The following is a 72089-nucleotide window of genomic DNA, read 5'->3' as shown; positions in this document are numbered from 1 at the left end:
CTAAAAGAGAAAGTTCAGAGAGCTTTAATGTAGAAGGATGTGGGTGACCTTATGCATGAATCGCTGTAAACTCTGTAAACAGCTACAGTAGGTAATAAGGAAGGCAAATGGAATTTTGGTATTTATTGTTAAAGGAATAGAATATAAAAGTTGAGAAGTGTGCTTCAGCTGGACAAAACCATTTTGGTCCCCTGACTTGTGGAATGTAGTTGTAGGAGAGGTAGTTCAGAGATTGAGCAGTTTAGGCCCCAAAGTCTGGAGTTTAGAAGAATGAGAGGAAATCTACTTGAAGTATATAAGATGCTAAAGGTGATTAGGACAGATGTTTCTTCATGGGAGGCCATAGTTTTGGGATAAAGAGTGGCAGATTTAAAATAGAGATAGGAAAAGTTACTTCTCTCAATGGGTTGTGAATCTGTGTACATCACTACCCCACATTGCTGTGGATGCTGGGATATTGAGTAAATTTAAGGAGGATATAGACAGATTTTTAGTTAATAATGGGTTGAAGTGTTACGGAGAATAGACAGGAAAGTCAAGTTGCGACTGGGGTGATATCAGCCCTGATTATATCAAATGGCAACAGGCTCAAGGGGCTGAATTACCTGCTGCTCCAAGTTCGTATGTACCCATCAAACTGTTAATTGGAGAATAACCTCTTTACTGTCTGTTAACCAATTCTCAATCCATGCCAGTATATTACATGGACCCCATGTGTTCTACATTACCAGCCACATCCATTGGCTCATTTTAATCAAGTAACATTCTTCTAATCCCCAACAAGTTTATCAAATATAATTTTCCTTTTGTAAATCCATGTGTACCCAACCCAATTATACCATTCTTGTTTGAGTGTTAACTTTTCAAATACTAACACTTTACAAACACTAATGTATTTTAGTTTCTTAGTTTCAGAAGTTCCTTGCTTGCTTGGCATTTGTGGGAGATTTTCTGTATCACCTTTCATGATGACAGGTATAAAGTAATTGTTTCATTTTCCTGCCATTACCCTGTGCTCCATTATCAATGATCCTCTCTCCAGCTGTATTGGACTCATACATGTCTTGTCTCATTTTCACACACAAAAAGAAGCTTTTACAGCCTGCCTTTATGTTTCTCATGAGTTTGCATTCTCTTTCTCTTTATCAGTTTCTCGGTTCTCCTTTGCTGGTTCCTACTTGCTCTCAATCCTGAGCTTTCTCATTCATTTCAGCATCCTCACCAGCCACGTCCCTTTAATCTAATATAATCTCTGACTCTTTACTTAGCTCCATTCATCATTTCATTATAAAAGGTAACTTTCTGTTAACTTTTGTAATTTTATTTCCTTTCTGTTCATTATTTTACGGTTTGTTACCTGAATCCAAAAGTTCTTGCAGCACATACTTTTCCTAGCTTCCTAATATTCAAAGGACATGTGGGTTTTTGGTGCAAAGTTGATATCCTCATACTCACTTGGAGTGAAAGAGGCATTTTCATCCTTCACTTCTCATTGGTCAATGTCTCTGTTATTTTGTTGTCTTTACTTTTGCATTCTTGTGGTAATTTCTTTGATGGATTTGGATGTGTACTTTTTTATGCTGCTATTTAAGTCATGAATAAAGACAGTGTCTCACTAAGGCCACAGCACTGATAGTCTCAGGGGTGAGAGTGTCTCCTGATCTCTCTGGTTAGTTATAGAAGTCTCAATATGTCACTTTCCACAGGTTCTGTGCCTATCTGCTTCCCTCCACTTCACCTGATGAAGGAGAACCTGATGATTTCAAATAAACCTGCTGGACTATAATCTGGAGTCATGAGACTTCTGACTTTGTCCACATCTGTATTTCCCATGGCCCATCCACCTAACCTGCACATCTTTGGTCTGTGGGAGGAAACTGGAGCATCCAGAGGAACCCCACGTAGATACAAGGGAGAATGGGCAAACTCCACACACACAGTCACCCGAGGCTGGGATCGAACCGGGGTCCCTGGAGCTGTGATACTTGTGTCAGCTTTTTGATGGAGTTGCCAATCAGTCCCCCTCTGGATTGTGCTGATCAATGGATAGATTTCTCATTCCTTCATTTAGTTCATTCACATTGAATAAGACAGAAATGCAGCTCGATGCAGTGATCAGATCCGCAGGAGGACGTACTGGCCCTGAGACTGCACAAAAAGAGAGCAAACTGCAAGTGTTCTGACATTTCAGTTTGAACACAGATATAGCCCATCACTGGAATGTGCCTGTTATACAACCCCATTGTGTCTGATCTCCAATTGCATTTCCCAGCTCTCTTCCACAGTCTGGAATTCACATCCAACAAAAACACACAAAGCTCAGCTTTCAACTTTTCAACTGACTCCCTGGATCCTCGTTGGGGTTTTTTTTTGGGAGGAGAAAGTTCCAAATTTGCAAAGTGCTGCGTAAGGACCTTCTATCCTGACCACACCCTGAACCAGCCGGTTTCAATATTAACGTGCTGCCCCACATTCTAGAAAGATCTTCCTGATTAAATCTTTAAACATTGTAATCACTTTTATCAGCTCAACCTTTGACCTTCTAAACTTACAAAGCTGGTCTGTGTTTTCTCTTAACATTATTTAATCCGTTTCTGTCACAGTCTGCGTACAGTGCACTTCCTCAATTAAGATCAGTCTGTCTTTCCTGAGTGCACTGAACACAGTTATACCAGGAACAGAAACAGAGATTTGCCTGAAAAAACTCAGCAGGTCTGGCAGCATCTGTGCAGAGAAATCAGAGTTAACGTTTGAGTCCAAAGACCCTCCCTCAGAACTGGTCTTGGCTCGGAAAGGGTTGTTTTTTATGCGATAGTTGGGGTGGGGGGGAGGGGGCATGGATTGACAGGAAGCTCTATATCGGTCTGATGTACACTGGGGAGGGGATGCAGACTGAGTGACAGCTTCACCCAACACCTAGCTTCTGTTGTGAGGTTCCAGTTTCCCGTGTCACTTTAACAGCCGACCCTGTTCCCTGGCTAACGCCTCAGCCTCAGGCCTGCTGCAGGCCTCCAGGGAAGCTCGGCCCTAGCTGGAAGAACAGCCCACTTGGGAACCCTGCAACTTTCAGGATCAGGTTCAAACACTTTTGGAGCCTGAGCACCGTCTCCCATGCCCTTACTCCACATGCCCACACACCAGGCCTTTTTGTCACATGGGCCACTACCAGAAGCAACCCATTGGCAGCTGCTAAATGTCCCCATTAGTCCCTCAGGATGACCTTTACCCATCCCCTTGTCTGCCCAGCCTTTGTTCTCTCTGGGCTATTTTATTCTCTCCCCTCCCCATCCCACCCAATTTTCAGCCTTTATACCAACCATTTCCCAGCTCCAGTCACTTCAGACAAAGGGTCACTGAACCCTAAGCATTAACTCTGATTTCTCTCCCCAGGCCTGCTGAGTATTACCATGATTTCTGATTTGGGTTCCTGATTTCCAGCCTCTGCAGTTCTTTTGGGTTTTGTTTGTGCACAGTGACAGCAGGAACAGGCAATGAGGTAGGGGCTGGCAAGGGACACACTGGGAGTTGGGCACTCTGGGCATCACACAGATTCTCAATGAACACACCAACTCAACGGCCCATCACTGAGAATTGGTTTCCTCTTGTCAAAATACACCATGTGCATTTTCATAGCGCCAGGAGGGAAAGGTTGCTGTGGAGCACACAGACAGTTTCTAGATACTTAACAACCACTTACCAAAGAGAAATGTTCCTCTTGGCTTGATGAGATTCTGACAGTGCCCAGGAACAACAATGCAGTGAGAATCTTCATCCTGTAGTCAGGGATAAGGGCAAATCAGAAAAAGTTGATCTGAGTCCGGCCAGGGTTCACAATGGACAAAGCCGTAGCCACTCCAAACAGAATCCTCTTCATCAGCAGCAGCAACATGCCTCTCCACCTCTCACTCAGCAACTCAACACTCCAACAGTGAGGGAGTGCCGCACTGTCAGAGGATCAGTGCTGAGGGTGTGCCGCACTGTCAGAGGGTCAGTGCTGAGGGAGCACCGCATTGTCGAAGGGTCAGTGCTGAGGGAGCATCACACTGTCTGAGGGCCAGTACTGAGGGAGTGCCACACTGTCGGAGGGTCAGTGCTGACAGAGTGCCGCACTGTCAGAGGGTCAGTGCTGAGGGAGCGTCTCACTGTCAGAGGGTCAGTGCTGAGGGAGTGGGCACGGTCGGAGGGTCAATGCTGAGGGAGCATCGCACTGTCAGAGGGTCAATGCTGAGGGAGCATCACACTGTCTGAGGGCCAGTACTGAGGGAGTGCCACACTGTCGGAGGGTCAGTGCTGACAGAGTGCCGCACTGTCGGAGGGTCAATGCTGAGGGAGCGCCGCACTGTCAGAGGGTCAGTGGTGAGGAAGTGGGCACTGTCAGAGGGTCAGTGCTGAGGGAGTGCCACACTGTCAGAGGGTCAGTGCTGAGGGAGAACCGCACTGTTAGAGGGTCAGTGCTGAGGGAGTGTCTCACTGTCAGAGCATCAGTGCTGAGGGAGAACCGCACTGTTAGAGGGTCAGTGCTGAGGGAGTGTCTCACTGTCAGAGCATCAGTGCTGAGGGAGTGCCGCACTGTCAGAGGGTCAGTGCTGAGGGAGCGCTGCGCTGTCAGAGGGTCAGTGCTGAGGGAGTGCCGCACTGTCAGAGAGTCAGTGCTGAGGGAGCACTGCGCTGTCAGAGGGTCAGTGCTGAGGGAGTGCCGCACTGACAGAGGGTCAGTGCTGAGGGAGCGCTGCACTGTCAGAGGGTCAGTGCTGAGGGAGTGCCGCACTGTCAGAGAGTCAGTGCTGAGGGAGCGCTGCGCTGTCAGAGGGTCAGTGCTGAGGGAGTGCCGCACTGACAGAGGGTCAGTGCTGAGGGAGGGCCGCTCTATCGGTGGGTAATAGCTGTGTAATTTCTATAGAATCATTTATTTTGGCCATTCGGATTTTGAAGTAGTGGCATGAGGGATCATTGTGTGTTTGAAGAGGTTTACTGATTAATGTTTAAGCACTTCTACAGTCCTGATGATTTCTTTTATGCTGTATTATGTAAGTGTGACCTCCTGGAGAGTAATAGGTTTGTATTTTCATTGGGAGTATTTATACAAGTGAACAAAGCAAACTGCGGCATGCATTTTCAATGAGAAAATCCCAGAATTCTTTTGGCTTTGGGAAATGCCCATAGGTTGAAGAAACCTTTCTGTTAGGCCGGTAATGTAGAAGAGTCTGCTGAAGGAGGATGTGTTAAAATGTTGCCCCTGTTTAAGGAACAGATTACCTCCGTGTAAAGAGTTAAAGTTCGAGCTGGAGTGTTTTTGGTGAAAGGAGTTTTTGGAGCTGAGATGTTCTGAGCCGAGCTGTGTGCCAAAGTCACACATCACCAGGTTATAGTTCACAGGTTTATTTAAAAAGCACAAGCTTTCAGAGTTCTGCATCAGAGTGAAGGAGCAATGTTCTGAAAGCCTGTGATTTTAAATAAACCTGTTGGATTATAACCTGGTGTCATGTGACTACTGACATTGTCCACCTCAGTCCAACACCGGCACCTCCACGTTCTCACTGTGTGAAGACTCCAGGAAGAGGTTATCAGCTTCTCAAGCCTGGCAATTGAGGTTACTGTTCAGGTAATCCCTATGGATGTGATTGAGACAGGAATTCTCTATGATGTGATCACAAGGTGTTGCTAGGATTAGTGGGATTGTATTTTACCTTCTGTTGTGAAATTGTTACACATCTGTGTATGTTAATAGTTTGGTTTATTCTGTTTTATCTTCATTTCTGTGGCATAACAAAGTTCTGTTTCATTGTTCAACCCACGTCTCCAGCATTGTGCTTGTTCCAGCTAAAGATCACCTTGTTAAAACCAAGAAAAATAAATGATCTATCCAGCTCGTTTCAGCCTGAGATCTGATTTGTCCAGTATTAAGATCAGCTGGGATCATGGTATTGGGGGCAAAGTATTAACTTGGATTGAAAGTTGGTTGGCTGATAGGAAACAAAGAGTAGTGATTAAACGGCTCCCTTTCGGAACGGCAGGCGGTGACCAGTGGGGTACCGCAGGGATCAGTGCTGGGACTGCAGCTTTTTACAATATATAGACCATAAGACCATAAGACATAGGAGTGGAAGTAAGGCCATTCGGCCCATCAAGTCCACTCCGCCATTCAATCATGGCTGATGGGCATTTCAACTCCACTTACCAGTGTTCTCCCTGTAGCCCTTAATTCCTCGAGACAACAAGAATTTATCAATCTCTGCCTTGAAGACATTTAGCGTCCCGGCCTCCACTACACTCTGCGGCAATGAATTCCACAGGCCCACCACTCTCTGGCTGAAGAAATGTCTCCGCATTTCTGTTCTGAATTGACCCCCCTCTAATTCTAAGGCTGTGTCCACAGGTCTTAGTCTCCTCGCCTAATGGAAACAATTTCCTAGCGTCCACCCTTTCCAAGCCATGTATTATCTTGTACGTCTCTATTAAGTCTCCCCTTAATCTTCTAAACTCCAATGAATACAATCCCAGGATCCTCAGCCGTTCCTCGTATGTTAGACCTACCATTCCAGGGATCATCCATGTGAATCTCCGCTGGACACATTCCAGTGCCAGTATGTCCTTCCTGAGGTGTGGGGACCAAAACTGGACACAGTACTCCAAATGGGGCCTAACCAGAGCTTTATAAAGTCTCAGTAGCACATCTCTGCTTTTATATTCCAACCCTCTTGAGATAAGAGACAACATTGCATTCGCTTTCTTAATCACGGACTCAACCTGCATGTTTACCTTTAGAGAATCCTCGACTAGCACTCCCGGTTCCGTTTGTACTTTGGCTTTACTAATTTTCTCACCGTTTAGAAAGTAGTCTATGCTTTTATTCTTTTTGCCAAAGTGCAAGACCTCGCACTTGCTCACGTTAAATTCCATCAGCCATTTCCTGGACCACTCTCCCAACCTGTCTAGATCCTTCTGTAGCCTCCCCACTTCCTCAGTACTACCTGCCTGTCCACCTAACCTCGTATCATCGGCAAACTTCGCTAGAATGCCCCCAGTCCCTTCATCCAGATCATTAATATATAATGCGAATAGCTGTGGCCCCAACACTGAACCCTGCGGGACACTGCTAGTCACCGGCTGCCATTCTGAAAAAGAACCTTTTATCCCAACTCTCTGCCTTCTGTCAGACAGCCAATCCTCAATCCATCCCAGCAGCTCACCTCGAACACCATGGGCCCTCACCTTACTCAGCAGCCTCCCGTGTGGCACCTTATCAAAGGCCTTTTGAAAGTCTAGATAGACCACATCCACTGGGTTTCCCTGGTCCAACCTACTTGTCACCTCTTCAAAGAATTCCAACAGGTTTGTCAGGCATAACCTCCCCTTACTAAATCCATGATATTAATGATATAGAAGATGGTATTCATAGTAACATTAGCAAATTTGCTGATGATACTAAACTAGGTGGCAGGGTGAAATGTGAGGAGGATGTTAGGAGATTACAGGGTGATCGGGACAGGTTAGGCAAGTGGTCAGATGCATGGCAGATGCAGTTTAATGTGGATAAATGTGTGGTTATCCACTTTGGTGGCAGACTACTACCTAAATGGAATCAATTTAGGTAAAGGGGCAGTACAAAGAGATCTCGGTGTTCTTGTACACCAGTTAATGAAGGTAAGCAGGTAGTGAAGAAGGCTAATAGCATGCTGGCCTTCATAACAAGAAGGATTGAGTATAGAAGCAAAGAGGTTCTTCTGCAGCTATACAGGGCCCTGGTGAGACCACACCTGGAGTACTGTGTGCAGTTCTGGTCTCCAAATTTGAGGAAAGACATTCTGGCTATTGAGAGAGTGCAGCGTAGGTTCACGAGGTCAATTCCTGGAATGGCGGGAGTACCTTACGCTGAAAGACTGGAGTGACTGGGCTTGTATACCCTTGAGTTTCAAAGACTGAGAGGGGGATCTGATTGAGACATAAGATTATTAAAGGATTGGACACTCTGGAGGCAGGAAACATGTTTCCGCTGATGGGTGAGTGCCGAACCAGAGGACACAGCTTAAAAATACGGGGTAGACCATTTAGGACAGAGATGAGGAGAAATTTCTTCACCCAGAGAGTGGTGGCTGTGTGGAATGCTCTGACCCAGAGGGCAGTGGAGGCCCAGTCTCTGGATTCATTTAAGAAAGAGTTGGATAGAGCTCTCAAGGATTGTGGAATCAAGGGTTATGGAGATAAGGCAGGAACAGGATACTGATTAAGGATGATCAGCCAAGATTATATTGAATGGTGATGCAGGCTCGAAGGGCAGAATGGCCTACTCCTGCACCTATTGCCTATTGTCTATTATCACCATAACTGAGAGACTGCTGCATAGACAGGGGGCAGTGTTGAGGGAGTCAACTCTCAGGTGGATTGAAAAGATTCTATGACGTTTCATGTTAAAATTGTACATGATATTGGTTCGGCCGCATTTAGAATACTGTGTACAGTTCTGGTCGCCACATTACCAAAAGGATGTGGATGTTTTGGAGAGGGTGCAGAGAAGGTTTACGAGGATGTTGCCTGGTATGGAAGGTGCTGGCTATGAAGGGGTTGAGTAGATTAGGTTTATTTTCATTCGAGAAAAGGAGATTGAGGGGGGACCTGATTGAGGTTTACAAGATCATGAAGGGTATAGACAGGGTGGATAGGGACAAGCTTTTTCCCAGGATGAGGGATTCAGTAACGAGAGAGATAACATTTTCAAGGTGAAAGGTGGAAAGTTTGAGGATACATGTGGCAAGTACTTCACACACAGAGGGTGGTGGGCGTTTGGGATGCGTTGCCAACAGAGGTGCTTAGCAATTGACCGACAGCTTTAGACAGTGAATTTGGATCGGCTCAGGCCTGGAGGGCCGAAGGGCCTGTTCCTGAGCTGTCAATGTTCTTTGTTCTTTTTTATTACTTGGAAGCTGTGGGAGCAGCTCTGCTCAATGTCTGGGCTCCTACCATTCCCTTGACCAACACTTAAAACAGAAAGACTTGTGATTATCAGGTGCTTTTTTTAAGGATCTTACAGTGTGCAAATTGGTGTTAGGATTTCCTATATTATATGTTTAGGATATGTTTATTATATGTTTAGGATATGTTTATTATATGTTTAAGATTTCCTATATTACAGCAGTGACTGTTGTTATCATCCTCCAAAACCTCCTCCAATACCTGCATGGCCTCACTCGCCTTGTCTTTCCAATGTCCTTTATCATTCAGCTATACCTCCCCCCCCCCCCCACCAACTCATACTCTGAATCTCTCCTTCCCTGACACTCACCCCTGTCCCATCCTCAGCATTCTCCGGGAATCCCTCTCAGGTTTGGATGGTAGATTGAGTAGTTCCACCTCTTCTGGAAGCTGGTGTTTGACATGTAAAAGTTCAGTAATGGTGGCTACAATACCCATAATTCTATACCTTCCAGAAACCACTCTATACATTGCTGGCTGTCCAATAACAATCCATACCAAGGGCCAGTTAGTTACATGTGTACAACTCCGAGACTCCCAGCCTCATTCCTGATGAAAGGCTTATGCCTGAAATGTTGATTCGCCTGCTCCTCAGATGCTGCCTGACCAGCTGTGCTTTTCCAGCACCACACTCTCGACCCTGATCACCAGCATCTGCAGCCCTCACTCTCTCCTGATGTTATATGTGGTCCAGCCTGACTGAAAAGCTCATTGGTGTTTCCTGCAGATTGATCAGTAACTACACAGTTTCCAAGGTGATCCAGAAAGGTTGGACACTCCAAAAATCTTTACCTTTCCTTCCCTTCCTTTCCAATCCTCTGTAAAACCTAAAACATTAGCTATATTTTTGGTGACACCACTGATATTTCGTTCGTCCAAGCCCTATCTTTCCACGTGACACATGGGTGAAGTGCACTGAGATTTGTGTCAATTTTAAGTTGCTTTATGGAGATCAATTGTGTAATGTTGACTTTACTGAGACTGTCCACTTCAAACCATTTCAATTTAACTTTCGATATTACAACAGCCCAGAGTCATATTCCCCAGCTGAAGGAGTCTTTTGAAGAATTACTGTGACTGTTACAAGGTGCTGAACCCCAGCAGCTAAATGTGTCCCCGGGACCAGTCAGCTGCCCTGCCTTTTCACTGCCTCAGGTCCTGAGCTGGGCTCTAGGAGAATGGACACTGACCCAGACATTACACAATCTTCAGGTCAAAGATCGTATTTACTAAGCAGAGACAGAGGCAGAGCCAGACAATGCAGCCGTAATCATTGCTCACTCCCTCAACCTCACAGCCAGAGATAAGCAAAGCTCCAGAGATCTAGTTCAAGATGCCTCTGGAAAGGGAGGGGGTGAGATTCGCAATGTAGTCCCGGCTGTGTTAGTTCCAATCCAGCTCCAATCTCCAGGGCACCGTTTCCTCACTAACATTCCTCACTAACATGACGATGGTTCTTCACCAGACCCTGTTAGAAAAGGACAGTGCTAATTATAATCAATTCTTCAATTGAACAAGTCAGATTGGAAATGGCAGCCTGGGGGAGGGGTTTAGAAAATGCTTTCAAGTCAGTGTTTCAGAGTAGTACATTTTGGAAGCAACTAGAGAGCAGATTATATGAGACTTGGTAAGAAGAGAGGATTCGGGCATGATCTTAAATAAACACATCTCAAAGTAGCAGTGAGCACAATATGATTGAGTTTTACCTTCAGTTTGAAAGGAAGGAGACTGGGTCAAAGATACACACATCAGGATGCTGTGAAGTGGATATAAGGATAAAGAAGGTGGATAGAGATGGAGTAAGTGAGTGTGGCAGATGGAGTATGATGCAGTAAAATGTGAAGTTGTTCACTTTGATAGAAAGACTAAATAAAACTGGGCCAGAGAGTGCCTGCAGGGTCCAAGGTGTTGAGTCACAGAAGATAGTCTGCTCTGCAAATAGCTGAGAAGGTTAATGACATGTTATCCTTTATTACAACAGGAATTGAACACAAAAGTAAGGACCATCACATGAAGAAACTAATTAAAAATCTCTTTGTAAGAAAATCAAGGGTTATGGGGAAAAGGCAGGACCTTAGAAATGAGGCTTCTCAGATTGGCCATGATCTCATTGAATGGTGGAGGAGAATCGATGGGCTGAATGGCCTGTTTCTGTTCCTGTACCTTCTGGTCAGATAGTAAGGGTGTCAGGATTGAAGTCTATAAGCCTCTGAGTGGTCTTGGCAGAGTGGATGTGGGAAGGATGTTTCCTCTTCTGGGGCGTACTGAGTTAGCGGGCAATGTTTCTGAATTAGGGATCAGCCTTTTGGCAAGGAGATGAGGGGAGTTGGTTTTCTCAGTGGGTAGGAACACACTGCCTCACAGGGCAGTAAGGGTGGGATATTGAATATTTTCTAAAGCTAGATGAGGTGGATTGACCATGCTAAATTGCCCATAGTGTTGGGGATGTGCAGGCTGGGGGGCATTAGCAATGGGAAATGCAGGGATGGGGTCCAGGGATGGATCTGGTGGGATGCTCTTCAAAGGACCAGTGTGGACCAGTTGGGCTGAATAGCCTGTTTCCACACTGTAGGGATTCTATGGTTCTAAGGTGACGAGATTCTTGTGAGGCAGGGAGAGAAATGGGAGTGGGAGTGGGGGGGAGGTGGGCGGCAGAATTTAAACGAACATGATCAGCTGTAATCACCCTGAAAAGGTGTCAGGCCTGAGGGGCTGAATGGCTTGCTGCTGCTCCATGTTTTAGATCTATCCCACCCTGCACCTTTCTAAACTCAGTCCATTCAAATCATCTTCACAATGTCACCTTTTCACCCAGTCTCATCTCATCAATAAGACAAGGAAGTGCAAGTGCTGGACATCTGAAACAGAAACAGAAACTACTGGAGAGACTCAGCAGGTCTGGCAGCTTCTCTAGAGAGAGAACACAAAGGGACACGTTTCAAGTCCAGTGATCTCCAATGAAGAGTCTCTACAGACACTGTTTTCCCAGCAATTTCTGTTTTTGTATCGATCTGGTGAAGTTGTGCTGTTGTCCCCAAGGTCAGAGTCTCCTTCCTAAGGTCATTGTCCTGTCACAAACAGTAACCCAGAGAGATGTTGATCCCACACACCCACAGTCTGTAACACCCGAGTTATTTCTCCCTCTGTTACTGGGGCTTGACTGACGACCCACTGTTTGGTCAGAAGCTGCAGTTTGAATGAAATAACTGGATTAATAAACAGCATTTAGAATGAAAATATAATGTTTCAACCTGAAAATCCATCAGAGAAGATTTAGGATTAAATAGAAGCTAAACCCCAGTTAAAACATTAGATTTCAATTTTGGACAAGTTAGAGTTTTGATTGATCATAGTTTTGAGAAATGGAATGTTGTCTGACTCTTAAACATATTTCTGCCGCCTGGCAGTTAACTCAAGGATCTAAACTTTCCATAAACACATTTATTAGATGAAGCTGTTAGAGCCTGTTTGATTCCCAGTTCACGGAGTTAACTTCAGAAAGAGCAGCACAGTTTCTGCCTAGTTCACATATTGCTTCGAGAGAGAGCTGGGACTATTACAGCCTTAACACGGCACACTCACCCCTCAGTCCCCCACCCTGAAACTCACTGTCAGTAACCAGCAGTACACAGAGAGGCAGACAGGAGACTGGTCCAACCTAACTCAGGCAGCTGTAGCTCCCCAGTAGTGACACTGAAGACTCTGTTCATCCTTCACAAGAATACAACTGCAATTAACAACAACCTCGTTTTTACCTTGTTGATTTTAACCTTGCTGCGAATCCTCTTGCAAGGATGCCTACCTTGAAGACATTTTCCTCTTCTCTCTACAAGAATCTCAGGGAGTCTATCTCTCCACTCTGCAGGCATCCTGCCTTTATTCCTGAGGAAGGGCTTTTGCCCAAAACATCGAGTTCCTGCTCCTCGGATGCTGCCTGACCTGCTGTGCTTTTCCAGTGCCATTTTAATCTAGAATCTGGTTTCCAGCATCTGCAGTCCTTGTTTTTACCTAACCATAGATCTTTGCCAGGGGAACTGGGCAGAGTTCACTCTATTTACACGGACAGACAACAAGCTAATGTTTCGAATCTAGATGGTTCTGACGAATAATCATTAGACTCAAAACATTAGCTTGCTGTCTCTACACAGGTGCTGTCTGACCCACTGTGATCTCCAGCATTTGTTGTTTTCAGTACAGATTCCAGTATCTGCTGCAATTTGCTCGCACTCAGTCTATTCACAGTGGCTTATAAACAGTGTGTGTGTGTGAGTGAGAGAGTGTGTGAGAGAGAGTGAGTGAGAGAGAGAGTGTGAGTGAGAGAGAGTGTGTGAGAGAGTGTGTGTGTGTGAGAGAGTGTGAGTGTCAGCGAGTGTGTGAGAGAGAGTGTGTGTGAGAGTGTGAGAGAGAGAGTGTGTGTGAAAGAGTGAGTGAGAGCGTGTGTGTGAGAGAGAGTGTGAGTGAGAGAGAGTATGTGAGAGAGAGTGTGAGAGAGAATGTGTGAGAGTGTGAGTGAGAGAGAGCGTGTGAGTGAGAGAGAGCGTGTGAGAGAGAGCATGTGTGAGAGACAGCGTGTGTGAGAGAGTGTGAGAGAGAGAATGTGTGAGAGTGTGAGTGAGAGAGAGCGTGTGAGTGAGAGAGAGCGTGTGAGAGAGAGCATGTGTGAGAGACAGCGTGTGTGAGAGAGTGTGAGTGAGAGCGTGTGTGAGAGTGTGAGTGAGTGTGAGTGAGAGAGAGTGTGTGAGAGAAAGTGTGAGTGAGAGAGAGAGTGTGAGTGAGAGAGAGAGAGAGTGTGTGAAGTCCCAAAACTAGAATCATCTGTTCCAATCCCATTGATCATGTATATACACATCAAGCCTTACCTTAAATTTGATGAATTAAATGTATTAGTGTTTCCAATACTTTGTTTGATAAGAAGTTCCTACATTGGTAGAAAACATTGGAAGAGCTAATAGCGAATGTGGATCACCTGGATTGACACACAGCCAACAATAATCTTAGTGAGAAATACCTGAGCCAAATAGAAATGCATCTGATCAAACAGGAATCATGTTCTCTTCCCTTTCACCAGCTTTTCATCAAATCTCTGGCAACCCATTGTATTTGATTCACCCATAATCAAGCGGCTGCTTTGTCCTGGATGGTGTCGAGCTTCTTGAGTGTTGTTAGAGCTGCCCCCATCCAGGGGCAAGTGGGGAGTATTCCATCACACTCCTGACTTGTGCCTTGTAGATGGTGGACAGACTTTGGACCATCAGGAGGGGAGTTACTCACTGCAGTATTCCTAACCTCTGACCTGCTCGTAGAAACACAGAAACATAGAACATTACAGCGCAGTACAGACCCTTCGGCCCTCGATGTTGTGCTGACCAGTGAAACCAATCTGAAGCCCATCTATCCTACACTATCCCATGTGTTTATCCAATGACCATTTAAATGCCCTTAAAGTTGGCAAGTTGCTGCTTGATTGGCACCAAACCCACAAACACCCCCTCCCTCCACCACCAACGCTCAATAGCAGCAGCGTGTACCATCTACAAGATGCAATACAGACATTTACCAGAGATTCTTGGACAACAGTTTCCAAACCCATGGCCTCTTCCAATCTAGAAGGACAAGGACAGCAAATACATGGGAACACCACCCTCTGCAAGTTCCCCTTCAAACCACTTAATATCCTGAGTTGGAAATATTGCCGTTCCTTCACTGTGACTGGATCAAAATCATGGAATTCCCTCCCTAAAGACATTGTGGGTCTACCCTGCAGCACATGGACTGTTGCAGACAGTGCGTTCCACACCCCTACTACTCTGTGAGTAAAGAAACTACCTCTAACACCTGTCCTATATCTATCACCCCTCAATTTAAAGCTATGTCCCCTCGTGCTAGCCATCACCATCTGAGGAAAAAGGCTCTCACTGTCCACCCTATCTAACCCTCTGATTATATGTCTCAATTAAGTCACCTCTCAACCACCTTCTCTCTTACAAAAGCAGCCTCAAGGCCCTCAGCCTTCCCTCCATACCAGGCAACATCCTAGTAAATCTCCTCTGAACCCTTTCCAAAGCTTCCACATCCTTCCTATAATGCGGGGACCAGAACTGTACACAATACTCCAAGTGCGGCTGCACCAGAGTTTTGTACAGCTGCAGCATGACCTTGTGGTTCCAAAACTCAATCCCTCTACCCATAAAAGCTAATACACCATATGAAATCACCTTCTCTATTTTGTGCCATAGCCAATCGTGGGGAACCTTATCAAACACCTTACTGAAATCTATATACACCATATCAATCACTTTACCCTCATCCACCTGTTTGGTCACCTTCTCAAAGAACTCAATAAGTTTAGTGAGGCAAACTATAGCCACTATGTTTATGTGGTGAATCCAGTTGAATTTCTGGATAATAGTAAGCCCCGGATGTTGATAATGGGGGAATTCAGTGATGCTAACACCATGGAATATTAAGGGCGAGTAGTTAGATTCTCTCTTGTTGGAGATGATCATAGCCTGGCATTTGTATGGTGTAAATATTACTTGCCACTTGTCAGCAGAAACGTGGATATTGTCTAGGTCTTGTTGCATTTGAACATGACCTGCTTCATTATCTGAGGAGTGGTGAATGGTGCTGAACATGGTGCAATCATGGGCAAACATCCCCACTTCGGACCTTATGATGGAGGGAAGGTCATTGATGAAGCAGCTGAAGATGGTTGGATCTAGGACACTACCCTGAGGAACTCCTGCAGAGATCTCCTGGAGCTGAGATGACTGACCCTCCAACAACTACAACCATCTTCCTGTGTGCCAGCTATCTCTCTAGCCTGTGGAGAGTTTGCCCCCTGATACCCATTGATTCCAGGTCTGCTCGGGCTCCTTGATGCCACCCTCGGTCAAAAGCGGCCTTTGAATCAAACCCCTTCCTATCCCCTCTCACTGGAGAGAATGGTAATGAATCCGAGCACTATCCAGTCAGTTAAACCCCAGGTTTGGATCCCAGCTTCCCGTGCTGGTACATTCCCAGCATCTCCTTCAGGAAGGAGGATTCCTGGGAGAGTTGGTTTGTGTTTTGTTTGAAATGAAGGTATTTCGGATTTTGCTGTTTGAACCGTTCTTTTGGGGTTTTGTTTTGTTTTTGTTTCAGGAGTTGATGATAAATGTGTTACCAAATCCGTGATGGTTTTACCTCTCCCTGCTCAGACAACCACTTGAATCTTTTCTATAACAGTCACAACTGAGCATTTTCTGGAGAGAGACAAACTCTGTGGGGCCTGTTGGGGAGGAGCAGGCAAATCAACTCACCACCAACAGGATGCTCCCCTCTGAGTACATTTCTAGAAGGTTGGATAATGTTCAAACTGCCCTGAGACTGATCTTGGTAATAACCAGGGAACCTGGACTCCAACTTTCATTGAAAACTCCTGTGAAGCATTTTGGAAAGTTCCATCATGTGGGAAAAGTGCTATATAAATGTCCCCGAATCCAGTCTACGCCTGGCACCTACAATAACTGTCCTCAGTTACAAACTGTACCAGGGAATGTCATCTCACTCTGATCCGATGGTCAAATTGAGCTCAAATGTTGTCCTTCCAAGATTAATCTCAGTTCATTTTTGGTTTAAATTGTCTCATGCGGAAACGTCAGTCCACTGCCCCCTCAGCACAACTCTTGTTTTGAGAAGAGTTTGGAAATGTTTCTTAGCTTTCAGCTCCAGAACTCCCTCTCCTCTCGTTCCCTGCTCGGATTTTAGTAATTTCACAGTAAAACTGTCCAGCGCCTTACCTGCCTCAGCACTGAGCGGTTTTTGCAAAGTGGGAACGGTGTGCGGAGTCCAGTCCCAATCCTGGGTAAATATTTGTCCTGACGTCGGGACTTCTGGTGCCGAGAGGGAGAGTGCTGGGCTTTGGCGGACCCACACACAGCGACGTGGCTGAGAACAGAAATGCGCTTGATCTCCCGGGATCCCAGTGAGAGAGAGAAGCTGTTTCCTGTCCACGCAGGCACTGGCTAAACTAACCAGAAAGGAAGTGTTGGGACCCCACTGGGCCGGCTCACTGCGGGAGAAAACACTCAAACTAAAGCTGCATCTGTCTTTATTTGGGGACAAACCGAACGAATGGAAACCTGACTGGAGAATGTGTAGGTCTCTGAACTCAGTGAAACCCTCCAGCCCATACCCCTGACAGTGACAGCAGCCAGGGAGAGGGAACATCCAGCACTCAGTGAGGAGGACGGTACACATTGGGGTACAGCCCCCTCCTTCACTCACTATATACTGCCCCATCTCCACTTCAGCTCAGCTCCTGATGAAGAATCATCCAAATGATCACCATCTCCATCCCCAGACTCATGTTCCCTTTCCCCTTCCCCTCCTTCTAAAGCCTTCCTCAGGAACCGTTCCCTCTGGAACACCCTGGTCTACCCTTCCTCCATTCTCAAAGCTTCCCCGCAAGCCCACATCACCTTCCCATGTCATCGCAGAGAGAGTAATACCCGCCCAACATCTCAGTCTGTCTCAGTGTTCCAGTGAGGCTCAGCATAAGCTGGAGTAGCAGCACCTCGTTTTTCACTTACAAACCCGACACCCCCTGGACTCAAAATCGAGTTCAATAATTTTAGGGCCAGAGCACCATTTCCCATGTCCTTCCCCCAGCTTCCACACACCAGGCCGTGTCATCACATGGACTGCTACTGCAAACAACCCATTGTCAGGCCCTGATGGTCTCCATGGGCAGCTTGATCCTCCCAGGCTGACCTTTACCCATTTCAGCTGTGGTTCCCTCTCGCTCTGGGCTCCACCTATTGGTTGCTCCCCACTCTCACCCACCACCAAACCCGAAATCTTCAGCACATATGCCAACCTTTTCCTAACTACAGTCAATTCTGAGGGAGGGCCATTGGACCTGAGACGTTTCTCTCTATACAAACTGCTGCCAGACCTGCTGAGTTTCTCCAGCACTTTCTGTTTTCGCTGAAAGAATGAGGTGTGATCTTATTGAAGCATACAAGCTTCTGAGGGGACTCACACGGGAGATATTGAGAAGATGTTTCTGTCAGTGAGGGAGTCTGAAATTAGGGGGATATAATCCTAGAAACAGGGGTCAATCATTTACAACCGAGACACGAAGGAATTTCCTCACCCCGAGAGGGTACTGAATGTCTGGAGTTCTTTATCCAGAGAGCTGTGGCGGCTAGATCAATGAAGATATTTAAACAGGAGGTAGATAAGAGGTTTTTTTTAATACCAGGGAGTTATGAAGAGCAGGCACAACAGAGAGGTTGAGGCTTGATCCAATAGAATGCTGAGACCAGCCTGAGAGGCTGAATGGGGTCGAGAGAGTGGTGCTGGAAAAGCACAGCAGGTCAGGCAGCATCCGAGGAGCAGGAGAATCAACATTTCGAGCGAAAGCCTCGTTCCTGATAAAGGACTTTTGCCCAAAACATCGACTCTCCTGCTCCTCAGATACTGCCTGACCTGCTGTACTTTTCCAGCACCATACTCTCGACTCTGATCTCCAGCATCTGCCGTCCTCACTCACTCCCTCCAGAGGGGCCGAATAGCCTTCTCCTGACCAGTGGGTCACAGTCATAAAGGTACACTACCTGGGAGTTCTGGAATCAATGGGATAACACACCATCCACTTTTTGCTTTGAAAGAATGAGATCCCACTCTGATCACACGTACAAGATGCACTGCCATAGATTGTCCCTCCACATTTTGTTTCTGATTTGCTTAATGTACAACCTGAACAAATCCAGTCCTTGTGCAGTTACATCTGGAGGAAACCACATCTGTTTCCTTTGGAGTATCATCTGGAATGGAAATTAAACACTGCTGTTTAACTGAAATACCAGGAAAGTTTTGCAGCTTAAAATCAAGTGGGATAGTGTGGTATACGTTTTCATCTGTACAAAGCTATGTTGCTTTTGGAGCAGAGAGATTGTTACATTATCAAGGCACAATGGCACCAGGAGATGTTGAATTAAGGAAAAAAAACACCTGGCAACATCCTTCATATCGGTTCATCTCTGGTTTTGGCAATGCAGTTGGCAACATTCAATGTTGGCAAAAAGAAAATATTTCTCTCTCCTTTCTCTCCATGTGAGTAACAGACACAAAACCCGAGGGACTCAAAAGAAAGAATTCTAATACAGAAACGACTGAGGTCCAAACACCTACTGGATCAAAGATCACCATCACACTGCAGACAACAGCTCTGCTAAATCAAACAAATTGGCAGAAAACATTCCCCACATTGTGGGCTGGACCTTTAGTTGACAAAAATCATTGCTGCAGTCTATATCTGTCCACCTATAAATGTACCAAACTCTTTGTATTTGTCTATTTTATTTGGGGTTTTAAAGGGGTATAAATTAAAATTGTGATCTTTTTCTCTTCATCATTGTTAAAAAAATGGATTTACAATAAATATTTATTTTCCTCTTCATGATGAAAGCTGAATGCTTTTGCCCTCAATAACAGTGTGTCATGGGAACTGATCACCTTTTGTGGTTGAACTGGATTGTTAAACATTTATGGAACAGTGGAAGTTGGGTATCAGCCACGCTTCCTAACTAGGTGGTAACACCATCACCTGGTAGCACAGACAGACGATACCATTTATGGTCGATGTGGTTTGTACCCGTGTGTTAGTTTCAGTTTGCTGTGAGGCGGGAGGCTGATGAGATGTTGTTATGACCTCACAGAACCCGACCACTGATCACTACAATGGAATAGATCTTGGCTGCTTAACAATATAATACCTTTCTATGAATCATGTGTTTGTGTGAAAATCTCCTTCTCTGATGGTTACTCCTGATTCAAGGTGGATAACTATCAGCACAGTCACTGATCACACTCTGGTATCATTTTCCCCTCGTTCCAGCAAGTCAGGACACCATGGTCTTCCCAGACCATCGGGCTGCTCTCTCATTAGAGAGAAACAACTAGTGGTGATTTAACCTGAGGGCCACTATCCCTCAGGTGAGGGGAGAGGTTGAGAAGGAGAGTCCTTCATGGAAACCTCAGTCAGTGCAGGAATTCAACCCACACTGTCAGCATCACACTGCTCCACAAACCAACTGTCCAGCCAACTGAGCTAAACCAACTCCACCACCCCCCCTACCCCCAACCACCTTTCCAACAATGTGTCAGTCAATACACAAGGTTGAATGTGTAGGAGGAAAGAACTGTATTAATCTGTCTCCTCAACGCCAGGGTAAATGTTGTTTAGCAGGAGATTACAGCACGTTAATAGTTCTCCAAAAATCTTAGTAAGTGGTTTTGACTGTCATTGGATGTTAATGTATAAACTTTGTGAGATTCTTTGACTGAGGCCAGTGAGGAGAAAAGATTATTTGTTCAATACTCCAATCCCCCAATCCCCACACATCATGGACTGTACACGGGTGTACCATTGGTGAAATAGTCATTTGGCAGAATGTCATCATGTCCTTTGGCATTGAAGATATCGCTCACAATCTTGCAGCACACGTGGGATGAGATTGTCTCAGTTGGGCATTTGGATGTGTTTCAAATATCTTGGTTAGTTGATTAGTGTCAATGGATCCATGCACCAATCTCATGGGTTTTCTGTTCCAATGTGATCACACAAACATAGAGCAGTTACAGCACAGAAAATGCCATTCCACCCATTGAATCTGCATCAAGTGATTGAACTAGCCACACATTCTAATACAGATGACCAGCATTTACTCTGTAACCTTACAGGATCATTTTCTCTGTAACCTTACAGGGTCATTTACTCTGTAACCTTACAGGATCATTCACTCTGTAACCTTACAGTATAATTGACTCTGTAACCTTACAGGGTCACTTTTTCCCTACCCTTACAGGATCAATGCTCCCAGGACATATTCAGGCTCCTTTTAACTGAGCTGAGGGTTTCTGCTTCAGCTGCTAAATGAGCAGCAAATTCCAGACACCCACCACCTTCCGGGTGAAAAGGTTGTTCCTCATGTCACCTCTAAACCTTCCACCAATCATCTTAAATCCGTGCACCTTGGTCATTGACCTCTCTACTAGAGGAAACAGATAATCCCTGGCCACTCTTTTCAGGTCCCTCATTAATTTGTATACCTTGGTGAAGTCACCAATGTTCTAAAGAGAACAACTTAAGTCTATCCAATCATTTCTCATGGCTGCATTGTTCAAGCCCTGGCAACATTTCTGTGTATAAAACTCCTCAGTGCACTCTCTCGACCAGTTATGCTCACACTGAAAGTGATGACCCACAACTATACACAAACCTTTACCTGTGGCTAAAACAGTTTCGCACATTGTTCCAGTATTACATTCCTGCTCTTACATTGAATACCCCACCCTCAGTGAAGGAACATTGAATACCCCACCCTCAGTGAAGGAACATTGAATATCCCACCCTTAGTGAAGGAACATTGAATACTTCACCTCCTCCCCCACCCCCCCTCTCCCAAATGTAGGAACATTGAGTACTTCACCCCCTGTGACGGAACATTGAATACCCCACCCTCAGTGAAGGGACATTCCAAGTGCTTGTAACCTGTGGACATGCACCTCAATATCAGTCACTTCGTCTTCCCCTCTCAATAACTGCTGCTGTAATGTGTTCCCCTTACTCTGCCTGTCCTCCCCAACATAGAGAAGTTCACATTTCTCTTGATTGAATTCCATTTCCCTCTTCTCACAACCAAACTGTTGAAACATTGCTCTAGTGACCGTGTGTATTCTCTGATTGAAATCTGTCAGTTATGACATGGTGGTTACCTCTTAGACCTCAGGAATGTGCTCCTGCCATTAATGGAAGTTTGGAAACATCCTTGACATCATTGTTCCTTGGTTAACTCTTCACCTGCTGCTTTTCTTTGGGCTTCTCTGGGGAATTAGATTTTTCAGACATTGCTGCCCAATGTCCTCCTGCACATGTCACAAAACATTGAACATTGTGGAACAGTCAAGCCACACAACGTACAAAGTCTGAGTGGCTGTAAAATTCTTGGGTTGTAAGGTCAAGCAATGGAAGATGTTATTGGTCAGCTGCAATAGTTTTCAACTTGCCTCCATTCCAGCAGTTGGTCAGTGAATTTAAAGTGAAAATCAGGAGTTTAGAGGGGATTTGAGGAAAATTGTTTCATCCAGAAGGTGGTGGTCATCTGGGATGCTGTGCCAGGGAAGGGGAGTTGAGGCAGGAAATCTCACAACCTTTAAAAGCTACTTGCTGAGCATTTAAAATGTCAAAATGTCCAAGGTTATGTGTCTAGTGTGGGGAAGTGGGACGAGTGAAGGTCGTAGCGTATTTTTGATGGTACAGGCTCAATGGTTGGAAACCCCACTCGAGTACTGGACGATTCTGACAGGAGGGTCACCCAGAAGCTCAGTTCTGAAGGATGTAACAGCTGCTGTGGCAGTGTACATTTCCGGGAGACATTAGCTACTGGTGAAATCACATTTCACACCTTCCAGTCTTTCATCCCATTTCCCCCCCTCAGTCAAAGCAAAATGCTCAGAGACATAGAGTGGTTCTACCTCCTCCATCTTTATTCCAGGCCCCGGAGGGAGAGAGAACGACTCATGTCACAGAGACATGAATTCTCGGTCTTCTCTGGAATAGCAGTTTATTAATGAACTAGATCGTGACTTTACAGGGAGGAGCATCCAGATATAGGCAACATACATATTGACTGGGTGTCTGTTACAATCAGCGAGAATCTACAGTAAAGACTAATCCATCTGCTGTTACACAATTAAGAACTGGCTTCACATAACGAATACTTTCACCTTGTTAACTGATCTCACTGACTGAATGTTTCCAATATTGTTAAATGGTTCTACAAAATGACTGCTTTTCCACCTTGTTAACCCATTACCTTTGCCTCCAGCACCCCATTGTTAACTGTTCTGAGTCATGCTCAGCTGAACCTCTTGTTTCACAAAACACAAAACTTAAATCTTTCCCCACCTGCTCAGACCCTATACACATTCTAAAGTCAACACCTCCCTGTCAGTTGGTCCATCATCTCATTTGCATTAAGACAAACATTAAGTACATCACATAAAATTTGATGAGCAAATCTCATGGATTTGAAAGTGATTCATAACGTTCTTGCAGCAATACCAAATTTGACAATTCTCATTGTCTGTCAACTATTTTCAGCAAATGCAAGTACATTGCTCTTGAAGTAGCAGAGATCTTGGCAGAATGTCAACAAAATGACAATCCATGTATAAAGGCTAGATTTCAAAATTTCAGCGATTTTTTGTGCTCTTTAAGACTGCCAGCATGACAGTCCGTGTCACAGTGTAATGTGGATCTGTATCACAGTGTAATGTGGATCTGTGTCACAGTGTAATGTGGGTCTGTGTCACAGTGTAATGTGGATCCGTGTCACAGTGTAATGTGGATCTGGATCACAGTGTAATGTGGGTCTGTATCACAGTGTAATGTGGGTCTGTGTCACAGTGTAATGTGGGTCTGTGTCACAGTGTAATGTGGATCTGTATCACAGTGTAATGTGGGTCCGTGTCACAGTGTAATGTGGATCTGTATCACAGTGTAATGTGGATCTGTGTCACAGTGTAATGTGGGTCTGTGTCACAGTGTAATGTGGATCTGTATCACAGTGTAATGTGGATCTGTATCACAGTGTAATGTGGATCTGTGTCACAGTGTAATGTGGATCTGTGTCACAGTGTAATGTGGGTCTGTGTCACAGTGTAATGTGGATCTGTATCACAGTGTAATGTGGATCTGTGTCACAGTGTAATGTGGATCTGTATCACAGTGTAATGTGGATCTGTGTCACAGTGTAATGTGGGTCTGTGTCACAGTGTAATGTGGATCTGTATCACAGTGTAATGTGGATCTGCATCACAGTGTAATGTGGATCTGTATCACAGTGTAATGTGGGTCTGTGTCACAGTGTAATGTGGGTCTGTGTCACAGTGTAATGTGGATCTGTGTCACAGTGTAATGTGGATCTGTATCACAGTGTAATGTGGATCTGTGTCACAGTGTAATGTGGGTCTGTGTCACAGTGTAATGTGGATCTGTATCACAGTGTAATGTGGATCTGCATCACAGTGTAATGTGGATCTGTATCACAGTGTAATGTGGATCTGTGTCACAGTGTAATGTGGGTCTGTATCACAGTGTAATGTGGGTCTGTGTCACAGTGTAATGTGGGTCTGTGTCACAGTGTAATGTGGATCTGTATCACAGTGTAATGTGGATCTGCATCACAGTGTAATGTGGATCTGTATCACAGTGTAATGTGGATCTGTATCACAGTGTAATGTGGGTCTGTATCACAGTGTAATGTGGATCTGTATCACAGTGTAATGTGGATCTGCATCACAGTGTAATGTGGGTCTGCATCACAGTGTAATGTGGGTCTGTATCACAGTGTAATGTGGATCTGTATCACAGTGTAATGTGGATCTGTGTCACAGTTTAATGTGGATCTGTGTCACAGTGTAATGTGGGTCTGTATCACAGTGTAATGTGGAACTGTATCACAGTGTAATGTGGGTCTGTATCACAGTGTAATGTGGGTCTGTATCACAGTGTAATGTGGAACTGTATCACAGTGTAATGTGGATCTGTGTCACAGTGAAATGTGGATCTGTATCACAGTGTAATGTGGGTCTGTGTCACAGTGTAATGTGGGTCTGTATCACAGTGTAATGTGGGTCTGTGTCACAGTGTAATGTGGATCTGTGTCACAGTGTAATGTGGGTCTGAATCACAGTGTAATGTGGATCTGTATCACAGTGTAATGTGGGTCTGTATCACAGTGTAATGTGGATCTGTGTCACAGTGTAATGTGGGTCTGTATCACAGTGTAATGTGGATCTGTATCACAGTGTAATGTGGATCTGTATCACAGTGTAATGTGGGTCTGTGTCACAGTGTAATGTGGATCTGTGTCACAGTGTAATGAGGGTCTGTATCACAGTGTAATGTGGATCTGTGTCACTGTGTAATGTGGATCTGTATCACAGTGTAATGTGGGTCTGTGTCACAGTGTAATGTGGGTCTGTATCACAGTGTAATGTGGATCTGTATCACAGTGTAATGTGGATCTGTGTCACAGTGTAATGTGGATCTGTGTCACAGTGTAATGTGGGTCTGTATCACAGTGTAATGTGGATCTGTATCACAGTGTAATGTGGGTCTGTGTCACAGTGTAATGTGGATCTGTGTCACAGTTTAATGTGGATCTGTATCACAGTGTAATGTGGATCTGTGTCACTGTGTAATGTGGATCTGTATCACAGTATAATGTGGGTCTGTGTCACTCTGTAATGTGGAACTGTATCACAGTGTAATGTGGGTCTGTGTAACTGTGTAATGTGGGTCTGTATCACAGTGTAATGTGGGTCGGTATCACAGTGTAATGTGGGTCTGTGTCACAGTGTAATGTGGGTCTGTGTCGCAGTGTAATGTGGATCTGTAACACAGTGTAATGTGGGTCTGTGTCACAGTGTAATGTGGGTCTGTATCACTGTGTAATGTGGATCTGTATCACAGTGTAATGTGGGTCTGTGTCACAGTGTAATGTGGATCTGTATCACAGTGTAATGTGGATCTGCGTCACTGTGTAATGTGGATCTGTATCACAGTGTAATGTGGATCTGTGTCACAGTGTAATGTGGAACTGTATCACAGTGTAATATGGATCTGTGTCACAGTGTAATGTGGATCCGTGTCATAGTGTAATGTGGATCTGTATCACAGTGTAATGTGGGTCTGTATCACAGTGTAATGTGGATCTGTATCACAGTGTAATGTGGATCTGCATCACAGTGTAATGTGGGTCTGCATCACAGTGTAATGTGGGTCTGTGTCACAGTGTAATGTGGATCTGTATCACAGTGTAATGTGGATCTGTATCACAGTGTAATGTGGATCCGTGTCACACTGTAATGTGGAACTGTATCACAGTGTAATGTGGATCTGTGTCACAGTGTAATGTGGGCCTGTGTCACAGTGTAATGTGGATCTGTATCACAGTGTAATGTGGATCTGTGTCACAGTGTAATGTGGGTCTGTGTCACTGTGTAATGTGGGTCTGTATCACAGTGTAATGTGGGTCTGTGTCACAGTGTAATGTGGGTCTGTATCACAGTGTAATGTGGATCTGTGTCACAGTATAATGTGGATCTGTGTCACAGTGTAATGTGGAACTGTATCACAGTGTAATGTGGATCTGTGTCACAGTATAATGTGGATCTGTGTCACAGTGTAATGTGGATCTGTGTCACTGTGTAATGTGGATCTGTGTCACTGTATAATGTGGATCTGTGTCACAGTATAATGTGGATCTCTGTCACAGTGTAATGTGGATCTGTGTCACTGTATAATGTGGATCTGTGTCACAGTATAATGTGGATCTGTGTCACAGTGTAATGTGGGTCTGTGTCACAGTGTAATATGGGTCTGTATCACTCTGTAATGTGGGTCTGTGTCACAGTGTAATGTGGATCTGCATCACAGTGTAATGTGGGTCTGTATCACAGTGTAATGTGGAACTGTATCACAGTGTAATGTGGATCTGTATCACAGTGTAATGTGGATCTGTGTCACAGTGTAATGTGGGTCTGTATCACAGTGTAATGTGGGTCTGTATCACAGTGTAATGTGGATCTGTGTCACAGTGTAATGTGGATCTGTATCACAGTGTAATGTGGGTCTGTATCACAGTGTAATGTGGATCTGTGTCACAGTGTAATGTGGATCTGTATCACTGTGTAATGTGGGTCTGTATCACAGTGTAATGTGGATCTGTGTCACAGTGTAATGTGGATCTGTATCACAGTGTAATGTGGGTCTGTATCACAGTGTAATGTGGATCTGTGTCACAGTGTAATGTGGATCTGTGTCACAGTGTAATGTGGATCTGTGTCACAGTATAATGTGGATCTGTGTCACAGTGTAATGTGGATCTGTGTCACAGTATAATGTGGATCTGTGTCACAGTGTAATGTGGATCTGTGTCACAGTGTAATGTGGATCTGTATCACAGTGTAATGTGGATCTGTATCACAGCGTAATGTGGATCAGTATCACAGCGTAATGTGGAACTGTATCTCTGTGTAATGTGGATCTGTATCACAGTGTAATGTGGAACTGTATCTCTGTGTAATGTGGATCTGTATCACAGTGTAATGTGGATCTGTGTCACAGTGTAATGTGGGTCTGTGTCACTGTGTAATGTGGGTCTGTATCACAGTGTAATGTGGGTCTGTATCACAGTGTAATGTGGGTCTGTATCACAGTGTAACGTGGGTCTGTATCACAGTGTAATGTGGATCTGTTTTACTGTGTAATGTGGATCTGTGTCACAGTGTAATGTGGATCTGTGTCACAGTGTAATGTGGGTCTGTGTCACAGTGTAATGTGGATCTGTTTCACTGTGTAATGTGGATCTGTGTCACAGTGTAATGTGGATCTGTGTCACAGTGTAATGTGGATCTGTTTCACTGTGTAATGTGGATCTGTGTCACAGTGTAATGTGGTTCTGTATCACAGTGTAATGTGGATCTGTGTCACAGTATAATGTGGATCTGTATCACAGTGTAACGTGGGTCTGTGTCACAGTGTAATGTGGATCTGTATCACAGTGTAATGTGGATCTGTGTCACAGTGTAATGTGGGTCTGTATCACAGTGTAATGTGGTTCTGTATCACAGTGTAATGTGGATCTGTGTCACTGTGTAATGTGGATCTGTGTCACTGTGTAATGTGGGTCTGTGTCACTGTGTAATGTGGATCTGTATCACAGTGTAATGTGGGTCTGTATCACAGTGTAATGTGGATCTGTTTCACTGTGTAATGTGGATCTGTGTCTCTGTGTAATATGGATCTGTGTCACAGTTTAATGTGGATCTGTGTCACAGTGTAATGTGGATCTGTGTCACTGTGTAATGTGGGTCTGTGTCACTGTGTAATGTGGGTCTGTATCACTGTGTAATGTGGGTCTGTATCACAGGGTAATGTGGTTCTGTATCACTGTGTAATGTGGGTCTGTATGACTGTGTAATGTGGGTCTGTATCACTGTGTAATGTGGGTCTGTATCACAGTGTAATGTGGGTCTGTATCACTGTGTAATGTGGATTTGTATCACAGTGTAATGTGGATCTGTGTCACTGTGTAATGTGGATCTGTGTCACTGTGTAATGTGGATCTGTATCACAGTGTAATGTGGATCTGTGTCACTGTGTAATGTGGATCTGTTTCACTATGTAATTTGGATCTGTATCACAGTGTAATGTGGATCTGTATCACTGTGTAATGTGGATCTGTATCACAGTGTAATGTGGGTCTGTATCACAGTGTAATGTGGATCTGTGTCACTGTGTAATGTGGATCTGTATCACAGTGTAATGTGGATCTGCATCACAGTGTAATGTGGGTCTGTGTCACTGTGTAATGTGGATCTGTTTCACAGTGTAATGCGGATCTGTTTCATAGTGTAATGTGGATCTGTATCACTGTGTAATGTGGATCTGTATCACTGTGTAATGTGGATCTGTATCACAGTGTAATGTGGGTCTGTATCACAGTGTAATGTGGATCTGTGTCACAGTGTAATGTGGATCTGTGTCACAGTGTAATGTGGGTCCGTATCACAGTGTAATGTGGTTCTGTATCACAGTGTAATGTGGGTCTGTGTCACAGTGTAATGTGGGTCTGTGTCACAGTGTAATATGGATCTGTGTCACTGTGTAATGTGGGTCTGTGTCACTGTGTAATGTGGGTCTGTATCACTGTGTAATGTGGGTCTGTATCACAGGGTAATGTGGGTCTGTATCACTGTGTAATGTGGGTCTGTATGACTGTGTAATGTGGGTCTGTATCACAGTGTAATGTGGGTCTGTATGACTGTGTAATGTGGGTCTGTGTCACAGTGTAATGTGGATCTGTATCACAGTGTAATGTGGATCTGTATCACTGTGTAATGTGGGTCTGTATCACTGTGTAATGTGGGTCTGTATGACTGTGTAATGTGGGTCTGTATCACAGTGTAATGTGGGTCTGTGTCACTGTGTAATGTGGGTCTGTATCACAGTGTAATGTGGATCTGTATCACAGTGTAATGTTGGTCTGTGTCACTGTGTAATGGTGCAGGCCTGTCTGTTGTGGGATCTGTGCAGCAATGCCTCAATACTGCCTGCTCCTTGTCGCTCTCACTCCATTGGCACAGCCCTGCTCTGTGCCACACTCATTCTTCCAGCTGTGCCCACTCTGTCCTGGAGATTACACGGACATTTATGAGGCACCTTTCTCCAGTGCTGGCTGGCCTGAATGAGGTACATTGAAATGTAGTCACCGTTACTTTCCAGGGAACCGTCAGTTTGTCCTGCAAGATCACCCAAACAGGAATTGGTCAGTTAACTCCTTGTAATGCTGGCTGAAGAATGTACATTGACTGACAGACAGGAACAAAATCCCTCCACATCCTGGGATAGATGCCCTGGGGTCTTCTGTATCCCCCAAGAGAGCAAATGGGACCTGACTTTATCATCTCAACAGTCTCTCTTATTGTTAACATTTTGGTTGCAGACTGAAATGGAAAAAGGATGTTTTTAAAACTTGGCACCATAGAAAGAATTGCTACACTTTTGAATGCAAGCAACTGAAAGTAATTTGGTTCTGAGTATTTGGATGTTCTGTTCCTGTCGTGAGGGAAGCTGTTTGTAGACAGGCCATCACCAGGGGCTTTATGCAGAGAATGATTTAGCCAGCAACGAGTTCCTGATTGGTCTGGGCAATTCTAACCAGTTGTGGATGCCATATGGCCTGATGGCATATTCCCAATTGGTTCTTGGCAGCTGAGCAGCTTGTGTATGTAAATAATTTAGGCAGAAGCATTTGGACTGCTGGAAGAGGAGGTGAGGTGTGTGTCACTGTCTCTCTCTCTCTCTCTCTCTCTCTGCAGTAAAACTATCCAAAGCCTGATGAAAGTCAGTTGTTTTCTCTTCCTGGTTGCTGTAACCTGTTGCCTTTATCTCGTAACAAAGAGCCTAGGTTAGTGTAACAATAACCCTGTGTATCCATGAAGAAATTAAATTCCTGGAGAAACCAGAATAAACAATAATAAGTTTTATAAACCAAGGAACACCTAAACCAACACCTTGGATTGATGCTATTTTTTCCTCTCCATCCATAAAACCAATGTCCTTTGTTTGTGTCTGTGTGAGAGTGTATTGGGTGTTACAGTTAAAACTATATGGTGATGGTTGATAGCTTTATGCCTGTTTGTGATGAACAGTAGTTCTGGCTAGGTGCAGGAATCTGATTGGTTTATCCCAGTGCCCTGATTCTATCAGGCAGTCAGTCAGGGTCATTGTCAGCATTGATTAGGTCATCATTTTGTGTGGTGACCTGGCAGGGTCTGGGGAATTGGTCCCAAGAATCAGGCACTTCCCCAAGTGGGTTGTGAAATCCTGGGAGCTGGGAGACAGCTGCCGACTGGCTAAACACTTCTCTGTTTTCTGTCATCTTTCTGTTTGACCAACATCCTCTTCCAACTCCCGGAAATTTCTGATTCTCGTCACTCCATCATTGGTCACCGTATCTTTAGGAAGTTCCTCCTTAAACCTTTTCAACTCTCCCTCTCTCTCCTGAAGGGTCCTTCAAACCTGCCACAAACTTTATGGTCAGCTACCTGAGTATTTTCTGGCGTGGAATAATTTATTGCCCTCTCTCTCTGAGGGAGAGTGGGGCAGCAGCATCTTCCCCCCCTCACCCTGAAACACCTGCTAAGCAATCTGCATCAACGAGGTCACCGCTCAATGTTCCCAACTCTGGGTTTTACACATCCAAACTCCTCAATCCCTCCTCGTGGGTCAGTCCCACCAGCCCAGGCATTGGCCTGCTAAGGAACTTTGTTATACTCTCTCCCAGCAAGTTTCCCCTCTCCTTAGTCAGGGAGGACAATGTAATTTTTATTTCTTCGTACAATGTAGATGTCAGGCCAGGCCACTATTTATTACCCAATCCCTAATTGCCCTGAGAGCAGTGAGGAGTCAATGCCGTTGCTGTGGGTCTGCAGTCACGTATAGGCCAGACCAGGTAAGGGTGGCAGATTTCCCTTCCTAAAGGGCATTAGTGAATCAGGTGAGATTTTATAATTGCCACGGGTTATAAGTCACCATTAGACCAGCTTTTAATTCCACACCATCCACCCCAGTGTGATGTGAGGTCATGTCCCAGAGCATTAGCTTGGGGCTCGATTTTACTCATTCCGTGACATTAACCAGCCACATCACTACTTCCTCTGCCCACCAGGCCTAGTCTCACCAAGGCTTGTCCAACTGCAGCAAGATATTCTTCACTCATGGATTCAAATGCCCTTGTGATGAAGACTAAAGGACATGCTACCAATAGTCTTCACCCACTCACTGTACTTTTTTAGATTAGATTAGATTCCCTACAGTATGGAAACAGGTCCTTTAGCCCAACAAGTCCACCCCGACCCTCCGAAGAGTAACCCACCAATTTCCCTCTGACTAATGCACCTTAACACCAATTTTAGCATGACCAATTCACCTGACCGGCACACCTTTGGATTGTGGGAGGAAACTGGAGCACCCAGAGGAAACCCGCGCAGATACTGGGAAAATGTGCAAACTCCACACAGACAGTCACCTGAGGCTGGAATCGAACCTGGGTCCCTGGTGCTGAGAGGCAGCAGTGCTAACCACTGAGCCACCGTGCCGCCTCATTCTTGTATAACAATCCATATTACACAAGTGGAAGCTGTGCCCACATTTCAATTCATTTCCATAAATTCATGGGCAAATAATTGGAGCGGATCAGGAGGCAGAGTGTGAATTATTATTTATTAATTTGTTTAAAAAAAACTCCAACCTGATGTCACCAGATCAGAGTGACATCAGATGCTGCCAACAGATCCCAGCTGAGATCTCATTTGGGATTCATCGTCTCTTTTACCTTCCTCATTCTCTCAAGATTCACCACCAATTTCTCCTGAGTTCCAGCCTGAAAATGTGGTTTTGGGTCTTTGATGGTCCCAAGGAAGATGGGGATTCCAGAGATGTCATCGCGGATGATGAAGAAGAATGGGCGATTGATAGTACACTTCATGAAGGAGCGATTAACAGCAATGCCAGTGCTAGCAGCAGCCTGTACTCCCTCCTCCTTCAGCTCCATCATCGCCTTGTGCTGAATACTGGACACAATCAGGGGCATGGGTGAGATCCTGCGCAGGTCAGGGTTTGAGAACAGCTTGCCCAGGCCTGTGAGAGCAGAGAGCAGGAACGAGACAGGAGCAGTTAGACTGGTGCAGGTTCTTGCAGTTCCAAACAAGGGACTGCATTAGATCCAACAAAGCTCACTTCTCACACTCACACTCAAACACTCACACTCACTCACACATTCTCTCTCACACGCGCACACACACACTCAAACTCACTCACACATACTCTCTCATACCACACACACACACACACACTCTCACACACCATTCACACACACACACACTCAAACACTCACATTCACTCACACTCACACACTCACACATACTCTCTCTCTCACACACACACACACACACTCACTCACACATACTCTCACACACCATTCACACACACATTCAAACACTCACACTCACTCACACCACACACACACACACACACACACACACACACATTCAACCTCACACTCAGCATCTCTCTCACACCTGCCCACTTCCACTTGCTCATCACCAACGAGAGACGCTTTCTGAGTTGATGCTGTAATTCTGATTTTCTCGGAGGGGGAGGATTGTGCCAATTGGAAGTGTTAGTGCGTTAGTGATTAACTCATGATGCAAGAATATTAGAAAAGCATTGGGGAATGGGATAAATTTGAGGAATGGGATAGATTTGGGGAATGGATAACCTACCAAGGTTCTTCAAGGCTTTGTTTAGTTCGACATCAAAGTTGATGTTGAGTTTTGGGATCTGGAGTGGCATTGGACGAGTCTTGAAGTTGTGGGCCAGTAGATCCGAGATGTTCAGTCTGGACACAACGCTGTCGAGTTTTCCGGTCCCCATTGGTTTCACAACAATAAGGCTCATGTTCTGTTTGAAAGATAATCTGGCAACCTGTGGAAACAACACTGTCAACCATGTGGACTGGAGAGAACATGTATCATTCTCCCCCATCCACTCTAGCCCCCACTCCCAAAGGCTTCATTTCAGTTTGAGCCCTCCCCTTAAAGCAGTGTTGGAATGATCCTGCTCCCCATTGTTGTTTGCAGGATTGTACACAGAGTCACATTGATTATTCAACAGAGAAACAGGCCATTCGGCCCAACTACTTCATGCTGGTGTTTACATGAGTCTACTCCAATTGTATCTGACACATCCCAGTCTTTGAGTAAATCTTTTTATTCCCTTGTCTCTTGTGTACTCGTCTGGTTTCCTATTGAGGATATCAAGGTAATTTAATTGTTCTCAGTGGGTGTGGTCTGCACATTCTAAACTCTCTCTAAATCCCCAAAAGCTTTACCAGCTTCTGGGTGTACTCCGTCACTGATAATCCAATGGAATCTCTGACTAGAGTCAGGGCTCCCATTATCCACTATTGTACCCACACAAATTACAGTGTTCTGATTGGTTCAGGTTTACCATCTGTTTGGACATATCCTGGAGGTTTTATCAGATGACCTCTGACCTCAAACCAATTTCAGATTTGTTCCTGTCTGCAATCGGTCAGCAGTGAACTAACATTTCATGAAAACATCAAACTGTTGCTCAGGGATTGTTCCTGCTGGTCTGTTTGCAGGTAGGTCCTGCAGGGGAGGTGATAATAAGCTGAGATTCCAGGAGAATTTGGTAACTTTAAATCACTGCTTCAGGTCCAATCACCTGACTCAGGCTAAACCAAAGATATATCTCAGTCTCTGTCTGCTTCCCCATTTGGAATTGTCCAGGTGACTGCTTCAAACATTCTAAGAAGATTGTCAGTAAGACCAACAGAGCAGACAAAGCTTAGACATTATTGGAGAAACTCAGCATGTTTGGCAGCATCTGTGGAGAGAAAACAGAGTTAATGTTTCAGGTTGAGTGACCCTTCCTCAGAACAGAGTGTCAATCAGTGAATTCCTCTGATGTATGGAAGACACCATATTGTTTCTTATTGGGCTATAAATGGAACTGAAAGTTAGACTGCTCTCACTGAGATACCAAGAGGGTTTAAAGGTCACGTGCTGCATGGTTTCGGAACTGTCTGATATAATATTGTGTTTTGAAGCAGAGAGAGAGAGAATCTCAGACTGAGCGATATCAAAAATCCTTTCAATTAAGGAAATCTACCCTGAAACAGCCCTCTGATTGGTTGAATTGCAGAGCATTCAACACTTTAAGTGAGAGAGCTGTTTTTCAATTCTGTGTCTCAAATGATGAAATCCCCAACTCACTGGTTTTGGGATTTGCATCAAAGATCTGAGTCCCGAATTGACCGGACAGGTCCCATGCTGTACTGAGGGAGTGTGACTGTGGCAAAGGTGCAGTGATTCACCTGACAGTCCTGTCTGCCCTTGACTGGGTGGAAATGATCCATAACACCATCCAAGGAAGAGAATGGGAGTCTCCCCAGTATTTATCCCTGACCCAATAGCCCATACAGCATCCAACCTGGTCGTTTATCTCACTGCTGTTTGCGGATTGGCTGCCACACATTGCAAAGTGAGTGCACTTCATTGGCTGTGAGTGTTTTGGAATATCCGAAGATTGTTAAACAACAGGAACAGAAGGAGGCCATGCAATCATTTCAGCCTGTTTCTTCTTTGATTAATGCATTTAACTGGAGAGTTGTACAGAGCTGAGGGGGAACCCTTTCCCATAGAGTCAGCATGAGTACAATGGGCCAAATGGCCTCTCTGCATCATGCTGTGAAGGTGTTAAGTCAGATGTTATAGACGTGCAAGTCTTTTCTTCCACTCTCTGTCAATGATGTTCACCTTGAGAGTGACCAGCTCTATTTGGACTAATCTCTGCTGACCTTTGCACATAGAGTCATAGAGAAATACAGCACGGAAACAGACCCTCCAGTCCAACTTGTCTAGATATCCTAAATTCATCCAGTCCCAGTTGCCAGCACTTGGCCCATATCCCTCCAAACCCTTCCTATTCATATACCCATCCAGATGTCTTTTAAATGTTGCAATTGTACCAGCCTCCACCATATCCTCTGGCAGCTCATTCCATACACGTACCACCCTCTGTGTGATAAAGTTGCCCCTTAGGTCTCTTTTATATCTTTCCCCTCTCACCCTAATCCTATGCCCTCTAGTTCTGGACTCTCCCACTCCAGGGAAAAGACTTTGTCTATTTACCCTATCCATGCCCCTTATGATTTTATAAACCTCTATAAGGTCTCACTATGAGGCCTCAGCCTCCGACGCTCCAGGGAAAACAGCCCCAGCCTGTTCAGCCTCTCCCTGTAGCTCACATCCTCCAACCCTGGCAACATCCTTGTAAATCTTTTCTGAACCCTTTCAAGTTTCACAACATCTTTCCGATAGGAAGGAGACCGGAATTGGATGTAATATTCCATGGATGCAGCTGGATCTCCAATTCCAAGCCAGCGACAGCAGGGGGACGATTGGCATCAGCTGAGCCCTCGCCAGTCACAGAGTCTTCAAATAGGAGATGGAATAACTCTGAGGAACCACAAGGGAGGAGTGTTGTGCCTGGAATCAGTTCAAGGCCAGTGGGAAGAGGAAAGTGACCCTATTCAACAGGGTCAGACTTCGAAAGCTGAATGGGATATGAGTGGAAGCCGAGACACTGTGGGAATCCGCATGTACCTCAATCTGAAGATCATCGTCATGGAAACTCCTGAGGGGGTATTTGGGATGCTGCATCATCGCCACCTGGACAGAACTCCCATCCTCCTTGTAGAAGACATCACTGGCGGTTGCGAGAGGATCAAACTGAACTTGCCATAACCCTGTGAGTGTGGCAATAAAACACAAAACCATCAGCAGCATTCAACACGTTTTTCAGTAGCAGCCCAACATGAAAGGATGCTCTCTCAGACCTGGTCTCGGAAATGTGGCGGGCCAAGGTCAGCTGGGGAACATTTAGGAAACAGCAATCATTGTATTATAAAGTTCAGGATGATATTGGAGGATGACGATGGTCAATGCAGAGTGAGAACACTCAACTGGCAGAGACCGGACTTCAGTAGGACAACGATGGAGCTGCAGTTAAACAAGAGGCTGTCCCTGAACAATGGGCTCCCTTCGCAGAGAGGGTTCGCACCCTGACAAGATGTTATCACAACTGGGAAAGGTAGGACACACAAAACCCGAGCTCCATGGATCACAAAGAAGATAGAATCAAGATGAGTAAGAATCATACAGTCATGACAAGTGTCAGGCTGAAAATACAACGGAGATCCATGCGAAGGTGAGGAAGCATTTTCAAGCAGCAAAGAGAGAATTTGAGAAAAGACCAGCGGCCAACATAAAGGGTGACTGAAAGCCTTCTGTAGGCATATACATTGTGAAAGAGTACCTCAAAGAAACATAGGGCCTGTGAGAGACCAAAACAAGGATTTACAGATCGGAGCAGAGGGCATGGCTGAGGTTTTAAACAAAAAAAAGTTACATCTGAATTAGCAGAGAGGGAGAAGCCCAGTTCACCAGAGGAGGGAACTCAGCCACTGGGAGAAAGTGAGGTCTGCAGATGCTGGAGATCAGAGCTGAAAATGTGTTGCTGGAAAAGCGCAGCAGGTCAGGCAGCATCAAAGGAGCAGGAGAATCGACGTTTCGGGCATGAGCCCTTCTTCAGGAAGGGAACTCAGTCACTGGGCAGGTTCAAACCTAACAAGGGATAAGTGTTCGAGAGACTGTGGGTATTTAAAATTGAGAAGGACCCGAGACAGGAGGAGATGCGTCCAGGGGAGTCTGAACAAAGTGAGATTAGAAATTACAGGGACACTGCTCTCAATCTTACAGTCTCTGGGGGAGGTGCCAGAAGACTGGAGAATTGTAAAGATCATGGCTTTGTTCAAGAAAGTTGGCAAGAATATTCCCAGTAATTCCAGTCAGTTAAACTTCAGTTATGGGGAAGATTCTAGAAACAATTATTCAGGATGAATTTAGGAAGTACATGGCGAGTGGTGGGTTGGTCATGAAGAGTCAGCTTTAGATGTCTAACTGGGAATTGGTGTTTAACCAACCCACTGGAGATTTTTGATGAGGTAACAGGAAGGTTCGATGAGGGTAATTCTGTTAATATGCTATACATGGATTGCCAGAGGCCATTTGATATAGTGCCACACACCTGTGAGGAAAGTTATAGCTCATGGTTCAAAAGGAACAGTTGTGACACAGATACAAATAGGAAACAGTAATAGTCAATAGATATTTTTAAACTTGCAGGAAAATTGCAGTGGATTTCGTATTGGGACCCTTGCATTTCCTGATATATATTAATGATCGATATCATGGTGTACACTGAACAATTTCAAAGTTAGGAGAACTGGAAACTGTGCGAACAGCAGAATGAAATTCCAAAAGAGCAGTGACAAGTTGGAGGAGTGAGGAATCGGTGCCAGGTGAGTTTCAATGCAGAGGACTGAGGTGATGTACTTTGGTTGGCAGAACTTTGAAAAACAATATAAAATAGGAGATAGGTGCACACATAGCGGAGGAGTGGGAAAGCAGAGGTACCTTGGTGTCTATGTGAAAAAATCATACAGTCATAGAGTCATAGAGATGTACAGCATGGAAACAGACCCTTCGGTCCAACCCGTCCATGCCGACCAGATATCCCAACCCAATCTAGTCCCACCTGCCAGCACCCGGCCCATATCCCTCCAAACCCTTCCTATTCATATACCCATGCAAATGCCTCTTAAATGTTGCAATTGTACCAGCCTCCACAACATCCTCTGGCAGCTCATTCCATACACGTACCACCCTCTGCGTGAAAAAGCTGCCCCTTAGGTCTCTTTTATATCTTTCCCCTCTCACCCTAAACCTATGCCCTCTAGTTCTGGACTCTCCCACCCCAGGGAAAAGACTTTGTCTATTTATTCTATCCATGCCCCTCATAATTTTGTAAACCTCTATAAGGTCACCCCTCAGCCTCCGACGCTCCAGGGAAAACAGCCCCAGCCTGTTCAGCCTCTCCCTGTAGCTCAGATCCTCCAACCCTGGCAACATCCTTGTAAATCTTTTCTGAACCCTTTCAAGTTTCACATCATCTTTCCGATAGGAAGGAGACCAGAATTGCATGCAATATTCCAACAGTGGCCTAACCAATGTCCTGTACAGCCGCAACATGACCTCCCAACTCCTGTACTCAATACTCTTACCAATAAAGGAAAGCATACCAAATGCCTTCTTCACTATCCTATCTACCTGCGACTCCACTTTCAAGGAGCTATGAACCTGCACTCCAAGGTCTCTTTGTTCAGCAACACTCCCTAGGACCTTACAATTAAGTGTATAAGTCCTGCTAAGATTTGTTTTCTCAAAATGCAGCACCTCGCATTTATCTGAATTAAACTCCATCTGCCACTTCTCAGCCCATTGGCCCATCTGGTCCAGATCCTGTTGTAATCTGAGGTAACCCTCTTCCCTGTCCACTACACCTCCAATTTTGGTGTCATCTGCAAACTTACTAACTGTACCTCTTATGCTCGCATCCAAATAATTTATGTAAATGACAAAAAGTAGAGGGCCCAGCACCAATCCTTGTGGCACTCCACTGGTCACAGGCCTCCAGTCTGAAAAGCAATCCTCCACCACCACCCTCTGTCTTCTATCTTTGAACCATGTTCTGTATCCAAATGGCTAGTTCTCCCTGTATTCCATGAGATCTAATCTTGCTCACCAGTCTCCCATGAGGAACCTTGTCTAATGCCTTACTGAAGTCCATATAAATCACATCTACTGCTTTGCCCTCATCAACCTTCTTTGTTACTTCTTCAAAAAACTCAATCAAGTTTGTGAGACATGATTTCACACACACAAAGCCATGCTGACTATCCCTAATCAGTCCTTGCTTTTCCAAATACATGTACATCCTGTCCCTCAGAATTCCCTCCAACAACTTGGAAAGATCATTGAAGGTGGAAGGACAGTTCGATGAGTAGTTAATGAAACATTCAATATTCTTAGCTTTATGAATAGGGGATACAAGAGCACGGAAATAATATTAAATTTGCATAAGACACTTGTTAGATCTCGCTAGAATATGGTGTAGTGTTGTGGATGCCACATTACAGGAAATTTGTAAACATATTGGAGACAATGCAGCAGTGATTTACAAAAATGGCTCCAGGCATGAGAAAATCGATAATGAGGATAGATTGGACAAGTTGGGAATGTTCTCTTTGAGGAGAAGCTAAGAGGAGATATGACGGAGGTTCTCAAAACTTATGAGTGGCTGGACAGAGAGGAGCTGTTCCTGCTCATAAAAGGAACAAGAATTGAGAGGGAAAGATTGAAAGTAATGAACAAACAGAGCAAGGGTAATGTTTCATACATTGTTACCCAGCGAGTCGTCCAGGTCTGGAATGCACTGTCTGACAATGTAGGGGAGGGAGGCTGGATTCACTGAGGCTTTCAGGAAAGGTACTGGGGACTATTTGGATAGGAATAGTGTTGTGGAATGTGGTGAAAACCCCACAGTTAGGCATCAATAATGAGACTGATTTGAGGAGTCGTGCAGGTACAATGGAACTAAACAGCCTCCCTCTGTACTGTAACAAACCTGTGACTCTGTGATCAGGCAAAATTGGGATTCCCTTCAGACAGAGAAGGTGAAAGGGAAATGTAATCATCCAGAAGGGTGTGGACCAGGTGACTCCAGGAGTTGGAGATGATCAGAGAGATCACACAGCGTCAGTATAAAGGCCAAGACAAACTACAGTCAGACAATTATAAAGCCTCAGAGAAACCTAAAACACCACAGCTGCGGGAAACCTGAAACAAACTCGGGGCACCCAGCAGGTCCGAGCAATGTCTGAGGAGCAAGAGACCGAGTTAACAACTCAAATTCACCTCCGAGCAGAATTTTCTTTTTTAACACAGTTCCTGTGAGGACAAGCCTGACAAAACAGTGAAAGAAATAAAATGGGAGACAGACTTCAGAATTCACAGTTGACGGAGCTCCTGGGAAAAAGCAATGGGTGGGACAGAAATGTGACACATTGGATGGCTCTTTTGAAGAGGCAGCAGGAGGGCGATGGGCAGAATGATCTTCTTGTGCTATTTAATTCTGGAAATCTCAGTAGCTCAACAAAATCTGTCCCCCAGAGAGAGAGTGTGGGACTGTACCCCAGTGAGAGTCAGTGTGTGAGAGACTGTACCCCAGTGAGGGTCAGTGTGTGTGTGGAACTGCACACCAGGGAGAGTCAGTGTGTGTTTGGGACTGTACCCCAGTGAGAGTCAGTGTGTGTGTGAGACTGTACCCCAGTGGGAGGCACTGTGTGTGAGTGGGACTGTACCCCAGTGAGAGTCAGTGTGTGTGTGTGTGGGACTGTACCCCAGTGAGGGTCAGTATATGTGGAACTGCACACCAGTGAGCGTCAGTGTGTATGGGACTGTACCCCAGTGAGGGTCAGTGTGTGGGAAGCAAGAGAGGAAATTGCAGAGCCTTTGGCAATGATCTTTTCGTCTTCACTGTCAACGGGGGTGGTACCAGGGGACTGAAGAGTGGCGAATGTTGTGCCCCTGTTCAAAAAAGGGAATAGGAATAACCCCGGGAATTACAGGCCAGTTAGTCTTAGTTCGGTGGTAGGCAAAGTAATGGAAAGGGTACTGAGGGATAGGATTTATGAGTATCTAGAAAGGCACTGCTTGATTAGGGACAGCCAGCACGGATTTGTGAGGGGTAGGTCTTGCCTTACAAGTCTTATTGAATTCTTTGAGGAGGTGACCAAGCATGTGGATGAGGGTAGAGCAGTGGATGTAGTGTACATGGATTTTAGTAAGGCATTTGATAAGGTTCCCCATGGTAGGCTTATGCAGAAAGTCAGGAGGCATGGGACAGTGGGAAATTTGGCCAGTTGGTTGGAGAATTGGCTAACCGGTCGAAGTCAGAGAGTGGTGGTAGATGGTAAATATTCAGCCTGGAGCCCAGTTACAAGTGGAGTTCCGCAGGGATCAGTTCTGGGTCCTCTGCTGTTTGTAATTTTTATTAATGACTTGGAAGAGGGAGTCGAAGGGTGGGTCAGTAAATTTGCAGACGATACGAAGATTGGTGGAGTTGTGGATAGTGAGGAGGGCTGTTATCAGCTGCAAACGGACTTAGATATGATGCAGAGCTGGGCTGAGGAGTGGCAGATGGAGTTCAACCCTGTCAAGTGTGAGGTTGTCCATTTTGAAAGGACAAATAAGAATGTGGAATACAGGGTTAATGGTGGGGTTCTTAGTAAGGTGGAGGAGTAGAGGGATCTTGGGGTCTATGTTCATAGCTCTTTGAAAGTTGCAACTCAGGTGGATAGAGCTTGTAAGAAGGCCTATGGTGTATTAGCGTTCATTAGCAGAGGGATTGAATTCAAGAGTCGTGAGGTGATGTTGCAGCTGTACAGGACCTTGGTTAGGCCACATTTGGAGTACTGTGTGCAGTTCTGGTTGCCTCACTTTAGGAAAGATGTGGAAGCTTTGGAGTGTGCGCAGAGGAGATTTACCAGGATGTTGCCTGGAATGGAGAATAGTTAGTACGAGGATAGGTTGAGAGTGCTAGGCCTTTTCTCATTGGAACAGCGAAGGATGAGGGGTGACTTGATAGAGGTTTATAAGATGATCAGAGGAATAGATAGAGTAGACAGTCAGAAACTTTTTCCCCGGGTACAACAGAGTGTTACAAGGGGACATAAATTTAAGGTGAAGGGTGGAAGGTATAGGGGGGAATGTCAGGGGTAGGTTCTTTACCCAGAGAGTGGTGGGGACATGAATGCACTGCCTGTGGGAGTGGCAGAGTCAGAATTATTGGTGACCTTTAAACGGCAATTGGATAGGTACATGGATGGGTGCTTAAGCTAGGACAAATGTTCAGCACAACATCGTGGGCTGAAGGGCCTGTTCTGTGCTGCATTGTTCTATGTTCTATGTGTGTGTGGGACTGTACACCAGTGAGGGTCAGTGTGTGTGTGTGTGTGTGTGTGTGTGTTGTGTGTGTGTGTGTGTGTGACTGTACCCCAGTGAGGGTCAGTGTGTGTGGGACTGTACCCCAGTGAGAGTCAGTGTGTGTGAGAGACTGTACCCCAGTGAGGGGCACTGTGTGTGAGTGGGACTGTACCCCAGTGAGAGTCTGTGTGTGTGTGTGTGTGTGTGTGTGTGTGTGTGTATGACTGTACCCCAGTGAGGGTCAGTATGTGCGGGACTGTACCTCAGTGAGAGTCAGTCTGTGTAGGATTATACCCCAGTGAGAGTCAGTGTGTGATAGAGACAGTGAGGGCCCAGTGGACAGAGACAGTAATGGCCCAGTGGACAGAGACAGTGAGGGTCCAGTGAACAGAGACAGTGAGGGCCCAGTGGGTGGAGACAGTGAGAGCCCAGTGGTTGAGGACACTGAGTGCCCAGTGGACAGAGACAGTGAGGGTCCACTGGACGGAGACAGTGATGGCCTAGTGGACTGTGACAGTGAGGACCCAGTGGATGGAGACAGTGAGGGCCCACTGGTTGAGGACACTGAGGGCCCAGTGGACGGAGACAGTGAGGGTCCAGTGGACGGAGACAGTGAGGGCCCAGTGGACAGAGACAGTCAGGGCCCAGTGGATGGAGACACTGAGGGCCCAGTGGACAGAGACAGTGAGGGTCCAGTAGGCGGAGACACTGAGGGCCCAGTGGACAGAGACAGTGAGGGTCCAGTGGTTCTGTGTGAGATATCACAAAACATAGAACATAGAACATAGAAGGATACAGCGCAGTACAGGCCCTTCGGCCCTCGATGTTGCGCCGACCGAATCCTACCTAACCTATACTAGCCCAATAACTTCCAAATGCCTATCCAATGCCCGCTTAAATGACCATAAAGAAGGAGAGTTCACCACTGATACGGGCAGGGCATTCCATGAACTCACAACCCGCTGTGTGAAGAATCTACCCCTAACATCTGTCCTATACCTACCACCCCTTAATTTAAAGCTATGTCCCCTAGTAACACCTGACTCCATTAGCGGTAAAAGGTTCTTAGTATCTACCCTATCTAAACCCCTAATCATCTTATACACTTCTATCAGATCTCCCCTAAACCTTCTCTTCTCCAATGAGAACAGCCCCAAGTGCCTCAGCCTTTCCTCATAAGATTTTCCTACCATTCCAGGCAACATCCTGGTAAACCTCCTCTGCACTCGTTCTAAAGCTTCCACATCCTTCCTATAGTATGGCGACCAAAACTGCACACAATACTCCAGATGAGGCCTCACCAGAGTCTTATACAACTGCAACATGACCTCAGGACTCCGGAACTCAATTCCTCTGCCAATAAAGCCCAGTACACCATATGCCTTCCTCACAGCACTATTTACCTGGGTGGCAACTTTCAGAGATCTGTGTACATGGACACCAAGATCCCTCTGCTCATCCACACTACCAAGCAGCCTACCATTAGCCCAGTAATCCATCATCTTGTTATTCCTACCAAAGTGAACGACTTCGCACTTAGCTACATTGAATTCCATTTGCCACATTTCCGCCCAGCTCTGCAACTTATCTATATCCCGCTGTAACCTACCACTTCCTTCCTCACTATCCACAACTCCACCGACTTTTGTGTCATCCGCAAACTTGCTTACCCAGCTTTCAAGTCCTTCCTCTAGATCATTTATAAAGATAACAAAAAGCAATGGTCCCAAAACAGATCCTTGTGGTACACCGCTAGTAACTGCGCTCCAAGATGAACATAATCCATCAACTACTACCCTCTGTCTCCTTCCAGCCAGCCAATTCCTAATCCAAACCTCTAATGTATCCTCAATGCCATACCTCCGAAGTTTTAGCATTAGCCTACCATGGGGAACCTTATCGAACGCCTTACTAAAATCCATATACACAACATCTACTGCTTTACCCTCGTCCACTTCCTTAGTCACCTTCTCAAAGAACTCAATAAGGTTTGTGAGGCACGACCTGCCCTTCACAAAACCATGCTGGCTATCCCTGATCACGTTATTCCTACCCAGATGTTCATAAATCTTATCCCTTACCATTCTCTCTAAGACTTTGCCCACCACTGAAGTCAGACTCACTGGCCTATAGTTACTAGGGCTATCCCTACTCCCTTTCTTGAACAATGGGACCACATTCGCTATCCTCCAGTCCTCTGGTACTATTCCCGTTGACAATGACGACATAAAAATCCAGGCCAATGGCTCTGCTATCTCCTCCCTAGCTTCCCATAGGATCCTGGGGTAAATGCCATCAGGCCCAGGAGACTTATCTATATTCATCCTTTCCAATATTCCCAAAACCTCTTCCCTGCATATTTCCAGGGCATCCATTCTAATTATTTGTGATTCCATATTCACATCAGCAACAGTGTCCTGTTCCTGAGTGAATACTGATGAAAAGTACTGATTTAATGTCTCTCCAATCTCCTCCGCCTCCACACACAACTTCCCACTACTATCCTTGACTGGACCGATACCTACCCTAGTCATCCTTTTATTCTTGACATACCTATAGAAAGCCTTTGGGTTTTCCCTAATCCTACCAGCTAAAGACTTTTCATGTCCCCTTCTCGCTTCTCTTAGCTCCCTCTTTAGCTCCTTCCTGGCTACCTTATAACTCTCAATCGCCCCTACTGAACCTTCACGCCTCATCTTTACATATGCCGCCTTCTTCCCTTTCACAAGGGACTCCAATTCCTTACTAAACCACGGCTGCCTCACAAGGCCCTTTACACCATGCCTGACTGGTACATACCTATCGAGGACACGCAGTAGCTGCTCCTTGAACAATCCCCACATCTCATTAGTGTTCTTCTCTTGAAGCCTGTTTTTCCAATCCACACAACCTAAGTCATGCCTCACTGCATCATAATTTCCCTGCCCCCAGCTATAGCTCTTGCCCTGCGGCGCACGATTATCCCTCTCCATCACTAAAGTAAAAGTCACCGAGTTGTGGTCACTGTCCCCGAAGTGCTCACCTGCCTCCAAGTCTAACACCTGGCCTGGTTCATTACCTAGAACCAAATCCAATATAGCCTGCCCTCTTGTTGGCCTGTCGACATATTGTGTCAGGAAACCCTCCTGCACACATTGTACAAACACCGACCCATCTAATGAACTCGAGCTATAGCTCTCCCAGTCAATATCTGGGAAGTTAAAGTCCCCCATAATAACCACCCTGCTACCTTCACTCTTTTCCTGAATCATCCTCGCAATATTATCCTCTACTTCTCTAGGACTATTAGGAGGCCTGTAGAAAACACCTAACAGGGTGACCTCACCTTTCCTATTTCTAACCTCAGCCCAAACTACCTCAGATGGCAAGTCCTCTTCCATCGTCCATTCCACTGCTGTGATAATATCTTTGACAAGTAATGCCACGCCTCCCCCTTTTTTACCCCCATGTCTGATCCTACTAAAACATTTGAACCCTGGAACGTGCAACAGCCATTCTTGTCCCTGTTCTACCCACGTCTCTGTAATGGCCACAACATCGAAGTCCCAGGTACCAACCCACGCTGCAAGTTCACCTACCTTATTCCTTATACTTCTGGCATTGAAGTATACACACTTCAATCCACCCTTCTGGTTACAGGCACCCTCCTTAGAGATCGCTGCATTATTCCTAACCTCCCTACACTCAAGGTCCTGTACCCTAAAGCTACAGTCCTGGTTCCCATGCCCCCGCGGAGTTAGTTTAAACCCTCCCAAAGAGCACTAGCAAACCTCCCCCCAAGGATACTGGTGCCCCTCAGACACACCCACCTTTGAAATGGATGGCGTTCAGCAACAGCAGAACAATGTTGCGTGGAACCTCATTGAAGAACGTTTTAATTTTCCCGCCTGTTTTTTCTTGCACCCACGAGTTAATAGCGTTTGTGTCCTTTGCGTTTATCCCAGTCAGCAGCTGCGGTTCAGAACTGTAAAATCTCATTGAGTCTTTGATGAACTCGGGATTAATGTGAGTTCCTGCATGGTTGAAACACAGGCCATTAGAAACCGACAGAGCAGTGACACCAGCACCCAGCTCGACGGTGTCTTCATCAGAAAGACACAGCCTACCTCAGACACCAGGAGCTCTCGAGAGGGAACGCTGACACGGAGCCACTTCATAAAGAGATATCCATTTTGATGAGACAACATCAGATGAAGGATGCAGGTTTGAAGGAGGGTGTTGAGGGATTGATGTGAGCCAGAAGGTTCAGAGCTTTTGGGGGATATTCCAGAGCTTCGGGACTCACTTGCTAAAGGCCCGGTGCTACTGACAGAGCGACTGAGGTCCAGGGAGGCTCTAGCTTTCCTGGACAGAGAGAGAGAACCCAGAGTGATGGCAGGCAGGAGGAGATTACAGAGCAAGGCCAAGGTAAAGCCAAGGAGTGATTTGAAACTAAGATTGTGAGTTGGCGAAGTGTGGGTGAGTGTAGGTCAGAGCTGGACAGGGTTTGGGAGCAAGAGCAGAGTGAATCCTGAACTCACAATGTCTGACACCAGGTTTATGAATATTGAGTGTCTGGGAGAATTGGGAATGGATTTGGTGTGTTTGTAAGGATGTTTCTGTGGGACATGTGATAATGGACCCAACGAGGAGGAAAATCTCTTTAGTGTCCAACGTGGAGACCAGGGCAGAGTCAGGGGCTCAGGTCTTCTCTGAGTATCACGGTCAAGATGAACTCAGAGAAGACATGAGTGGGAAAGGAGAGAAACGAGAGAGAGAGAGAGAGAGAGAGAGAGAGAGAGAGGGAGAGATGGTCACAACCAGTTACCCACCACATCTATCCTGACCTACTGGGAAAGGCCACACAGAGAGACAGGAAGGTGTCGAATAGGAACTTGGGGATCAAGATGGGATTTGTTGGGAGAGGCTTATCTCAGAGACACCCTTACCTCTGATTGGTGGAACAGGACTAGTCAGGGTTCATTAAACCATAGAATGTCAACACAACTCAATCAGAGGCCATTTGGCCGATAGAGTCAGTGCTGGCTCCCTGCAAGAGCTACTCAGCTTCTCCCCACATCATTTCCTCACACTCCTCCATTTCACACAATTACTCAGTCCCTTGTAAAAGCCTCGAGTGAACCTCCCCCTCCCCCTCACTCTCAGACAGTACATTCCAGACCCTAGCCCCTCGAGTGAACCTCCCCCTCCCCCTCACTCTCAGACAGTACATTCCAGACCCTAGCCGCTCGAGTCAACCTGATCTGTAAAGTCTAGATTCCAGTCACTGTATTAACATCTTTGGTCACCTTCCCACTGCTGCCTTCAATAATTAGCGTGCACACATACCCAGGTCCCTCTGCTCCTACACCCCATCATGAAATGTATCTTTCATTTCATTCCATCTCTCCTCAATCTGTTGATTGAAATGTATCACTTTATTCTCTCTGCATTAAGCACAGCTCTGCTACCTGCCTGCCCATTCCACTAAGTTCACCAAGTTCATCCAACCTGCTGCTCCCACTGGACAGAACCTCACCTGCAGAGACTGAAACTGTGTCTTGCTCTCACCCATACGGTCAAGGGGTTGGGTCTCGAGCCCCACTACTCTCAGGGTACCCTCTAAACTTTGTAATTTAATCAAAGCACACTAAGACCCTAGTTCATCAACAAAATTGACGTTATGAGCAAAAGCTGAAACATTGATTTCGCTGCTCCTCAGATGCTGCCTGAACTGCTGTGCTCTTCCAGCACCACTAATCCAGAATCTGGTTTCCAGCATCTGCCGTCATTGTTTTTACCGAGTTTATCAGTCTGGTGGAATCAGGTTAACAGAAAACATTGACAGCCTCCTGTATTTAACAATAACTACTGTTTGTTATAAATGTATACTCTCTTGCTACAAATAACCAAAACTAGAAACAGGAACACATAATCCTCAAGCAGAAACTTCATAAAACCTATTTTAAAATCTACACACATGTTCAGAGAGACACAGATCAACAAAAAAGAAATGATCTCCTGTTTGGAGGAGAAATCCTGGGGAAACACAGCTCAATAGCACCAGCCTGCAGGCAGAGAAGAGATGTTCCCTTCTCTTCAAGATCTTGTGTAGTTCTTCAGTCTCGATGTGACTGTGCTCCATCATCGCCTTCTCATTGGTTGAGGAGTTGGCCCTTCACTGCGGAGAATTTGAATGGTGGTGGTTTGGCAAGTTCATTCTCACTCATCTTCAAATCCTGATCTCGGCTGGTGATGGGAACCCAAGGGAGCTGATGGAATCTTGTGAAGTTGGAGAGGTTCTCCTTGTTTCTGCAGTCCTCCATGCTGCCTCATACCCCCTCACTCTATTTCAATATCACTGGCCCCATCAATCCCTGGCCAATAGACTGCCCCAGTAGCCCTGCCTGCTCCATGCCCATTGGCTGTCTCAGGCACAGGGCCTCAGTTTCCTTTTAACAGTTGCCCTTCGAGATTCCGAGCTCATTGCTCTCCATCTTAAAGCTGCCCTTTTATTGGGTTTGGTCGTCTGGCAATGATAACAACCCACAGAGCCTTCAGCTGTGGGCTAGGAGCTGTTTCCTATGAAGCTGGGCACATTACGCAGAGAGTTGTGAGAGCATGGAATGCGCTGCCAGCAGCAGTTGTGGAAGTGAGGTCATTGGGGATATTTAAGAGACTGCTGGGCATGCAAATGGTCACAGAAATTTGAGGGTTCGTACATTAGGTTTACCTTACATGATGATCAATGGTCGGCACAACATTGTGGGCTGAAGGGCCTGTTCTGTGCTGTACTGTTCTATGTTCTATTAATACTGAGCAGAAAGCAACAGATTGGTTTTGAGTAATCCTCCACCTCAATGTTGTTGATGTGTAGATCCAGTGGATTACCTGGATCAGGCGAGGCGATCTGGTCAGTGTGTCTGAGGTGATCAGTTTGGAGCAGAGTTTGAAGCTTTCCCTTTGTAACTGTAGCAGATATCCCTGTGACAGAGAGAGGACACCATTGGTCGCTGGTGATCGTTTTCTGAGTGGGTACGTGTGGAATCTTGTGATCCCAAACCCCACAACACATGTTTGGTGATTTCTGTTGGAATGATCTGTTTGAGCTAGCCTTGTGAATGAGAAGTGAATTGCTTCTCCATCTTGCACAATGCTCATTTCTGGCCCATTCTGTGAAGCATGACCTTTGAGATTGTTTTCTTCACGGGGGCTGGGGGGTCATAGTGCACAAAGGGGTCGGTTCCCTGCTGGCAGTGTCTGTTCCAGATGCTGATGCTCCTCGCGCCATCGCCAAGCCACAGCCTTCCTCAGGAGCTCTCTCAGCAATGATGTTGAAAAGTCCAGAAGGTATGGTACCAAGTCATTGAAACTCCAGGATATCTTTGTAGCTGCTGTTCGTTTGTGAGACAAAGTCTTTGCCGACATGTTCACCTCTTCCTGGGTCGTGGGCAATTCTTTGACCTGAATACATTGAGCCAGAGAATTGATCTGACTTACACTCCATCAACATGTCCTCCTGTTGGAAAGGAGCCTTTCACAATGAGCTCCGGTCAGTGACTGCAGGTTCCCATCATGCTCATCGGTTTTGGCCAATAGCATTACCCAATCTCATTGTCAATGAAAACATTCCAGAATATTCTTTCAATAGGCTGCTGGAAGAGATTGCAATTGACAGGGAAACCAAATAGTCATTTAATTATCCTCCAAATGATGATGTGCTGAAGGTAGTGACATGTTGAGGTCCAAATTAGATTAGATTACTTACAGTGTGGAAACAGGCCCTTCGGCCCAACAAGTCCACACCGACCCGCCGAAGCGCAACCCACCCATACCCCTACATTTACCCCTTACCTAACACTATGGGCAATTTCGCATGGCCAATTCACCTGACCCGCACATCTTTGGACTGTGGGAGGAAACTGGAGCACCCGGAGGAAACCCACGCAGACACGGGGAGAACGTGCAAACTCCACACGGTCAGTCGCCTGAGTCGGGAATTGAACCCGGGTCTCTGGCGCTGTGAGGCAGCAGTGCTAACCACTGTGCCACCGTGCCGCCCAAATCCGTGTTTGGAGGAAGCATTTAGCTTTGGTACTCTTGGGATTCAATCCCTGTGGCCTTGGAATCTTGAGGGATCCCACCCAGGAGGGGTTCAGATGTTGCACAACTGGCTCCCACGTGACTCTGCCATCACTTCTTTCATATACCCAGCCATCTGCCTGGCGATCCGAGGACACCAGGTACCAACAATTTTCCATGTCTCCTGTCAGTGAACGATGCATTTTCTGGGAACATCGATTAATGAAATTGCATCTTCCCAGAGATTAGATTAGTGTGGTGCTGGAAAAGCACAGCAGCTCAGGCAGCATCCAAGGGGCAGGAGAGTCAGCATTTCGGGCAAAAGCCCTTCATCAGGGATTCCCAGAGGTGGATCCTTCTGTGAAATGTCAGGTTGCATGTGAGCCTGGACTGGCTCAACAACAGTCTTCTTGGTGTTTGCTGTCACCATGATGCTATTGGTGATATCTCAGGATAGCCTTGGTATTGAGGTCCTCACACACTGAGAATCCTGCCATTCCTCTCGACCTGGGAAAATATCTGTGATCCCAGAGCTGAACTGAACTAGCTGCATGAATGTGAGAGACGGCTGACTCACTGCACCTTGTTTACTTAGTGCTAGCTGGTTGTAACTTTGACAATCCTGGGACCTGACCTTCAGAATTGGGGCTGTTTGGATATATTTGCCTTTATTGCTGAGTCAGTCTCGGTTTGGCGGGTGTGTCTGTTAGTCTCCTTCAAGAAGATTCTGTAGATTGTCCCAAAAACTTCTCATTTGTTGACTGTGTCCCCACAATGTGTTCCTCTGGGAGAGGCTGCTCAACTCTGGCCCTCGACTCGACTCAACTCAGCCTTCTGTGAACTTTGGTTTGCTGCTTACATTTATATAGCCACTGGCACATTCCTTGCTGTTGTAGCCATACTGTTGTCTTCTGATTGGTTATATCCAGTTGTAATCTTTGGCTGCACCTTTTAGATGTGGGTTTGTTGTGCAGCCCAAGGCCCAGAGACAGGGCAATACCATCCACATGCCTTGTGCTGATCATTCAGTGTACAGACTATGGGAGCTGCCTGTTCAGTGTTACAGGCTGTGGGAGCTGCCTGTTCAGTGTACAGGCTGTGGGAGCTGCCTGTTCAGTGTACAGGCTGTGGGAGCTGCCTGTTCAGTGTATTAAGCCGTGGGAGCTGCCTGTTCAGTGTTACAGGCTGTGGGAGCTGCCTGTTCAGTGTACAGGCTGTGGGAGCTGCCTGTTTGGTGTCTCCTGGATCCAGAGTCTGTACCTGTTATAATCAATACCTGAAGGTGCCTCTCTCTGACAATGGCTTTGTATCTCCTGCTGTCTGCTCGCAGTGAGCCAACTCCGTGTCCTTCCTTTTTTTTGAACAGAAGTCCCAGGTCTTGAAGCAGCCAACTCCATTGGAAAGTCTCATTTGTTGGCCTCGTTACAATATCCCGACAAACGGATCCATTGCTTCTTGTGGTTTTTGCCTCAGGACAGCAATTCGAGTCAATATTTAATTCTGACTGTGACATACAGCTGATCCGATAACACGGTTAATCCTTTGGGAATTTTTCTGGTTCACTCCCGGCCGAGGCTGAGATGTTGACTCTGTGTCATCCCTCATTCCCAACTGCTCTGAATATTTTCACAACTTGCCTAAACCCTTCTTTAATTATTTGATCTATGAAACGTTTAAAAAGTTTGAACTCAGGTTAGGGATCCATGCTTTTTAAGTCCAGCCTGGGGAATATTGAATCAATTCTCCCGCTGCTGTTTTCCTCTCTTCAGGTTATGCCTCTCTGTGCACTCTGTCCCTGATGTTCTCCTCAGTTGTTTGGCTTTTGGGATTGTGTAGTTGGCTCTGTGCTGTCCTTCCTTCTTGTTTGAATTGAGGATCACCTTCCCTTTGCTCAACATGGGGCTGAATTCCAAGGCTCAGTCAAGTAAGAAATAGCCTTCAGGTTGAATCAAGAGGATGTCTGTATGTCTGGCCAACTCAGACATACTGACAGTTTATAAAGAAACTTTCTGTCTTTGTGGGAATTTCTTAATTGTGATTATGTTTTGTTTGTTACTGTTCCCACAGGCCATGAAACCAGCATGCCCAGGTTTCTCATTGTTCTGTTTACATTTAACCAAAGAAATCCCAGTTGTCACCATGTAGTAATATTCCTGCATTTGAATACAGGAAGTATTTTAACTCAGCCCGGGGCGAGAGAGCGACAGTGCCCACACACAGCCTGGGCCTACAGGGTGACAGTGCCCACACACAGCCTGGGCCTACAGGGCAACAGGGCCCACACACAGCCTGGGCCTACAGGGTGACAGTGCCTACACACAGCCTAGGCCTACAGGGTGACAGTGCTCACACACAGCCTGGGCCTACAGGGTGACAGTGCCCACACACAGGCTGGGCCTACAGGGTGACAGTGCTCACACATAGCCTGGGCCTACAGGGTGACAGTGCCCACACACATCCTGGGCCTACAGGGTGACAGTGCCCACACACAGCCTGGGCCTACAGGGTGACAGTGCCCACACACAGGCTGGGCCTACAGGGTGACAGTGCTCACACACAGCCTGGGCCTACAGGGTGACTGTGCTCACACACAGTCTGGGCCTACAGGGCAACAGTGCCCACACACATCCTGGGCCAACAAGGTGACAGTGCCCAGACACAGCCTGGTGCGAGAGGGCACCTGAAAACATCTGAGGGCTTGGCTCATTTGCATGTTGAGCTCTTAAAGCAATATTGCTCAAAACAAGAGAACTCAACCCCTGCAATTTTCAGAATCACATAACCCAACATGCTTGAGAGATAGTGGTCATTAACCCGAAGAATATCCGGTCATTAACCCGAAGAATATCCGGCCTCTCTTATACCATCCCTTTGTTAATTTTAACCCAGTCAGTGTTTCACCCATTCCAACCTCCCCTGTGACAGGACAATGCCTTGGGGGAACCTGTGAAGGTGGCTTCCAGACGGTGATGTTCGAGGCCAGGGACGGAAGGCGATGTCCCACTGTCTCCAACTCCCATCCTCTCAGTGTCATAGAATAAAACATTCCCCTTTCCCCGAGCCCCAACCAAAACACCAACATGACCCCCCATCCCTGTCCCCTCTCTCCCCAATACACCTTACCCCCCTAACACCCAGGCCCCTTCCTGCCCCCTCCCCCTCCTCTCTCCCTGCCCTCTCTCCCTCCCCCTCCCCTCTCCCCGCCTCCTCCCCTCCCCCTCCCTGTCCCCTCCTCTCTCCCTACATTCTCTCCTTGCCCCTCCCCCTCCTCTCTCCCTTCCCCCTCCCCCTCTCCCTGCCCTCTCCCCCTCTCCCTGTCCCCTCCCCCTCCCTGTCTCTGCCCCCTCCGCTGCCCCCTCCCCTCTCCGTGCCCAGTCCCCCTCCCACACCCTGGCCTGGTTCTAACCCCTGTCCCACTGTCCCCCATTACCCATCCCACCCCAATGCCCCCCTTCCCGACAGCCCAGGAGTTGGGTGAGGTTCCTGGGGCTGGGTGTACACCTTTCTGGATGTAGATGGAGGAGGCGACAGTCAGGACCGATTTGCGGAAACTCTCCACGCTGGAGCACAGAGTGCAGTGCGAGCAGTTCAGCGACAGGAGGTGCAGGGATCTTTGAATTTGTTTCTCTGTCTCGTTCACAGCACCTAGAGTGTTGGAGAAAGATAACAGAATTAGACACCAGCTTCCCTCAGACCCAACTCCAGGATCTCAGGGGGTGATAGAGTCATAGAGATGGAAAGCATGGAAATAGATCCTTCGGTCCAACCCGTCCGTGCTGACCAGATATCCCAACCCATTCTAGTCCCACCTGCCAGCACCCGGCCCATATCCCTCCAAACCCTTCCTATTCATATACCCATCCAAATGCCTTTTAAATGTTGCAATTGTACCAGCCTCCACCACTTCCTCTGGCAGCTCATTCCATACACATACCACCCTCTGCGTGAAAATGTTGCCCCTTAGGTCTCTTTTATATCTTTCCCCTCTCACCCTAAACCTATGCCCTCTAGTTCTGGACTCCCGACCCTAGAGAAAAGACCTTGTCTATTTACCCTATCCATGCTCTTCATGATTTTATAAACCTCTACAAGGTCACCCCTCAGTCTCTGACACTCCAGGGAAAATAGCCCCAGCCTGTTCAGCCTCTCCCTGTAGCTCAGATCCTCCAACCCTGGCAACATCCTTGTAAATCTTTTCTGAACCCTTTCAAGTTTCACAACATCTTTCTGATAGGAAGGAGATCAGAATTGCACACAATATTCCAACAGTGGCCTAACCAATGTCCTGTACAGCCGCAACATGACCCCCCAACGCCTGTACTCAATACTCTGACCAATAAAGGAAAGCATACCAAGCACCTTCTTCACTATCCTATCTACCTGCGACTCCACTTTCAAGGAGCTATGAACCTGCACTCCAAGGTCTCTTTGTTCAGCAACACTCCCTAGGACCTTACCATTAAGTGTATAAGAACTGCTAAGATTTGCTTTCCCAAAATGCAGCACCTCACATTTATCTGAATTAAACTCCATCTGCCACTTCTCAGCCCATTGGCCCATCTGGTCAAGATCCTGTTGTAATCTGAGGTAACCCTCTTCCCTGTCCACTACACCTCCAATTTTGGTGTCATCTGCAAACTTACTAACTGTACCTCTTATGCTCGCATTTATGTAAATGACAAAAAGTAGAGGACCCAGCACCGATCCTTGTAACACTCCACTGGTCACAGGCCTCCAGTCTGATAAACAACCCTCCACCACCACCCTCTGTCTTCTATCTTTGAGCCAGTTCTGTATCCAAATGGCTAGTTCTCCCTGTATTCCATGATATCTAACCTTGCTAATCAGTCTCCCATGGGGAACCTTGCTGAACGCCTTACTGAAGTCCATATAGATCACATCTACTGCTCTGACCTCATCAATCCTCTTAATTATTTTGTCAAAAGACTCAGTCAAGTGGTTTCCCCACACACAAAGCCACGTTGTCTATCCCGAATCAATCCTTGCCTTTCCAAATACATGTACGTCCTGTCCCTCAGAATATTTCAGCAAATGGCTCAGCATTCACTTCCCTCACTTTCCAGAGTTTTAGGGAATACCTGACCAAGTTCCAGGGATTTATCCACCTTTAGATCATAAGCCACAAGACCATAAGACATAGGAGCATAAATTAGGCCATTCAGCCCAATGAGTCTGCTGTGCCTTAAATCACGACTGATAAGTTTCTCAACCCCATTCTCCCATTTTCTCCCCCTAACCCTTGATTCCCTTGATCGTCAAGAACCTATCTCTCTCAGTCTGAAATATACTCAGTGACCCGGCCCCCACAGCTTTCTGTGGCAGTGAATTCCATAGTTCCCCCACTCTCTGGCTGAAGAAGTTTCTCCTTATCTCCGTTCAAAAAGGGTCTTCCTTTTACTCTGAGGCTGTGCTCTCGGGTCCTAGTCTCTCCTACCAATGGAAACACCTTCCCAACATCCACCCTGCCCAGGCCATTCAGTATTCTGTATGTTTCAATTTGATTCCCCCCTCATCCTTTTAAACTCCCTCAGGTACAGACCCAGAGTCCTCAAACATTCCTGATATGTGAAGCTTTTCATTCCTGGGACCATTCTCGTGAAACTCCTGTGAACACGCTCCAGGGTCAGTACATCCTTCCTGAGATATGGGGCCCAAAACCATGCACAATACTCCAAATGTGGTCTGACCAGAGCCTTATACAGCCTCAGACGTACATCCCTGCTTTTATATTCAAGTCCTCTCAAAATAACTGCCATCATTGCATTTGCCTTCCTAACTACTGACTCACTCTGCAAGGTTACCTTGAGAGAATCCTGGACTAGAACTCCCAAGTCTCTTTGCACTTCAGATTTCTGAACTTTCTCCCCATTTAGAAAACGGTCGATTCCTCTATTCCTCCTGCCAAAGTGCATGACCTCACACTTGCCCACTCTCCTAACTGTCCAAATCCTTCTGCAGCCTCCCTGCCTCTTCACTGCTATGTCTCCCTCTACACATCTTTGTATCATCTGCAAGCTTAGTCAGAATGCCCTTAGTTCCTTCATCCAGATCATTAATGTATAAAGGGAAAAGTTGTGGTCCCAACACTGAGCCTTGTGGAACACCAGTTGTCACCGACTGCCATCCCGAGAAAGATCCTTTTATCTCCACTCTCTGCTTTCTGCCAGACAGCCAAGCTTCTATCCATGCTGGCACCTTGCCTCTGACACCACGGGCCCTTATCTTTCTCAGTAGCCTTCTGTGTGACACCTTGTCAAAGGCCTTCTGAAGTCCAGGTAGATAACATCCATTGGCTCTCCTTGGTCTAACCTGTTCATTATTTCCTCAAAGAATTTGAGCAGATTTATCAGGCATGACCTCCCCGTGATGAAACCATGCTGACTTTGCCCCATTTTACCACGCACATCCAAGTATTTCAAAATCTCATCCTTCACAATGGATTCCAGGATCTTACCCACAATTGAGGTTAGGGAAATCAGTCTGTAATTTTCTGTCTCTTGCCTTACTCCTTTTTTAAACAGGAGTGCCACGTTAGAGAATTTCAGTTCACTGGGACCCTCCCTGATTCCAGCGATTCCTGAAAAATCAACACTAATGCCTCAACTATCTTTTCAGCGATCTTCCTTAGAACTCTGAGATGGAATCCGTGTGGACCAGGTGATTTATCCACCTTCAGGCCATTCAGTTGTTCTAGCAACTTCTCTTTGATGATGGCCACTGTACTCAGCTCTGCTCATTCTCTTGAATTTTGGGGATATTATTCATGTCTTCCACCATGAAGATTAACGTGAAGTAATTATTCAGTTCCTCAGTCATTTCCTGTTGCCCACTGCTATTTCTCCGGCGTCATTTTCCAGCAGCCCAATATCCACTTATGCCCTTTCTATATCTAAAGAAGCTCTTACAGCCTTCCTTTATATTACTGGCTAGCTTACGCTTATATTTAATCTCCCTCTTATTTCTTTCTTTGTTGTTTTCTGCTGGTCTTTGTAGCATTCCTGATGAAGAGGTTATGCTCAAAACATCAACTCTCTTGTTCCTCGGATGCTGCCTGACTGGCTGTGCTTTTCCAGCACCACACGTTTTGACACTGTCATTCCTGTTTGGCTCCTCTCCCAGTCAATTCTACCCAGCTCCTCCTTCATGCCTCTGTAGTTGCCTTTATTCAGCTGTAATACAGTTCCCTCTGATTCTATCCCCTCCCTCTCAAATTGCAGAATAAATGCTATCATTTAATGATCACAGCCTCCTTACGCTCCCTTCTCACATCTGCCTCATTACACAAGACTAAATTCTGGATTGCCTTCCCTCGTGGGCTCCAAAAAGCTATCTAGGAGACATTCCACAAATTCCTTTTCTTACGATCATTGCCAGCCTGATTTTCCCAATCCATCGCATATTGAAATCCTTCTATGTATCTTAAAATGTTCAGCACCTCCTCGTATGGACACTTTTCAAGAAATTGTAATTTATTTCTCCACGTTCTGTGGCTTCCATGTCCTTCTCCTCTCAAATACAAATGTGAAATAGCTGTTATCATCAGACACGGAACCTGACCAGCCTCAGCAAAAGGAGTTGGCCATTCTGCCCTTGTAGATCATGGCTGCTTTGCTCTACATTCTCAATAACCCTGAGACCCCCTGCTGCTGGTGCCTTCACTCATTCCCCAGTGCGTTGTGATTTATGATCTCAGCTGACTCCAATCCCACAAAGCCTCAAGGTTACATTTCTCAGCATCATTTATTAATCCCTCCATGGCCTCACTCCTCTCGTCTCCAACCCAACTACTGTCTGAGGACTGTACCTTCCTGCCCCCTGGTGGCGGTACCTTCAGTTGCTGCAGATCTCCAGCACTCAGTGCGGCTCCTAAAGTTCGGTCAGCAGCAGGCTGAGACTAAACGTACCCCTCCCAGCCCAGGGACACCCGGCTGTGGGTCAGGGGCAGATAGAGACAATGTGATACAGGATGGGCAGGGAATTACAGAGATGAAGGCTCACATTGCAGAAGCTCCAGCAACTAGCACTGCTCTTTCCCTACCTCCCTCCCTCCCTCTCTCTGGTGATGCCTCAACCCTCCCCTCCCTCCCTCCAGTCCTACCTCCCTCTGTCCCTCCCTCCGGCACTGCCTACCTCTGACACTGCCTCCATTTCTCTGTCCCTCCCTCCCTCCAGCGCTGCTTCGCCCCCTCCCGCCATCTCTCCTTTCCTCCGTAGCTGCCTCCCTCCCTCCCTCTGTGCCTCATTCCATCTCTCTGTCGCTCCACTCCCTCTAGCCCTCTCTTCCTCTCTCTCTGTCACTGCCTCCATCCCTCTCTCCCTCCCTCTATCGCTGCCTCCCTCCCATGCTGCTGATGGATGTGGATGGATGGGTTACCCAGGCTAAGTTGAGCGAGTCCCAGTGCGATGCTCAGTGGGGAAATGATAACGTTGGGTTTGCTGGTTTCCTGTAAAATCTCCTTGAACAGTTCCAAGCCAAACTTGGAGATGGCCTCTCCCAAAAGCTGTAGCCCCTCTGGTGCCTGAGCCTTTTGGCAGCTTGGTACTGCCGCCACGGGATGGAGTAGCTCAGGCCTTGGAGATTCAGCCAGACTGGGCCTTGGAGATTCAGCCAGACTGGGCCTTGGAGATTCAGCCAGACTGGGCCTTGGAGATTCAGCCAGACTGGGAGGTGTTCCAGTTACCAAGGCCTCTCCAGGTGTCAGTGATCCTGATGGGTGCTCCCTCACAGCTTGGTGGGTGACTGGGTGCTCTGTAGCCAACAACACATCTATCTCAGTCTGAGTTTGTTCCTTGTCCAGTTTATCTGTGACCTGCAGAGATTAAAAACAACCAGTAAAAGCAAAAAGAACTAATTTTGTTGGACAGTAATACACAGATATAAGAATCAGGGCTTTAATTTCTCTCGCACCTTTAATAATGTTCAGCTTGACAATTCAGCTCCCTGACAGAATACTGTATAGTGCTCTCTGTCTTTAATCCCCACCATCCCGATACACGTTTCAGGTGGCTTTTCCTTTGGCATATTTTTGTAAAATAACAAAAGCCAATATTTATTGCCTGTCCCTAGTTGCCCCTTGAGAAGGTGGGGGTGAGCTGCCTTCTTGACCTGCTGCAGTCCATGTGCTGTGGGTTGACCCACAATGTCCTTCAGGAGGGAATTCCAGGATTCAGACCCAGTGACAATGAAGGAACAGCGGTATATTTCCAAGTCAGGATGGTGAGGGGCTCGGAGGGGAACCTGCATGTTCCCATGTATCTGCTGCCCTTGTCCTTCTAGATGGAAGTTGTCATGGGTTTGGCAGGTGGGGGAATTTGTTGCACATGCACACACACACACAGACACACACACACACACACAGACACACACACACAGAGACACAGACAGACACAGACACAGACAGACAGACACACACACATACACACTCGCATAGAGACACTTGTGCAGAGACACACAGAGACAAACACATACTCACACAGAGACACACACACAATCACACAGAGACACAGACACAGACAGACACACACAGACATACTCACTTAGACACACTCACGCAGACACACATACACACACAGAAACTCACACAGACACAAACTCACACTCACAGAGACACACTCACATACTGACACAGAGATACAGCCACACTCACAGAGACACACACACACTCACACAGACACACACACACTCACACATAGATACACTCACACACCCTCACACAGCCACACACACACACTCACTGCTATTGAGATACATACACACGCAGACGAAGGCACACACACACACACTCATACAGGCACACACACACAAATAGACTCATGCACACAGACAAACACACACAGAGACACACACAGGCACATACAGAGACACACACACCCATTCTCACAGTCAGAGTGGGACACACACACACACACACACACACACAAATACACACTCCCACAGAGACACACACACATACATACATACAAACACACTCACACAAGACACAGATACACACACCCATTCTCATAGTCAGAGTGGGATACACACACACAGACAAATACACACTCCCACAGAGACACACACACACACACATACAAACACACTCACACAAGACACAGATACACACAGGCACATGCAGAGACACACACAAACACTGACACACATATAAAGACACACTCATATTCACACACACACAGATTCTCACAGTCAGAGTGGAACATACAATTCAGAGTTTTGAGAGGTAGAAGGGTTTATGGAGAATATGTGAAGAGAAAAAGATTAGTGACGACAAATATCAATCTCCTACAATCAGAAACAGGAGAATTTATAATCAGGAACAAAGTCATGGCTGCCAATTACATACATACTTTGGTTCTATCTTCACAAAGAAATACAAATAACACCCAAAAATGTGGGAGGAGGGGTTATTGGAAGAAATTAATATTAGTCAGTAAATGATATTGGGGAAACTAAACTGGATTAAAGGAAGATAATTCCCAAGGTCTGTTAAATTTCATCCCAAGATTCTTCAGGAAATAGCCTGGAAAACAGCAGCTAGTAGAGCAAAAATGGCAGGAGTTTGTGGGTATAATTGAGGACACTGTAGAGAGGTTCATCCCCAAGAAAAGAAAGATTATCCGGGGAGGGATTAGACAGCCATGGCTAACAAAGGAAGTCAGGAAATGTATTAAAGAAAAAGAGAGATCCTATAAAGTGGCCAAGAGCAGTGGGAAATCAGAAGATTGGGAAGGCTACAAAAACAAAGGATAACAAAGAGAGTAATAAGGAAGGAGAGGATCAAATATGAAGGTAGGCTAGCCAGTAATATTAGAAATGATAGTAAAAGTTTCTTTCAATACATAAGAAACAAATGACAGGCAAAATTAGACATTGAGCCACTTCAAACTGATGCTGGAAGGTTAGTGATGGGAGATAAGGAAATGGCTGGAGAACTTAACAAGTACTTTGTGTCAGTCTTCACAGTGGAAGATATGAGTAATATCCCAACAATTAAAGGGAGTCAGGGGGCTGAGTTGAGTATGGCTGCCATTACAAAAGAGATAGTGCTAGAAAAGCTAAAAGGTCTTAAATTGATAAATCTCCTGCCCCCGATGGGATACATCCTAGAGTTCTGAGAGAGGTGGCTGAGGAAATAGCAGAGGCATTGGTTGAGATCTTTCAAGAGTCACTGGAGTCAGGGAAAGTCCCAGATGATTGGAAGATCGCTGTTGTAACCCTCTTGTTCAAGAAAGGATCAAGACAAAAGATGGAAAATTATAGGCCAATTAGTCTAACCTCGGTTGTTGGTAAAATTCTAGAATCCATCATTAAGGATGAGGTTTCTAAATTCTTAGAAGAGCAGAGTCTGATTAGAACAAGTCAACATGGATTTAGTAAGGAAAGGTCATGCCTGACAAACCTGTTGGAATTCTTTGAAGAGGTGACAAGTAGGTTAGACCAGGGAAACCCAGTGGATGTGGTCTATCTAGACTTCCAAAAAGCCTTTGATAAGGTGCCACACGGGAGGCTGCTGAGCAAGGTGAGGGCCCATGGTGTTCGAGGTGAGCTGCTGGGATGGATTGAGGATTGGCTGTCTAACAGAAGGCAGAGAGCTGGGATAAAAGGTTCTTTTCCGGAATGGCAGCCGGTGACAAGCGGTGTCCCGCAGGGTTCAGTGTTGGGACTGCAGCTGTTCACATTATATATTAATGATCTGGATGAAGGGACTGGGGGCATTCTAGCGAAGTTTGCCAATGATACGAAGTTAGGTGGACAGGCAGGTAGTACTGAGGAGGTGGGGAGGCTGCAGAAGGATCTAGACAGTTTGGGAGAGTGGTCTAGGAAATGGCTGATGGAATTCAACGTGAGCAAATGTGAGGTCTTGCACTTTGGCAAAAAGAATAAAAGCATAGACTACTTTCTAAACGGTGGGAAAATTCGTAAAGCCAAAGTACTGGAACGTGTCCAGCGGAGATTCACACGGATGATCCCTGGAATGGTTGGTCTAACATATGAGGAATGGCTGAGGATCCTGGGATTGTACTCATTGGAGTTTAGAAAATTAAGGGGAGACTTAATAGAAGCTTACAAGATAATACATGGCTTGGAAAGGGTGGACGCTAGGAAATTGTTTCCTTTAGGCGAGGAGAGTAGGACCCGTGGACACAGCCTTAGAATTAGAGGGGGTCAATTCAGAACAAAAATGCGGAGACATTTCTTCAGCCAGAGAGTGGTGGGCCTGTGGAATTCAATGCCGCAGAGTGCAATGGAGGCCGGGACGCTAAATGTCTTCAAGGCAGAGATTGATAGATTCTTGATGTCTCAAGGAATTAAGGGCCACGGGGAGAACGCTGGTAAATGGAGTTGAAGTGCCCATCAGCCATGATTAAATGGCGGAGTGGACCCGATGGGCCGAATGTCCTTACTTCCACTCCTGTGTCTTATGTCTTATGTATTATAGTGTTACCTTCAAATTTCTACCGACTCTTGATCAGTTCCCATGGATTGGTGGGTGGCTAATGTAACTCCACTATTTAAAACTGGAGGGAGAGTGAAAACAGCAAACAGCAATGGGAAAAATACTACAATCCGTTATAAAAGATGGAATTAACTAAACACTTGGAAGATGGGACAGGATCAGATCCAGTCAGCATGGATTTACAAGAGGAAAGCTGTGCTTGACAAATCAGCTGGAATTTTTTGAGGATGTAACTAGTGGTGTGGATAAGGGGAGCCTATGGATTTTGGATACTTGGATTTTCAGAAGGCTTTCAATAAAAGGTTAGCACGGAAAATTAAAGCACATTGGATTGAAGGTCATCGACAGAAATGGATTGAGAACCGGTTATAGCAGACAGGAAATAAAGACATACAGGGAGTGACGGGTTAGATTAGATTAGATTACTTACAGTGTGGAAACAGGCCCTTCGGCCCAACAAGTCCACACCGACCCGCCAAAGAGCAACCCACCCAGACCCATTCCCCTACAATTGTAGTGTTAGGTAAGGGGTAAATGTAGGGGTATGGGTGGGTTGCGCTTCGGCGGGTCGGTGTGGACTTGTTGGGCCAAAGGGCCTGTTTCCACACGGTAAGTAATCTAATCTATATTTACCCCTTCACCTAACACTACGGGCAATTTAGCATAGCCAATTCACCTAACCTGCACATTTTTGGATTGTGGGAGGAAACCGGAGCAGACACAGGGAGAATGTGCAAACTCCACACAGACAGAAGCCCGAGGCTGGAATTGAACCTGGGACCCTGGTGCTGTGAGGCAGCAGGTGCTAACCACTGAGCCACTATGGTCAGGACTGCATTTACTGGTCCTCAGCAAAATGAGGGGGATCTCATAGAAACCGATCAAATTCTAACAGGGTGGGAGTGGGGAGCCTGTGAAATTCTCTGTCCGGAAAGTCATCGAGGCTGAAACATTGGATGATTTCAAGAAGAAGATGGATTGAGCACTTGGGGTTAAAGGGATCAAAGAGGATGGGAGAAAGAAGGTACAGGGACTGAGTTGGATGATCAGCTACAGCACAAGAGGCTAAAAGAGCTGAAAGGGGTACTGTTATTTCTGAGGTTTCTCTGTGAGGAGGGGAAGGACGTGTGGGGAATCGAAGGAGACTGAGAGAACACGCAAAGAGCTTACAAATGGGAAAATGTTTGGCAGATGGAGTTTGCAGTGATTAGAACCAGGTCAGCCAGAAGATGAGTTCCTTGATTGGGGCTTTTAATGTGTTCCAATCAGGGGGCCCTGGCTGACAGATATAACCAGGAGGGTCAGAGGTTCTGCTCACTCTGAGGAAGCTGGATCAGTGTCAAGATGTAAGTGAAGAGTGACTTGGGATACTGACCTCTTGTGGAGTTATTTCCCATGATCTGGAAGATGTCAGGTTCTCTACTTTTGTCGATGTGGAAAAGCCAAATATGGTTGAGACAGCGAGGGGCTGCAGACAGCTGCAGCCCAGAGGGATCTGGCTGGCTTTGTACATTGTCAGAGAGGTGCAGCAGTGTTGGCCGTTATTATAGCTGCTGTGGAGTACGGAGGTCACAATGAGACATGTTGGTGAGACTGTGCTTGGAGAGCTGACTACAGTACTGCTCTCTTTGTTCAGGGAGGGGCAGACTTGTATCAGAAGTGGATGAGGGCACATTTTTACTGATTCCTGGGAGGAGGGGAGTGTCTTAAAGAAAAGGTGAAGCCCCCCCCCCCGGTTGGAACCCATCACAGTCGGTTCAGAATGATCTTCTACTTAAGGCAGAGATGAAAAGGAATTATTCTCTCAGGGTTGGGGGGGGGGGGACAGGGATGCTAGCATTTGGACAGGGTTGAGGGGGGACAGGGATGCTAGCATTTGGACAGGGTTGGGGGGGGACAGGGATGCTAGCATTTGGACAGGGTTGGGGGGGACAGGGATGCTAGCATTTGGACAGGGTTGGGGGGGGACAGGGATGCTAGCATTTGGACAGGGTTGGGGGGGGACAGGGATGCTAGCATTTGGACAGGGTTGAGGGGGGACAGGGATGCTAGCATTTGGACAGGGTTGGGGGGGGGACAGGGATGCTAGCATTTGGACAGGGTTGGGGGGGGACAGGGATGCTAGCATTTGGACAGGGTTGAGGGGGGACAGGGATGCTAGCATTTGGACAGGGTTGGGGGGGGGACAGGGATGCTAGCATTTGGACAGGGTTGAGGGGGGACAGGGATGCTAGCATTTGGACAGGGTTGGGGGGGGACAGGGATGCTAGCATTTGGAGCTCAGAACCCCAAGGCATTGAACCTATTCAAGGCTGATCAAGTTAAACACAATGTCTACAAGAGCAGGTCAGAGGCTGGGAATCCTGCAGCGAGTAACTCCCCTCCTGACTCCCCAAAGCCTGTCCACCACCTACAAGGCACAAGGCAGGAGTGTGATGGGATATTCCCCACTTGCCCTGGATGGGGGGCAGCTCCAACAACACTCAGGAAGCTCGACACCATCCAGGACAAAGCAGCCGCTTGACTGGCCCCACATCCACAAACCCCCACTCCCTCCCCCACCCACACTCAGTAGCAGCAGTGTGTACCATCGACAAGATGTATGACAGAAATTCACCAAAGATCCTCAGGCATCACCTTCCAAACCCACAACCATTTCCATCTGGAAGGACAAGAGCAGCAGATACACCACTCACCATCCTCACTTGGAAATATATCACCATCTCAAATCTGGAATTCCCTCCCTCAGGGCATTGTGGGACATCAACATGGACTGCAGCAGTTCAAGGAGGCACCTCACCCCCACCTTCTCAAGGGGGCAACTAGGGATGGGTCCAGCAGCACACATTCAGGGTCCAAGACAGTGGAGGTATATCAGGACATAATAACAGAGCTCCAGGACCTCAAGGGGTTCTGTGCTCAGGTCAGGGGCTGGGGACCATGGTGTAGGGCTGAAAATGTGTTGCTGGAAAAGCGCAGCAGGTCAGGCAGCATCCAAGGAGCAGGAGAATCGGTTTCAGGCATGAGCCATTCTTCAGGAATGGCTGAAGACGGGCTCATTCCCAATAGGTTGATTCTCCTGTTCCTCGGATGCTGCCTGACCTGCTGCGCTTTTCCAGCAACACATTTTCAGCTCTGATCTCCAGCATCTGCAGTGCTGACTTTCTCCACCATGGTGTAGGGGTCGGGTGGTGGGGCACTGTGTAGGAGTCGGGGGGTGGGGCCATGGTGTAGAGGTCAGGGGCTGGGGGCCATAATGCAGGGGTCAGGGGGGTGGGCGCCATGGTGTAGGGGTCAGGGGAGTCGGGGCCATGGTGTAGGGGTCAGGGGCTGGTGGCCATAGTGTAGGGGTCAGGGGCTGGTGGCCATAGTGTAGGGGTCAGGGGGGTGGGGGCCATGGTGCAGGGGTCAGGAACTTGGGGCCATGGTAAAGGGGTCAGAGACTGGGGGCCATGGTGTAGGGGTCAGAGACTGGGGGCCATGGTGTAGGAATCAAGGCCTGGTGTCCATAGTATAGGGGTTGGGGGGGGGGTGCCATGGTACAGGGACCAGGGGCTGGGGGTCATGGTGTAGGGGTCTGGGGGGTGGGGGCCATGGTGTAGGGGTAATGGGGTTGGGTACCATAGTGTAAGGGTCACAAGGCTGGGGGCCATGGTGTAGGGGTCGGGGGTGGGTGCCATGGAGTAGGGGTCAGGGACTCAGGGCCATGGTATAGGGGTCAGGGACTGGGGGGTTTGGTGTAGGAGTCAAGGGCTGGGGGCCATGGTGTAGGGGTTAGGGGCTGGGGCCATGGTGTAGGAGTCAGGCATGGTGGCCATGGTGTAGATGTCAGGGACTCAGGGCCATGGTGTAGGGGTCAGGGACTGGGGGCCATGTTGTAGGGGTGCCAGGGGCCATGATGTAGGGGTCAGGAGGGTGGGGGCCATGATGTTGGGTTCAGGGTCTGGGGGCCATGGTGTCGGGGTCAGGGACTGGGGGCCATGATGTAGGGGTCGGGGCTGGGAACCATGGTGTAGGGGTCAGAGGGTGAGGCCATGGTGTAGGGGTCAGTGGCTGGGGGCCATGGTGTAGGGGTCAGGGACTCAGGGCCATGGTGTAGAGGTCAGAGGTGGGGGACATGGTGTAGGGGCCAGGGGTGGGGGCCATGGTATAGGGGACAGGCATGGGGGCCATGGTGTAGTGGTCAGGGGCCAGGGGCCAGGGGCCATGATGTAGGGGTCAGAGGCTGGGGGCCATGGTGTAGGGGTCAGGGTCTGGGGACCATGGTGTCGGGGTCAGGGACGGTGGGCCATGGTGTAGGGGTCAGAAGCTGGGGGCCATGGTGTAGGGGTCAGGGGGTGGGGCCATGATGTAGTGGTCAGGTGTGGGGGCCATGGTGTAGGGGTCAGGGGTTGGGGGCCATGGCGCAGGGGTCAGGGGGTGGGGCCCATGGTGTAGGGGTCAGAGGCTCAGGGTGATGGTGTAGGGGTCAGAGACTCAGGGCCATGGTGTAGTGGTCAGGGACTGGGGACCATGGTGTAGGTATCAGGGGTTGGGGGACATGGTGAAGGGGTCAGGGGTTGGGGGCCATCGTGTAGAGGTCAGTGTGTGGGGGCCATGGTGTAGGGTCAGGGTCTCAGGGACATGGCATAGGGCTCAGGGACTGGGGACCATGGTGTAGGTGTCAGGGGCTGGGGGTCATGGTGCAGGGATCAGGGGGTGGGGGCCATCGTGTAGGGGTCAGGGGCCAGGGGCCATGGTGTAGTAGGGGTCAGGGACTGGGGACATGGTGTAGGGGTCAGGGGCTCAGGGCCATGGTGTAGGGGTCAGGGACTGGGGACCATGTTGTAGGGGTCAAGGGGGTGGGGGCCATGATGTTGGGGTCAGGGTCTGGGGGCTATGCTGCCAGGGTCAGGACTGGGGACCATGGTGTAGGGGTCAGTGGCTGGGGGCCATGGTGTGAGGGTCAGGGGGTGGGGCCATGGTGTAGGGGTCAGGGACTCAGGGCCATGGCGTAGAGGTCAGGGTGGGGGACATGGTGTAGGGGTCAGGGGCTGGGGACCATGGTGTAGGGGTCAGGGGTGGGGGCCATGGTGTAGGGGACAGGCATGGCGGCCATGATGTAGTGGTCAGGGGGTCGGGACCATGGTGTAGGGGTCAGGTACTGGGGGCCATGTTGTAGGTGTCAGGGGCCAGTGGCCATGATGTAGGGGTCAGGGGGATGGGAGTCATGGTGTAGGGGTCAGGGTCTGGGGACCAAGGTGTCGGGGTCAGGGACGATGGGCCATGGTGTAGGGGTCAGAAGCTGGGGGCCATGGTGTAGGGGTCAGTGGCTGGGGGCTGTGGTGTAGGCATCAGGGGCTGGGTGCCATGATGTAGTGGTCAGGCATGGGGGCCATGGCGCAGGGGTCAGGGTGTGGGGGCCATGGCGCAGGGGTCAGGGTGTGGGCCCATACTATAGGGGTCAGAGGCTCAGGGCAATGGTGTAGGGATCACGGGGCAGGGGCCCATGGTGTAGGGGTCAGGGACTCAGGGCCATGGTGTAGGGGTCAGGGTGTGGGGGCCATGGTGTAGTGGTCAGGCGTGGGGACCATGGCGTAGGGGTCAGGGGGTGGGATCCATGGTGCAGGGGTCAGGAGGTGGGGTGCATGGTTAGGGGTCAGGGGGTGAGGCCATAGTGTAGGGGGTCAGGGACTGGGGGCCATGGTGTAGGGGTCAAGGGATGGGGCCATGGTGTAGCGGTCAGGGGGTGGGGCCATGAAGTAGGGGTCTGGCATGGAGGTCAGGGAGTGGGGTCCATGGTGTAGGGGTCAGGGGCTCAGGGCCATGGTGTAGGGGTCATGCATTGGGGGCCATGGCGTAGAGGTCAGGGGCCGGGAGCCATGGTGTATGGGTCAGGGCCTCAGGGCCATGGTTAGGGGTCAGGGGGTGGGGGTCATGTTGTAGGGGTCAGGTGCTCAGGGCCATGGTGTAGGGGACAGGGGCTGGGGACCATTTTGTAGTGGTCAGGGGGTAGGGGCCATGGTGTAGGGGTCAGGGGGTAGGGGCCATGGTGTAGGGGTCAGGGGGTAGGGGCCATGGTGTCAGGGTCAGGGGCTGGGGTCCATGGCATAGGGGTCACGAGGCTGGGGGCTATGGTGAAGGGGTCAGGGACCATAGTGTAGGTGTCAGGGCCTGGGGGCCATGGTGTTGGGGTCAGGGGGTGGGGGCTATGGTGTATGCGTCTGGGGATGGGGGCCATGGTGTCAGATCCAGGGGATGGGGCAATGGGATTCCTGATCCTGATCTCACTCACATTCCATTGAATTATTTAATAGTGCCCCTCTGGCCAGTTTGAGGATGAACAGGAAGTGGAAGGTCTCCAGAAAAAAGGAGGCCAAACAGATGGGAAGTGAGCAATTAATGGAGCAGGAAATTGGGAAGAGAAAAGGAGAGAGATACAGTGAGAGAGGGTGAAGGGGGAACTCATTAGGAAAAGGTTACAATTACATTAGTTGTCGTGCTGGGTCTGATGGAAAACAGCATCAGGGGGAGGAAGAGCCATGTGTTCATCCTGGAAAATGATGGAACTCTGTCAAAAGAAACATTGATTAAAATCATCATCAGAGACGCACTGAAGGCATCATGGAGAATGGATGGAAAACAAAACACACAACAAACAGTGAGACAGAGCGACGAGGGATGTATTCCTGTTCACTGCTGGCTGCTCGCCATCCTTCCTTCCATTCTCCTTCAGGTTCAGCTGATTAATGTCTCTGTCCCTGCATCTGATCTTGTACCCTCCCCAACAAACCGTGGTCACCCCTCCTCCAAACCCCACTCACCTCCCACCCCCAGATCATCTCACACTCCCTGAGCTCAGTGATCTAGCAGCACCACATTCTCCAATCAATCCTGGCCCTAACTCCACCCCCGAATCCCCCATAACCTCCCCCCTCCACCCCTGAATCTCCCCCACCCCATTTCCTGAATCTTCTCCACCCCCTCCCAGAATCTCCCCTACCCCACCCCCTAGAAACTCGCTCAACCCAACCCTCAGAATCTCCCCCCACCCCACCCCACCCCCTGGATCACCCCCTACTCCATCCCCTAGAATCTCTCCTTCCCCCTACTCCAGAATCACCCCCACCCCACCCCCAGAATCTCCCCCTGCTCCACCCCCATAAATCTCCCTCTACTCCCAACCACAAATCTCCCCATCCCACCTCCCAGAATCTCCCCCCACCCCTCACCCCCACCCCCAAATCTCCCCTGCCCCAACCCCCAGAATCTCCCCCCACCCCACCTCCCAAAATCTCCCCCTTCCCCTCCACCCACCCCCAACTCTCCCCCTCCCCCTGGTCTAATACTATTCACTGTCCCTTCAGATACTCTGGGGCTGAGCTGTGGAATTCCATCCCTCAACACTCACTTACACACACACTCTCTCTCTTTCTCACACACTCACACACACGCACAGACTCCCACTCTCTTTCACACACACACTGACTCACACACACAAAACATACACAAAATGATTCACACACACACCGACCAAGCTGTCTAGACCTAAAACCTCATGGTGGGGGAATTGGCATACAGGGAGGGGGTGGGGATGGGGTTTAGGGGTCACGGTTGGGAGTTGATGGTGGAGGGAGCAGACCCCATGCTGTTTGAGACAGAGACACGACAGGCTCCAGTCTGGGGGGGATGAAGTGACAGGGGTGGGAAATATTAATTCATTCAAGTGTAAATAAACTCAAATTCAGGTCGCAACCTGTGGGCCAATAAAAAGGTTAGAGTCAATCCATCCTCCTCATTCTTCACTGCCTCAGTGAGGAGTCATAGAACGATGGAACCCTTACAGTGTGGAATCAGGTCATTCAGCCCATTGTGTCCACACTGACCCTCTGAAGTGCGCCCCACCCAGCCGTACCCATATCTGTAACTCTGCATTTTCCATGGCCAATCCCTCTAACCTGTATATTTTTGTGGGAGGAGGCCTATACAGACACAGGGAGAATGTGCAAACTCCACACAGATCGTGGTCTGAGGCTGGGGTTGAACCCAGGCCCCTGGTGCTAACCACTGAGCCACCGTGCCACCCACTTAAGGTATTTGAGATTAATTGTTACTTTTCCCTTAGTTAAAAATATTTCTTTTTATTCATGTTAATCTTCCCATTCTACTGTCCCACCCACCGCCACCTCTGTCTCTGTCTCTCCACCTCCCCCCCTCACGTTTATCTCTTCCAGGTTTACAGAGGTTTCGACAGTTTACAAAAGCTCCCTCTAGTACCCTCCCACCCACCGTCTCTAACACGTCCCCAAACTCTCCTCCTTTCCCACACTCTCACATTCTCCCTCTCTCTCCCTTCCCTTCGATTCTCCCCGAACCATATTTCTGGATCTGACAGCATGGCACCCGGTTTTGAACCTCACTGTGGGAAGACCTTGGGGAAATATGGTCTCATTCCATGTGCGAGGGTGGGGAGGGACGGGCAGATGGAGAGAGGGTGGGGGGGTGCGGTGTAGGTCAAAGAGAAGCCCTGCCCATACATTAGCAACTGCAGAGCTTGAGAACAGAGAGGAGAGCAATGGGAGAGAGAGAGAGCCACTCAGTGCCAGGGGACCTGCTCTCTGGTTATAGCAGCCCTGACAATGTGCCAAAGTGAGGTTAATGCTCACATGCAAAACACAAACCCTGGAGAATAAGGAGACCCCAGCCCTGCTCTCAGTGTCATGTTTTGTTAGTGTGGATGATTCAAACACTGGTAGTGCTGCCTGTCCCCGAGTGAACCCCATAGGCACTGACCCACCATCGGCCTTCCTGACTCCTCCTGCCACATTTCCCACTGTCTCTCGAAAAGTCAAACACCCAAACAGTATATCACAACCCCGGCAAAACCGTCATTCCCAGCATTTCCACACTTTACACTGGGAGAGGTCATTGGAATTCCAAGCTGCCGTCTGCAGCCAGGAATTAAGAGGATCCTGTGGAAAGATCAGGAGACCCTGTGTAAGCCAGTGATCTTACCTCAGTATTCACTGCCTCGCCCAGTGCTCACGGCAAACCCCAAAGTGAAGGAAGGAACAGAGTGGACTGCAATCCCATGACATCAGCAAGTTTCTGAGTGTTCGAACAAGATAAGAACCTCCCAGGGGCCATTCATTTATTTATTAAACTCTCTTCAACAAACATTGAGCCACAGATTTTGTTAAACATTTGCCTGAAACCATCTGTTTATTAGGGAAGCTAGTCAGAGCATTAGGGGAAAAGAGATGACCATTCAGCCCTTTCATGTCTGCTGCCATTCCAAATACTGGCCCCACCCACCCCTGAACACCCTTCTCCAAAAACACTCTCTTACCCTCAGCTCATAGTCACAGAGATGGACAGCATGGAAACAGACCCTTCAGTCCAACTTGCCTATGCTGACCAGATGGTCCAACCTAAACTAGCGGCGAAAACTCTCCTCAAAATCCACATTTCAGAATTCATACAAATTAGGAGGAGGCCACTCAG

The 72089-nt window shown here is 47.3% G+C and overlaps 2 protein-coding genes across 4 annotated transcripts in view; both read right to left on the bottom strand.

The window, feature by feature from the left end:
- Window positions 1-16945, bottom strand: part of LOC132830345 (pigment epithelium-derived factor-like) — a 31781-nt gene extending 14836 nt beyond the window's left edge. The window contains exons 1-3 of one of the 3 annotated variants that reach the window (XM_060847982.1): window positions 16752-16945; window positions 13979-14263; window positions 3698-3773 (exon numbers count right to left, since the gene is read on the bottom strand). In XM_060847982.1, coding sequence (XP_060703965.1) covers window positions 3698-3772 — 75 coding nt within the window. In that variant the 5' untranslated portion in view covers window position 3773; window positions 13979-14263; window positions 16752-16945. The remainder of the gene's footprint in view (window positions 1-3697; window positions 3774-13978; window positions 14264-16751) is intronic. The other 2 variants (XM_060847981.1, XM_060847983.1) reach the window with 2 other exon arrangements.
- A 14881-nt stretch (window positions 16946-31826) lies between these two features.
- Window positions 31827-71638, bottom strand: serpinf2b (serpin peptidase inhibitor, clade F (alpha-2 antiplasmin, pigment epithelium derived factor), member 2b). The gene is made up of 8 exons (XM_060848107.1): window positions 71601-71638; window positions 69075-69156; window positions 58526-58961; window positions 53632-53775; window positions 45879-46082; window positions 35788-35930; window positions 32878-33079; window positions 31827-32233 (listed from the first exon to the last, which is right to left on the bottom strand). Exons 2-8 carry the CDS (start codon window positions 69135-69137, stop codon window positions 31902-31904), a joined length of 1524 nt encoding a protein of 507 aa, XP_060704090.1. The 5' UTR covers window positions 69138-69156; window positions 71601-71638; the 3' UTR covers window positions 31827-31901.
- Between the last annotated feature and the right edge of the window lie 451 nt (window positions 71639-72089).

This window comes from Hemiscyllium ocellatum, chromosome 31, assembly GCF_020745735.1.
Source record: "Hemiscyllium ocellatum isolate sHemOce1 chromosome 31, sHemOce1.pat.X.cur, whole genome shotgun sequence".
Lineage (NCBI taxonomy): Eukaryota > Metazoa > Chordata > Chondrichthyes > Orectolobiformes > Hemiscylliidae > Hemiscyllium > Hemiscyllium ocellatum.
The sequence above is the reverse complement of the archived record's forward strand: the minus strand, read 5'-3'. Positions and strand labels throughout refer to the sequence as shown.

What these genes read in the sequence shown, in the direction of transcription:
- serpinf2b (XM_060848107.1), bottom strand. Translation starts at nt 69,137, where the DNA reads ATGAACACATGGCTCTTCCTCCCCCTGATGCTGTTTTCCATCAGACCC. An exon ending in CTCCATCTACATCCAGAAAG is followed by an intron (nt 46,083 to 53,631) that starts GTGTACACCCAG and finishes TCAACCATGCAG; the next exon opens with GAACTCACATTAATCCCGAG. An exon ending in ACGATGATCTTCAGATTGAG is followed by an intron (nt 33,080 to 35,787) that starts GTACATGCGGAT and finishes TTGTTTCCACAG; the next exon opens with GTTGCCAGATTATCTTTCAA.